Source organism: Pyrus communis, chromosome 11 (assembly GCF_963583255.1).
Source record: "Pyrus communis chromosome 11, drPyrComm1.1, whole genome shotgun sequence".
In the NCBI taxonomy this organism is placed as follows: Eukaryota; Viridiplantae; Streptophyta; class Magnoliopsida; order Rosales; family Rosaceae; genus Pyrus; species Pyrus communis.
This window is the reverse complement of record NC_084813.1, coordinates 10,530,629-10,591,382: the sequence shown is the minus strand read 5'-3', so window position 1 is coordinate 10,591,382 and position 60,754 is coordinate 10,530,629. Positions and strand designations below refer to the sequence as shown.

Genomic DNA, 60,754 nt, shown 5'->3' with positions numbered 1-60,754 from the left:
GCAGGGGTTGAGCTGTTTCTGCTTTATGTTGTTACAAATCTATGATTTTGCAAAAAACACTTTTTTCTTATTTACCATACAAAATTTTAACCCCAGTTTTTTTTTTTTCAAAGCTGATCTTAAAATAATTTCAACAATACCAAACCCGCCCTTAATTAGTCACTTGGAGAAATTGATGTGAACTCACATGTTGGAGCCTTAACATAACCTTTTAATGTTTTGCATGATCAACATGAGACAGTGGAGACCTCAGTGCAGCCAAAGATAGGGACCTCATCATAACCTTTCAATGAGTTACTTGAGCAGCAAGAGACAATGGCAAGTTTTCCCGAAGCAATGGGAGCTCATAAGTCAAGTCAATGGAAGGAGGCAATGGTTGATGAACTAAAATCCATGCAAATGAATAATGTGTGAACTTTGGTTGAAGCATCATTAGATAGCAAAGCAATTGGTTGTACATGAGTCTTTAAAACCAAAAGGAATTCAAGTGGAGAAGTAGAAAGGTATAAGGCGAGGTTTGTAGCCAAAGGATTCACTCAAACTGAGGGAATTGACTACATAGTAATCTTCTTTCCGGTTTCAACCAAAGACAGCTTGATGGTAATTCTTTCAATATTGGTTGCTCTCTATAAAATTGAACTTCATCAAATGGATGTCAAGACGACATTCCTTAATGGAGAGTTGGATGAAACAACCACCAGGATTTGTAAGGGCAGGAGAGGAAAGCATGGTTTGCAAGTTCAATAAGTCTATACATGGTTCAAAGCAAGCATCAAGGCAGTGATTCATGAAATTTGATCAAAAAGTGACGGCATTGGGGTTCAATGAAAACAAAATTGGTGACTGCTTATATCTTAAGGTATGTGGTTCAAAATTTGTTTTTCTTAACCTACATGTGGATGACATACATTTAGCCAACAATTGTATGAATATGTTGTTAGAAACAAGTCTATACATGGTTTAAAGCAAACATCAAGGCAATGATTCATGAAATTTGATCAAAAAGTGACGGCATTGGGGTTCAATGAAAACAAAATTGGTGACTGCATATATCTTAAGGTATGTGGTTCAAGATTTGTTTTTCTTACCCTATATGTGGATGACATACGTTTAGCCAACAATTGTATGAATATGTTGTTAGAAACAAAAGGGTTGTTATCCAAAATCTTCGAGATGAAGGATATGGGTGATGCTTCATTTGTCTTAGGTATTGAGATAGTGAGAAGCATATCAAAAGGCCTATTGGGGCTCTTCCAAAAGGCTTATATTGTGAAAGTGTTGTAGCGGTTCAATACGCAGAATTGTTCACTTGGAGAAGTTCCAATGGGTAAAGGAGGTCGACACTTAATTTGCATGCATGAATTTGATGCTAGAGTATAAGGGGGTCTCACGTAATAGTTATTCACTTATATTCACAAGTAGTGGAGGTTGCTAGTCATAATCGTGTTAAGTAAATCCTTGGTATGAGTCTCATGCGTTTCATAGTGATGAATGCCTTGTCAATGCTTATGATTTTCATAGAACTTAATGACTTTTGACGTGTATATCTATCATGCGTTTCATATAGGAAAAATAACTGGAAATTGGTTTATATGCATATATCATGTGTGGAGAAGGACCCTCTAACTAGCCTTTCACCCATTTAATTCACCTAATTTCGTTTTTACAAAGTGTTTTCTACAAAGTTTTTGTTTTAAGTTTTAAATTCGTCAAAACCAATCCCCCTTTCATTTAGTCTTGTTATTTGAGTCAAAATCTGTTTTCTTTGAGTCTTTTGAGTCATGTTAAGGTTTATTTTCGTCCAAAACACTTGTTAGGTCTAAAATTGAGTCTTTTTGAGTGTTTGTTGCTGTTTTGAGTGTTTTAAGTTAGTTTAGAGTCTATAGAGTCTAGTTTAGTGTTTTTGAGTCTTAATTGTGTTGATTAGCATCCCTTCTAATCCCCGGCCTAAAACGATCCCTACTTTCATATACTACAATTATAGGGTTTTAGGCCGGGGATTAGAAGGGATGCTAATCAACACAATTAAGACTCAAAAACACTAAACTAGACTCTATAGACTCTAAACTAACTTAAAACACTCAAAACAGCAACAAACACTCAAAAAGACTCAATTTTAGACCTAACAAGTGTTTTGGACGAAAATAAACCTTAACATGACTCAAAAGACTCAAAGAAAACAGATTTTGACTCAAATAACAAGACTAAATGAAAGGGGGATTGGTTTTGACGAATTTAAAACTTAAAACAAAAACTTTGTAGAAAACACTTTGTAAAAACGAAATTAGGTGAATTAAATGGGTGAAAGGCTAGTTAGAGGGTCCTTCTCCACACATGATATATGCATATAAACCAATTTCCAGTTATTTTTCCTTTAGACTATGAATGACAACAACCCAAGTTAGTTGCATCGCACAACTAACCATCAAATTTTCCTCATTTCATTGAATTAGATGGAATACGGATCTAAACCAAATTATCTTTCTTAAGTTCCCTATATGAAACGCATGATAGAGATACACGTCAAAAGTCATTAAGTTCTATGAAAATCATAAGCATTGACAAGGCATTTATCACTATGAAACGCATGAGACTCATACCAAGGATTTACTTAACACGATTGTGACTAGCAACCTCCACTACTTGTGAATATAAGTGAATAACTATTACGTGAGACCCCCTTATACTCTAGCATCAAATTCATGCATGCAATTTAAGTGTCGACCCCCAACCCACATACATAAACAAGTTTTAATAACTTAGATAAGCAAATCACATTCATGCCTTAAAAAAACAATAACTGGATGGAATCAATTCATATAAAACATATAATCATGGCTTTGAATTCACCTCCAACTAAAAAGAAATTAGCTCCACATGTTCACAAAACAAAGATAATTAAACTTAAACATTAAAAACAAAGATAGAATACACCTAGAAACACTCCAGGTGGCTCCTCCTTCCTTCCTTGCTGCCAACAATGGGGATTTGTGTGAATTTAGGCTCTCGAGGTGTGGTGGATGGTGTGGTGTGAATTTGTGGGTGGTGATTTTTGAGTGTTTTGGCATCATGTATTTATAGGGTGAAGGGGAGGCACGAAATTAAGCTGAAAATGAGAGGAATTAGGACTCCAAATCACCAAAGAACAAGGACACTTTCAATCAGATTCCAAGGAGGACAAGGAATGGTCTTTGTGGTAGATTCTATAACTTCTAGAAGGGTTACATGTGGCATAAACTTAATGCACGAAAATAGGGTTTCTAGAACTTGATATTTAGGTGATTTAATGTGAAAAGGAGTCCTCTTTGAAGTTGGAATTAAGCTAGGAAAAGATTAGGATAGGATAAGATAAGATAAGGTTGGATAAGGTTTGGATAAGATTTAATATTCCTTCTTTGTAGCTAATTCCTTATCTTCAAAGTCTTCAATTTAATTCTTCTAGGTCTTAGTCACATTCCTAGCCTCTCTTGAGCTTCAAATTCGTCCATCCACCTTGCTTCATGCATGTGCAATCCATTCCAAGCCCAAAACTGCTCCAAAATGCCCCAAATTGCACTTTCTTGCCAACTTTGTCAATTGAACCTAAAAACACATGAAAATAGCTTAAAACACTCTAACAAGTAGAATTTAGCTATGTAAATGCAAGGAAACAAGCTAACTAAGTCGCATAAATATGCTCCTATCATCCCCCGCCCATCTCCCTCCCCTCCCCCCTAACCTCTCCCTTTTTTCCTTATGTAAAGGATTCGCATATAGGATTCATCAGAGCTCTCCACCCAGCGCCTCCTTTGATTTTCTCGAAAAATCTCGGGATTTTCTTGTGATTTTGCGTTTTTGTTTTGAATTTGTTTGGGGGATTCGTCCACATGTGCTTATGGGGGTTTTGCATTTTTTGTTTCAAATTTTAGGTGTTGGATTTTGAGATTTAGGCAGTGGGTGAGGGGTGGGTTTTAGATAGGAAAATTAGAATGCCCTACAATTTTTCTATGGTTTTTAGATTAAACATTCATCATTTTTAAAGATTTGATTAAGGTGTTTTGACCAAACCTCAATAACTTTCCATTTATTTAATTTCCACGTCATTAATTTAAATGTATTTATATAGAGGGATAAGGTAGCTTAGCAACTAATTGCTTATAATTTAGGAATTTAATTTCGTCAACCCCCTTCTACGCATTCAATGACATTTTATTAATAAATTAAAATAAAAAATTAATTAACTAATTCCTTATTTTCTCATTATCAGTATTAAATAAAAAGTTCTATTTCTATTTAAATCGTCTCAATAAAAAGTCTTCAATACATTCGTTCAAAAAAATAAAAAAGGTCTTCAATACATATTTTTTTTTCCCAAGAAAACTACATTAACTTATTAAATTTTATGTATAGATATATAAAAAAATATACTTAAAACTTTGGTATATTTGAGAACAAAAGTATCGATTTTTGGTAGATTTAGATTTTAAATGTACCAAGAAACCAAATGTACCATAAAACCAAATGTGCCCATTGTTAGATAACCCTTATGGTACATTTAGATTCCAAATGTACCAAAAAACCAAATGCATAAAAAAATCCCAAATGTACCACAAAACCAAATGTTTCTATCAGATAACCCTTTCGATACATTTACATTCCAAATGTACCAAGAAATACAAAAAATCAAATCCACTATAAAACTAAATGTGTCCATATTATAGGTAACTAGACGTAGCTATATAATCAAACAAATCTTTATTATGTGATGGGTCTTTTCAAATAATCAAACCTGACAATTCTTTTTTATTATAAATATTCTACTATATTCACAAAAATAAAATAAAAATTTTAACAAACAATAAAAAAAAATGCATAGAGATGGATAATAAATGCAAAGATATGAGGATAATAGGTAAAAAAAACAAAAAAAGAAAACGAACTGTCCAGGAGACGTTGTGAAAAACTAAAATTCTAAACAAAATTGAACTTATGTGAAAAACTGAAATTAATAACCAAAATTTTAGGAAAATGTTTGATAAAAAATTTAAAAGGAGTGTATGTTTAGTCTAAAAAAATTCAAAAACGAGACGCCTATATCAAAACGCCCCTTTTAGATATGGGCATGGGTAAGGGAGTAGGAGTTACAGACAATGTTGGAGACGAGATTAGCAATCCCATGCTTTATGCGGGGTCTCACTAGGATGACCTAGTGAAGCACTTAATCGGAACGAGTCCGACTTAATCTCATTTAAATTTAGTCCAGCTTGCACCAAACAAGGGATTAGTAGTCTTAGCAAAGCAATCTAGTCCAATGAACTTTAACGAGGGCAAACAAACACGCCCTTACACTTTATAAATGTGCCTATAATGTTTCTTTTGTGAACTTTTGTTGCCAAGTTTGAAAATAAGTCTGGGGCTTTTTCAAGGAGCATACTTGGTTCAAATAGGGAAGTTATTTCATTGGTTATAGAGGAAAATTTTGGAAGGCGACTTCTGAGAAGCCAATTTATATTGAGTATGTAAATGATGTGCCTTAGTCTATTTTGGAACTTGGAAGAGCTTCTATATTTTTCTGCATTCATAACACATAGTGATCATTGTTCTTTTTTTTTTTTTTTGGCAATTGAGGTTGTTAATAGAATAAGATTGGTTTATATGATCTTATATCTTCCCACTTTTCCCATATATATTTTTTTATATTAGTCTACTAATGTAAGCCTCGTTTCTAAATTTCATTTAAAAAAAAAAGGTTTATAACAAAAAAATAAATAAATAAAAGAAAAACTGACCATAATAAACTAAACCAAAAAAAAAATTGAACCGAAAAAAAAATCAAACTGAATAAAAAATTTCAGTTCGATTTTGATTTCAACCAAAAACTGAATCGAATAAAACCAAACCCAGCACTACATTTTGGAAAGAATAAAAAGTGGAGACATAATCGTAATAATGAAAAATGAATGATGCCCCTCAGGTCCAAAGAATATAACTTAATTAGGGTTTCACCCACACATATAAAAGGCAATGATAAACCCCCGCTTCTCCTCTCTCTTCCGTAAACCCTAAATCCCCAATCTGAGCAGCTGAATCAAAATCTCGGAGATGGCGACGGTTCCAGGGCAACTGATATGGGAGATAGTGAAGAAGAACAACTCTTTTCTGGTGAAGGAGTTCGGGAGGAGTCACGCCGGCGTGCGGTTCACCAAGGAGCCCAACAACCTCCTCAATCTCCACTCCTACAAGCACTCTGGTACATTTCACTGCATCCCCTTCCATTTATTTTCTGTTAGGTTCCGAGAAAATATTGGGTTTTTTGGGTTTTTAATTGAGAGATGGTTTCAACTAGGGTTGGCAAACAAGAAAACCGTGACCATTCAGGGTTTGGGCAAAGATCAATCTGTGCTGCTGGCGACAAGTAAGACCAAGAAGCAGAACAAGCCCGCTGCTCTGTTGCATAAGTCTGTGATGAAGCAGGAGTTTCGCAGGATGGCCAAGGCGGTTGCGAATCAGGTAAATAAAAGTTCCAAAATTTGGCCTGCTGAGTGATTGTTTACTAAGACCAGGATTGCCAGTTTATTATGCAGTGATATGCCTTGAAATGCTTGAAGTATTGTTTCTAATAGATTTTTGAAATGAAATGCACTTCGTTATGTTCGCTTCTGAGCATGCATTGTGTTTTTTTATTAGATCGAATTTGTTATGTTAAAATCTTATAGGTTTATGCTGCAGTGATGAGCCTTAGATGTTAGAAGGATCGTTTATTATGTTTCTGTGGTGGGAATTTGTTCCCACTGTTCGTTCAATAAAATACACTTGTTACGCTTGGCAGGCATTGTGTTTTGATTAGGTTGGAATCACTATGTTAATCTTTTCTATATATATTTAGGCAAGTTTTATGCTTTTCTGTGAAAATTTTGAGATGCGTTTTCTCAAGGATCTGAATGATTAGTTTTCTAAGAAGATACTTGTAGTTTTACGCTGCCGTGATAACTTTTAACATGTTAGAGGGATCATTTATGGAATTGCTCCTTCAGTGAAATCCTCTTGTTTTAGTAAGAAGATGCTTGTCTGTTTATGATGCAGTGATGAGTCTTAACATGTAACATAGGATATTTAGAGTGTTTTCCCTTCTATGAAGTATTCTTGGTAAGCTTGTCTTTTGAGCATGCTTGTGTTTTTTATTATGCACTGGACTCTCTTTCTTAGTCCTCGTGTTGGAAGATTCAAGTATCATCATGTGTTTTATTGTATTGATTCAATGAATCTTTAGTAGCCTTGTCGGGATGTCTCTTACGTTATTTGTCTCTGTTTTTCATTTTGTGTTCCCCATCAATGCAGGTGGCAGATAACCATTACAGGCCGGATCTGAAAAAAGCAGCCCTTGCAAGGTTGAGTGCTGTTCACAAGAGCCTCAAGATTGCCAAGTCTGGTGTCAAGAAGAGGAACAGGCAAGCTGTTAGAGTCTATGGCAGGAAGTGAGTTATAGGGGGTTATTTTTCATGATTTTGGATTGATCGTGTTGTCCTTCGAAGCTCAGTTGTATTTGGATTTTGAGATTATATTCAGTTTGTTTTGGATTATTTTCGTGGATATCGAAATTATGAGTGTTGGATTATTTTTTTTCAACTAAATGGAAGAGATTACAAGTTAATGTTCATATTTGCAAGCACCTACATTAAGCATAAACAAAACAGGGGTTTTTTCTCCTGGAAATGTTGTATCCAATCAAATGAATATAACATAAAATTCTGTGTGGTAATATTGACGTTACAAAGAACTGCGTCGTTAACTGAATTATTTGAATAACTTCTTGAATTTCTAAACGAACGAATGAAGGTGGAACCAAGTATCATGAATGTCTGCTGTACATATTATAAGCTGGCTTGTCTGAAGGTTCCAATGCAGAAACCACATGTTCTGCAAATCTGTGGAACGTCCGACCACCATCCAGAATGCACTCCGCCATGACGGACGAGTCAAGATGAGCAACATGTGGTCTTTTGGGCGACCGGTTGTCCACGCATGTGCACGGTGGATGGTTTGTTGGCACTCAAAGGTTGCGTTGCTATCCTGCAACCCGAAAGCAAAAGGAAATGTTACGGAGACTGAATTACTCTTAGATCATGGATTCATAGAGAAAAAATAACATCTAAGAGGAACTCACCTGTTCTTTATCTCAGCAACCATAGTCATGAATGCCTGCTCTACATTAGTCGAATTTTTGGCGCTCGTTTCCAAGAACGGAATTCCTAGCTCGTCGGCAAATGCCTAAAAACCGGGGGATGGGGGAGAAGAAAAATTTTAACAACGTAAGTTAGAAATGTTTAAGTTGATCAATGATGCACGCTTATTGAACTTATGACGATTTGATTTCACCGAAAGATTAATTAGTAACGCAACTACCTTGCTGGCTTCAGAAGAGACCACTTTCTTGTCAGCCAAGTCACTTTTGTTTCCAACCAAGAGCTTGTTCACATTTCCAACTGCAAATTTATCGATTTCTTGCAGCCAGGTCTTGACGTTGTTGAAGCTCTCTTGGTCCGTAACATCATAGACAAGCTAGCAACAGAGTCAGGAGAATCTGGTAAATACTTGCAAAATACCACATTCACGAAGAGAATCCTATGAAAAGCTTGTAGAACCAAAAATCTACGTTATGGGATATAAAGATGTGAATCAATGCTTACGATAATGCCATGGGCACCGCGGTAGTAGCTGCTTGTAATTGTTCTGAAACGTTCTTGACCAGCAGTGTCCCACTACGGAGAAGAAACGGAGATTTCATATTTTCCGGTAATGCACTTTGATTTCAATCCAATCCGGGCTTAATAATAAACATACTTACGATTTGAAGTTTGACAACCTTCCCGTCTTGCTCCACTGTTCGAATTTTCTAAATAGAGGAAACAAAGAGATGAAATCACTGCCATGACATCAAAGTAACCAGATATCAGAAATGCTATCATATGTGATTTTACTTACAAAGTCAACACCAATGGTACTTATGTAGCTGTCGATGTAAGAATCATCCTACAGAAAGTGAGCGGAATCGTCAATAAAGCTTCAAAGAAGGTCACCGCCAATTTAGAGTGCATTATGCAGAATAAAAGCATTCTTCTGGTCATCGGAATGTTGTAACAGATGACCGAAAACTCAGATCACTAGCGCGGGTGCCACGCGTGCTAATGCTACAAGTTAGCGATGATTAAACTTTAGGAAGAAATGCAACTGCATAGATTAGCCATAGTGTATAATATCCAGCACACGATAAGTGAGGCGGTAATGCTGCACCTTGGTTAATGGTGGTGAGGCGAAATTGCACTCAGAATACAAATATAAAGAGAAGAATTTTATGTGCTTGTATGGTCGAAGGGTGGCATATATATGTTAAGAAAAACATCGCCCTATACACAACATTGTTAAACTTTTACCGCAAATCTCAGTAGAAGGCATGACTTGCCAACGCCGGAGTCTCCAATGAGCAAAAGTTTGAAAAGATAATCACTGCAAAATGGGGGAAGAGAACTAATTGGAACCTCAAACTTTATGCTAAAGTAATTACGCAAAGAACTCAAGAATGTTCATGAATCATCAAATCTTAATAACAAACTACACTTATTCTGTGACAACTAATGTGATTAACCGATAATATGCCATGTGTATCTGATTTATTGCATTGGAATGAAATTATACAGGAAGTCAAGATCTAGATTCCATGAAATCAATCAAAAAGATTATAGGTGCCAAGCCACAATCATTTCACAGGTTCCTAAGATACTCATCTTATTTAGCAAGTTCGTGGATCACAACTCATATTTTATGTTTCGAGTTTTTGAAATGAAATGGGATCCCAACATTAAATTTCGTAAGAAGTTTCTTCCACCAAAATGGCAAATCAAGAACAAACCCACATACCCAAAATTCAAATCCAATTAAAGGAAACAACCAGATATCAATCACACAGGAATTTTCAGCCATAAGAAAAACGTGAAAAACATATAGACATGCATGCAATTGGTGATGAGAGAGAGAGAGAGAGAGAGTACTATTCAGGGATCATGACTGGGTTGATCGACGAGGAAGATTGAGAAATCGAGCGTAGAAATGTTCAACTGGGTCTAAAATTACGTAATTGGGAATGTTAAGGGAGGGAGGGAGGAAGAGAGGAAGAGAAGGAGAAGACTTTGCTGTGTGTTTATAAATATGGACGGTCAGTTTGCGTCACATTGAAAGGTTCGTAGTTCGTACTACGTCCTACTCAGCCACCAGCTTGGAACCTGACCCCACAAACACTTACCTTTTTTTTTTTCTTCTTTTTTCGTTGGACCTATAACATGGTCATGTGGCATTACCAGGCATTACCACTATTTCACTCAAAGTCTAACACACCGACATGTTTTTCTTTTTTTAAGTTTTTTTTTTAATTTTTTAATTTTTAATTTTTTTAAATTTTTTTTAAATTTTTTATTTTTTTTTAAGTGGACAACTAGTGGCAAGTCACGGTTATTCTCTCCTTTAAGGCCTGGAGAGACTATGGAGAATTTCACCTTGCCCATAGCTACAGTCAATCAGACTAACTATTTCAGAGCATTGAATTCAGAACCTCCCACATTTTTTTGTTTATCGGAGAGCCCCAGTCTACACCCTTACGTCAACATGTTTTCTATTAATATATATTCTAAAAGTTAGATATATCAACTATATCATCCATCCTTATTATAACACTTAAAAATAATACACTATGTGATTTATATTCTAAATACCATTAAAAATTTCTCAATTAACAAAAGACACACCACACTAATAGCGCACAGCCTACCATATAATTACTTCACTACTTTGGGTTGGGCTTAGCACAATAATATTCTATGTCGAATGATTCAAATTTCCGTGTGAGAATAATTACATGTGAGTTATGGTAGTTGGTCGGAGCAACTTATAAAATTGCAAAAAAGCATAAAAACATGACAAAAGAAAGTTTTCTAAGGGTGAATTAGCTATGACAACCACAGCAAGTGTGCGGCTTCTCAATAAACAAAAAAAATGTGGAAATCCTTGGGTTCGATGCTCCGAATTGGTGAGTCAGTTTGATTGTGACCACGGGTAGACTAAAATTCCCCATAGCCTCTCCGAGTCCGAAAGAGGTGGATAATTGTGACTTGCCACCAGTTGTCCCATATTTCTTAAAAAAAAAAAAAAGAAGGATAGCCAAGTTAAAGATTGAAGATGAGTCAGCCATTGACGGAATTATCCCTTGTAATTGCTACAAGCCAAGAGTTAGTTTGTGAAGTTGAGGTTTGATTATCAGAGAATATGAAAAACGTGGGCTTTGGTTACTGGTTAGTAGGTGGAGTTTGAAGCCAACTTAGTGGGGATTTAATTCTAATTGTGAATTTGTTGGAGCTCTCTAAATTTAAGTTTGAATATTTCATATATAATTAAGATTAGATTAAAATATCGCTTGAGTATATGTTTGATTATTATCAACTCCCCTCCTTTGAATAAATGATTATGAGAACCTTCCAAGATATTGGGAAACTATTTGCGTCGAACGTACCCCAAAAATCACCAATCATTTGGTGTCTAATGTCAGCCTACACATACACACATGCACACATGCGAATCAAAATATAAAAGAGTAGCAGGTTAAGCTCTCACTTCTAAGAAATTTTTTATTGTGATCGGAATACGAGTGGTAAACTACGTGTTTTTGTACAAGTGGTGGGAATTTGTATTTTTTAAGTTATTAACTTTTTAACACATATATCCCACGATTTGTATAATAATATGTGGTGTGCCACCTTATATTCCTGTCACACTAAAAAATATGTCCTCACTTCTGTTTGGGCCCGAAATATTATTGTTGGGCCGAGCATAGGGTTGTGCTCGGTCCAAAGCTGTGTCAAATCCTATGGGCTGCTTGATAGATTCCGGGCCAGTTAGCAGGGTCCGTCGAGTCCTATCCTAAGAAGGAGTAGTCCAAATAAATAAAAAGGGTCAAGGAAGTCCTGGTGCAACTAGGATTCTCGGCCATCGAGGAATAAAGCCTCGAAGGGGGGAAAGTTCAAAGTCCTAATGGGAGTAGGGTTGTTCGAAGTAAAGTTGGAACGGGACAAGGACTCCCAATCCAGATAGGGGTTTGATTTGGTCTCAAGGAGTGGGTGCTATAAATACAAGAAATTATGCAACAAAAAAAAGACCTTGAATTCAACATACAACTGCCCTGCGCAAAACCTCTCAAACATCTTGAGATATTTTATTTTCTTTTTCTGCCAACACACCTTCAGTTTGGATAAACAGCATTGTGAAGGCAACCGGCGAACATCTTCAGTTTGGATAAACATCACTGTTGCCGTAGAATCAGCCGACCAAGGAGCATCTTCAGTTTGGACAAACAGCACTGCGTCCAGGCCGACTGGTTACCTATCCAAGTCTTGGCCGAGGAGGGTTTTCGAATCCTTATTGGTAGGGGTCATCTTATCAGCCTTCTCGGCGAAGTAAGGTGTCACGAGCTACGACATTCGGCGTATCGGACGCCGAGTGATTTTATGATTGGGTATTCACAAGTAAGTTTCAGAGTTTGGCATTCTAACGGCCGAACCACGTTCACCGTCAAGACGTACATCACCTTTGAGTATTTGTGTCGGTATAGTCTAGTGTCGATTCGACGTGTTTATACTCTTACGAACATAATCACGGTGACTGAGTCAGGCACTGACGATTTGTGAACTTCGCAGAACTAGCGGCCTCGTCTTCAGGCTCTAGAACCTAAAGACCAAGAGTGTTCCTTCCTCGGTCGTATTCGCAAGATTAAGAAGTCAGCAATTCGCTCAACGCGACAACAACTAATTTTACTCCTCGGCCGAGCTTAGCCGACGAGTTGGCACGCCCCGCATTCAACCAAAGGACTTAGTTAGCCTATTAGTTACTCAGCCTACGCGCCATGTAGGCTTTGTAATTTTTAAGGTCAACATTTTGGCACGCCCAGTGGGACCATTATGCTAGACCTTCGGAGTTCATGACCATTGAGACACGGTCCATAAAGAAGAAAACAATCATGGGAAAGTCAACAGCTAACTTACCAGTGCAAGGCCTTGGGCAGGATTTGCATCCGGTGAAAAATCCGATCATTGTTGCGCCGCCCGAGGCTGCAAGTGCGACGCGCCGAGAGAATGAAATCTGTCTCGACGGACAAGCTCCCAGAAGTCCCTAACCAAACGGCAGGCATGTTCGTTGAAGGAATAGTGGAAGATTGCGATGAAGATGGTGGGGAAGGTTCTGATCCACCAACTAGGTCGTTTCTTCAGAGACGACTCGATAAATAATATCAACAAGTCGAGCAGTCGATTGGTCAAAAGATGAATGATTTACTAGACGCAATATGAAGCAACAGCGACACACAGACCAGGATGCTTGAACTATTGGTTAGTAAAGCCTTTGAAGATAACCAGGTTAGCCAACCTCGGCAGCCTTCTGCTACAAATGTTCCAGTACAAGCCGAAAAGGGTCTGCCCGGCTACAACCAATCAACTTAGAAAAAAAAGGCGGACCAGGCAATAGATATGACGGACCAAGCCAGGAAGAAGAAGCAGCTTCCATCAACATGACCGAGGTCCAAAGAATGATCGACTCGACCCTAAAGAAGGGATCGAAATTTCCAAAATTCATCCATTCATACCCGGCTTACGTAGAGAGGTTCAAATACCCGTGAGGCTTCAAGGTCCCTGATTTCAGTCTGTTTGCCGGAGAATCGTCCTTATCCTCGTTAGAACATGTGGCTCGTTTCATGGCGCAGTGTGGAGACGTCAATAGTGACTTCCATAAACTACGGCTGTTTAACGTTTCACTGACAGGCTCCGCTTTCACTTGGTACATTAATCTCCCACCGAACTCCATACAGAGTTGGGAGGAATTGGTCGAGAAATTCCATGAACAATTCTATCAGCCGGGGATGGAAATGTCTGTATCATCGTTAGCTAGGATGGCTTAAGCGTCCAACGAATCTCTAATGGAATATTTAACAAGGTTTAAGTCAGCCAAGAACTGGTGCCGAGTACCTCACCCTGAAGTTGAATTCGTCAGGATCGCCCTAAATGGTTTGGACGTGGAATACAAAAAGAAGTTTCTGGGGGCAAATATTCGAGATATGTACGAACTTGCTCAACACGTTGAGCAGTATGATTATTTGCTTCGAGAAGAGAAGATGTCAAAGTCACCATCCCAGGGAACGTTGTATAAGAATCCCACGGTTAGCTACGCATTGGCCGAAAGCGAGGATACTCAGTATGCCAGTGTGGATGCGGCCGAGATAGTAATAGATAAACCTTATGTCTGCAAGGCATTAGCTCAAGTTAGTTCCAAAGACACCAAGACCCGTTCGACCGCCGAAGAAATGAGTAAAACATCGAAAGTGTACACTTTCGATATCACCAAAGCCGATGGAATTTTCGATCAATTATTGGTAGCAAAAATCATCAAACTTCGGCCGGGGCACAATATCCCTAAGGCTGACGAATTGAAGGGCAAAATATATTGCAAGTATCATAATTCTAATAAGCACGCAACCAATAATTGTGTTGTATTCCGAGACACGATTCAAAGTTGGATCGAGAAAGGAAAGCTAAAATTCCTGGAGAAACAGATGGTGGTCGACGTCAATCCCTTCCCCTTAACAACAATTGGTATGGTGGATGCTCATCTCCCTAAAAACAAAGGAAAAGGGAAGGCCGAATACAGCCCGGTGCAGCATGTCCGTAAGCAGAATGGTCAACCAAGACTGAAGATTGATTTGTTTTCAAATGCACCACCTACAGAACGCTCGGGGCCAACCATCGATGAGTCTATGACGGGGTCGAGTTCCGAGGAAACTCATGAATCAATGGTTTTATGCAACCATTGTAAAACACTAGTCGAACCTGGAAAGAAGACATCTTCGATACCAACTTCAGACCCACCATCTACGACCTTTACAAAATCGCCAAGGGAATTTAGTAATGGTCCACGACGCCAAGTGTTTGAGAGACTCGGCCCACAGGTACGAGCAAAAGACCATGCACCGGTCAGGCGGCGTCTTGACTTTGACGTACCTTTCTATAACAAGGATTATTACTCGCGCAATGCCAGCAGTTCGGGCTTGCTAGTCGATCGAAAAACTTTCAAACCGCCCAGGACACGAGATCAACGCTGGTAAAGTTACAATTCTCCGACTGGCCTATATACGGCGTTGTCTAAATCTCAAAAACGTCGTCGCCAACGGATAGAGTGCATGGCTTAACGACGAGAAGCGCAGGCCAACCCTGCCAACCAGTGTCAGCCAAAAGAGGTCGTGGAAAGCATTGATGATCGGCCAACCCTGACTATCATGATCGAATTACTTGAAGGGGAAAAAGTAGCGGCTCCTGAATTTGAGACCACCATTGAAGAGTCCGAGAAACGCATCAAGCTCCTTCTCCGGCCTGGGAAGACGAGAGCTCGTCTCGAGCATTTTAGACAAGAGGTCGAAAGAAAACTGTCTCCGTTACCACCGCTCGAACCATTCATCAAAATACGACGCAATCTGCACCCTCCATTCCTCGGTGACTCCTTGGAGTACATGCGGGAGTTTCATAAGAAATATTCCGCCAATGACTTGTACGGACTACCCAAGGCGTGTCAGGAAGCCCTCGACCTAACACTAACTTGCCCTGACGCCGAGCAAATTATCCAGAAAACTTCCGACCCAACAATAAAAGCTAGATTCCAACATATACGAGAGGCTCGGGTCCTCGGCTTTGAGGTCGATCCCTACACGGATATCGACACCGTCGAATTACCTTTTTCTCTCGAAGACTTTCAGCATTTGCGATATCATTTTGAAGTTTTCGCGGCTGTATCTCTCTTCGGCCTCACGGCCGATGAGGAAAAAAGGGTGGCGCGTTTGGATGAGTATCTAGACACAAGGAACGCTCGCATCACCTACAAAGAACAAGCCCGTAAAGTACAGGACCAAAATAAATCTTCGGCAGTAAACATGGTCGAGGAAGATAGCCAGAATAAGATAGACTCGGTCAACACGCCTCAGGAGCCGGTTCGCGTCGAGGCACTCAAAAGTCCGATTGAGGATGCTCCAACGACTGATACTATGGTTACTTTTGTGGAAGACGACGACCACGATCCGATGGGTCCCTCGGTCTTCGAACATATGGACATCAGTATGGTCCACGTCCTACCAACTGAGTTCCAACCAAGTACCCATCAGTCAAATTTCTTGGATGGGGACGTTGTTGCTGAAGAGGCAACACAAATGGATTTCGTCGCAAACGACGACAATGGGGAAGTCCGAAACAACAACCTTAAGGCAGCTTTGGCCAAACTATTCCCCCGTTCCCCCTCGGTTAATCTCCAACATCTAAAGCTACGTCACAGCTCATATCGAAGGATTTCCCATTTCTAAAGTGTTTGTTGACTGCGGGGCCATAGTCAACATTATGCCGATGTTCGTTATGAAGGCCTTACGCCGTTCTGATAACGAGCTTATCCCGTCAGGAATAACTATGAGCAGCTTCATCGGCGACAAGTCTCAGACCAAAGGAGTGCTCCCGTTGGAAGTCAGCATTGCCGGTCGTCACCATATGACGGCATTCTTTATAATTGACTCCAAGACCGACTATAATGCATTGCTCGGCAGTGATTGGATCCACTAAACCAGTTGCATTCCTTCATCACTATACCAAGTTCTCATCTTTTGGGACGGCAAATCAGTCGTAGTGCACCCAGCCGGTAATCAACCATTTGAAACCAACATGATTCAAGCTCGCTATTACGATGATCACGTCGGCTATATCACCCTCCAGGGTTTGAACGAGGATAGACGGCCGATGAGAATTTCAGTACAGAAAGTTATTGAGGTAGGCACCGAGACTGTCCAACAGGATTCAGCGAGACTCGGCTTGGCAAATTTACTTACCGATGCCGATGATTGACGCCACCAAGCAAGAAAGGCGTCAGGCCGCGGTTTCATCGACAATGGAACGTCTGCTGGCCCATTGGTACGCCATTGCCAAGCAACCACATTCCGGCATAAACTTAATCAAATTTTTGGCCGAAGCAGATAATGGCCCTATTCTATCTTTTGACAAAGTTCAGGCCGCACCAGCCGAACTCGAAGACAATCAACCCCAGGTTAAGGACCCATTAGAAGAAATCAATGTTGGCACAGCCGATGATCCTCGAACATTGTTTATCAGCGCGTTACTACCACCTTCTATGAAGGTCGAGCTTTGTAAATTGCTTTAGGAGTTTAGAGATTGTTTCACGTAGAACTATCATGAGATGCCAGGCCTCGACCGAAACCTTGTAGAACATGAGTTACGCATCAAGGACGGGTGTAAGCCTTTTCGACAACCCCCACGCCGGTTCTCGACCGAAGTACAACTTGGCATCAAGGACGAATTAGTTCGGCTTCTAAAAGCCGGGTTTATTAAGACCGCTCAGTACGTCGAATGGTTGGCCAATATCGTCCTGGTGTTAAAGAAAAGTGGAGCCCTCCGCATTTGCATCGATTTCCGTAATCTAAATCTGGCCACTCCTAAGGATGAATACACAATGCCAATCTCAGACTTGTTAATTGATGCTGCAGCCAATCATGAACTGCTATCTTTCATGGACGGCCATGCCGGTTACAACCAGATCTTTATTGCTGAAGCCGATGTCCACAAGACGGCCTTTCACTGCCCAGGGGCACTCGGTACCTATGAATGGGTAGTCATGCCATTCAGCCTCAAGAACGCCGGCGCCACATACCAACGAGCCATGAATACGATATTCCACGACTTAATCGGTACAATCGTCGAAGTTTATATCGATGATGTGGTGGTAAAATCAAAGCACCGCCAAACGCACCTGGATGATCTGCGGCAAGCGTTCCTTCGCATGCGCAAGAATAATCTCAAAATGAACCCAGCTAAGTGTGCCTTTGGTGTTTCGGCCGGTAATTTCTTAGGGTTTTTCGTGCACCATTGCGGCATTGAAGTCGACGAAAATAATGCCTATGCAATCATTAGCGCCCCACCCCCGACAACAAAGAAGCAGCTCCAGTCATTGCTCGGGAAGATAAATTTTCTTCGCCGCTTCATCGCCAATTCGGCCGGCAAGATTAAAGCATTTTCTACGCTCCTCAAACTTAAGGATTCTGACAAGTTTGAATGGCACGAAGAACATCAAACGGCATTTACGCAAATCAAGGTGGCCCTTTCTACACCATCCGTACTAATTCCACCTTGTCGCGGCAAACCCCTTAAACTGTACATTTCGGCAGCCACTGAATCCATTGGTTGTCTCCTTGCGCAAGATAACAATGTAGGGCATGAACAAGCTATCTTTTATCTCAGCCGTAATCTGAATTCGCCGGAGCTCAATTATTCACTCGTCGAAAAACTTTGCTTAGCTTTGTTTTTCGCCGCATCAAAACTTCGGCACTACATGCTCCCATCTGTTACACAGGTCATTGCCCAAACAGATGTGATTCGTTACATGCTCACTCGGCCTATCGTTAAAGGCCGAATTGGGAAATGGACGCTCGCGTTATCCGAGTTCAGTCTACAGTACGTACCCCAAAAAGCCGTCAAAGGCCAAGCTCTCGCCGATTTCTTGGCCCAACACCCTTTTCCTTATGGTTTTAGGGGTAGCGACGTTGACATCGGTTTAGTCACAACACGCGATAACCATTGGACTATGCATTTTGATGGTTCCAGTACTTCAACTGCGGCTGGTGTTGGTATTGCCATTCAGTCACCCGACCAATACCGCTGGTATTTTTCTCTCAAGTTGGATTTCAGCTGTACAAATAATCAGGTCGAGTATGAAGCTCTCATCATCGGCCTCCACGTTTTACACGATTTACGAGCATCCCTCGTTCTCGTCCTCGGTGATTCTGAACTCGTGATTAACCAACTCAATGGCATGTTCCGTTGCATGAGTTGTACTTTAGCGCCCTAGCACATGGTCGCCACCTATCTGGCCGAGTCGTTTGAACGGATCACATTTGAGTATATTTCGCGTATTCACAACACGGACGCTGACGAACTCGCCCAAATCGCCTCAGAGCACAACTCACGGGGGGCAGGCTAAGCCGGGTAACACCCACAAGTCTGCGATCGTACCCAGCCTTGGTCAATCAGCAAACTCTCCAGCGCAAGCACGTAATACGCACAAGGGTAATGTCACTACCATCCTTACTAGAACGGGGAGACCCCGTAGAAGTATGTGTCGTCGAGGTACAACCAGACTATTGGAGAAAGACGATGCTACAATACCTCGATAACCCCGATGGGAAACACGACCGGAGAACAAAGGTCCTCGCCACGAATTACGTGTCATACCAAAATGAATTATACCGAAAGGGTGAGGACGGGTTACTACTATTGTGCCTCGGCCCACACGAGGCTGCCCAAACGATGGCCGAGGTACATGAAGGAATTTATGGGGCTCACCAATCAGGCCGAAAAATGCGTTGGTTGCTTCGACGACACAGTTACTTTTGGCCTAGTATATTAAAGGATTGCATCGAATATGCACGGAGATGCATACCATGCCAAATTCATGGACCCGTGCAGAGATCCCTGACCGAATTACTCCACTCGGTTACTAAACCATAGCCGTTCAGGGGATGGGCAATGGACGTAATTGGTAAAATCACGCCATCGTCGGGGGTGGCAAAACATGCGTGGATAATAGTAGCAACTGACTATTTCACTAAGTGGGTCGAGGCAAGGTCATACACCGAACTAACGGCCAAAGAAGTATGCAATTTCGTAGAGGAAAATATTGTGACCAGATTCGGCGTGCCAGAAACGATCATAACCGACAATGGCACCATATTCACAGTCAACAGGTTTAAGGAATACGCGGCAAGTCTGAATATCCGACTTGAGCAATCTACGCTGTACTACCCACAGGCAAACGGCCAGGCTGAGGCAAGGGGCCAGGTTTGGCAAATGGTCGCCAAATTGGGAAGGGCCATTCATTGTTCACAAAGTTCTCGGCAAGGGGGCATATCATCTCAGAGATCGGACCGGTTTAATTCACAAATTGCCGATTAATGGAAATTTTTTGAAAAAGTACTATCCAGTCACGTGGGAAATGCAAGAATAAATACCATTGTATTAATTCGTAACAAAGGTGAATAGATACATTCGAGAGGCTCCTAAAATAAAATAAAAATAATTTTCTAGGGGGTCGAAGGGAGGAAAGTCTTAAGGGCAGCTTTCAACTCCAGCCACTTCACTTCGCTCAAAATTATCTCAGCCATCCTCATTTTCTTATTGAGCTGCAGTTGCTGGATATGCCGCACGCCGGCAGCGAAGGTCGTAAGCCGAGCTCTATTCGCCTCAAAGTCCTTCTCAAGCTCTGAAGCAGTAGCGGACCTTTGCCGTTGAAGCTCAGCTATTTGACGCTGGAGGTCGGAGATTTGGCGATCAAACTCGGTCAGCTGCGTTTTCTTTGCTTTTATCACCTCCACCTCTCCTCGGCCAGCCTCATGCGCAACCTTGGCCGCCTTCAAGTTGTCCTCGGCCTGTAGAGCTTGTTTGAAAATAGTGAAATGTTGCCGAGTCCACTCCAAAAGGTCAGTAAGATAACCGATATTCTCCGTGCACAGGTAACCGCCGCTAGAAAGGTCGTTTAAGCACTCCCCAACGGAGTCAAGACCCTTGCATTGGAGGACTTGGAAGGCAGAGAGGGACAGGAGCTCGTGCAGCTTGACAAAAGCTTGGGCCTCTGGCACCGCTTCCACTGGTTCGGCAAGGGCAGCAGAGGAGCCGGCCACACCAGTCATGCTCTGAAGAAGAGCGCCGAGCTCTACTTCCCATGAAGGCTGCACATAGAGGAAAATTCGTAAAGGAAAATAAGATGTGAAATGCATGTAGTGCATGACAAAAGAATTGTTTTTAGACCTGTCGGGAGGAGACTTCGGTCATGCCCTCTGGGTCCTTGCTCGAACCCAGGGAACTTAATGGCCGAGCCCAGTGCCTAAGACCGCTTCTCAATTCACGCGGCCGATGGAGGTTATCTACATTTGATGGCCACGACGGTGGCCAGGAAATATAGACAACGCCTGTCGGCGCATAAAATTATCGATGAAATGAACGTTCGGGCACCTGACATTTAATATTTCTTTAAGAACAAGTGCGTCATGATAAAATCAACAAAAAAGAAATAAGCCTTACAAAGGCCGAGGAAACTTTTTGTGGAGGAATGGGGAGGTCTTCATCCTACGGATGGAACGGCGTTTCGGCCGTTGCCTCAGGATCGGCCAGGGGCCTCTTCTCACGATCCGCCGTATGGGGATCCGGTTGGACGGCTGCCTCGACCACAGAAGGAGGATGGACAGGAGGAGAGTTGGCTGGTCGAGGGCGACGCTCCAGCAGGATCTCGTCACTCTTGTCGCTTTCATCATCCTGAGGAAACTTTTGTTACGACTAGAAGGCTGAATAAACAAAGGATAGCGGTGGAATCATACCTCTTCCAGAATGACCGTCGGTCGCAGGATGGGGGATGCCTCGACGGGTGTGGCCGTTTTTCCCAAGGCAGGCGCAATGGCCGGCTCCGAAGCTGTAGCTGGTACAGCGGTCGGATCGGCCATAACCCTAGTCGTAGGAACGGCTGGAGGAAGGGGGTGCGCCGAAGCCGGGGCAGCCGGGATGGAAGGAGAGCTGGCAGGAGCAGTTGTCCCTGTGGCGTCGCTAGGAACAACATGAATCTCCCGGTCGCCTTTCTTCGCCAACTTCTTGACGCGTTTGGAAGGGCGATGAGCGTCATCCCCCAGCTCAGCGTCTTGGTGGAGGCGTTTGGCTGATAATGTCCGCCCGGTAGTAATGGACTTCTTCGTGGGGACCAATTTTTTCTTGGCCACTGCCACGGCGACCACCTCCGCCTTCCTCAACACACGACCACCTGAGATAGCGAAGTAATCAGTAACAGGGGGCGAGTAGTTGAAGTACAAAGGACGAAAGGACAATGTACCTTAGGTCGATTCCTTGGGTTGGGCCACAGGAGCTTGTCTGGGCCAGTCATCGAAGATTCTGCTTACCACGTCTTTGATCGAGACGCCGAAGAAGTCACGGGTGTACTCGTCCCACCAGTCCCCAAAGATTCAGGAACGGTCAGTCGAAGCCGAAATTTTCTACACTTGTCCTGAAACTCTTGTTCCGTCGTTTTACACTCCCTCTCGGAGGAACCAGAGAGGGGTCCTCGACTTAAGAGGGAGCGAGAAGTGAGCAGAGGTACAGGGTAACCTTGGAGGTAGCCGAGCTGCCGGGCGACAAAATAGGGATGATAGACCTTCCAGCTAGCTCGGCGGGCATCGCAACCAAGGGGAAGGTCATGGGCCAGTACCAATGACCCCCAATGTTGATGAAGATCAGCATCTTCAGTCTCGGCCCACGCTGCCGTCGGAAGCCTGATCGAGGCAGGGTATTCCTGACGCCGGCACACCAGGAACTCATCGTCAGAAAGGACGTCGAGGCCAAAGAAGTGTTTGAGGGCTTCGTCGGCCTGGTGAGGAGGCGCAGGTCGAGAGGCTAGTTGAGGACCGAGTGCTGCAGTACGTTAGAAAACGAGAACCTAGGGCCGAAGGGCAGAGAAGTAAACCTGCAACTAAAGTTGGAATACCTAGAGGGGTCCGTTTTGGTGCGGGTCGATTTTGTTAATGGTCGTCTTGGCCAAACAGCGGAAGAGATTGCCAAGGATGGCCGGACTGAGTGCCAAGGAGTGACCACTAGCCAGGGCCTGAGCCACCGGCATATTCTCGACCAAACATTTGTTTGACCTGGTACAACAAATGAATTTGTTTTACCAATAGAATAGGAAGGCTTCATGTTCTCCCTTCCTAATGATCTCCTCGCCTTGGCTGGCGAAGTGGAGGATAAGAGTGTTGTAGTTGAAGAAGTTCTTGTGTAGCTTATGAACTTCTTCTTTCGAAAGCTCCCTATCGCCTCGGCTGAGTGTCTCGACGGCCTGTTCGTCGAACAGCGTTTTTAGGTCGAGAGGCGAGGGGCATCCGGAAAGGGCGGCATCAATTGGGAGACCAGACGGGGAAGTCCCAAGAATAGCCGAGATGTCAAGGACGGTGGGGCCGAGAGGGCCGAAAGGGAGGATCATGGTGTTGGTAGCCGAACACCATAAACTCAGGGCCGCCATGAGCAGGTCTCTATCCATGGTAATCTCCATGGTCGAGAGCATGATGGCATCATAAATACCGAGAGCTTTCCACTCTTTGCCAAAGAATGCGCTCATTCGGTCGACCTAGGCGGCCCAGGCTGCAGTAGTCGAGGGCCAAGCTTCTTGGGGTCGTGCCAAGCACCATTTCGACCAATTGAACCCCTGCAGCAAGGGTGTTAAGCATTGTTCCTTGAGAAGGTTAGTGATGCACGACGGCACTGCATCTTTGAATAATGGACCTAGAATTTGGTGAGTGGTGGCTAGATCATTTTCGAAGCGTAGCGTTTTGATGGCGCTCCGGTCGATGAAGTCCTTGCATTTATTGCACTCGTCGGAAAGCTTGGAGATGAAGGAGGCCATTGGTAAGGAATAGAGTAGTGCGTAGGTTTAAAAAGAGGGTTTCAAAGAGATGAACTTGAGGGCGCGTAGTTTGAGCAAGTAGGAATGGCGAAGGGAAGATTTCAAAATTTCTGAAAGCGTGGGATGCGAATGGTAGAAATTTGGGTATTTATAGGCGTTTCAGAAAGAAGATCAAACGTTTGGTATTCGAAAGCACTAGTTTGAATTGGGAGGAAATTTAACCGGGAAATGGCCCTAATCATTTCGGATATTTTGGGAACCTGCAAGGATAGGATCAGGGTTTTCAAGGATCCAGGACCCACGATTGCGTGCGGCGGCGGTTTTAATGCATTAATAAGGAAGAGACACTTCGGTGGGTGCACGTTTTCGAGGGCCATGATTGAAAGTTGTTAGGATTGGCAGAGAGTCGACACGTGGCTGTACGTCGGGAGTAACGAGGATAGTGCAATCATATCCCATAAATGTGCATAGTAATGGTTATCAAGAACAGCGAAGTCTAAAAAGCAAAAGATGGTTCCACTTCTTCAAGGTCGAAACCCGACCAAAGGTTGACAGTTGGTGACCTCAGAAGCAAGGGGACAATGTTTGGGCCCGAAATATTATTGTTGGGCCAAGCATAGGGTTGTGCCCGGCCCAAAGCTGTGTCAAATACTATAGGCTGCTTGATAGATTCCGGGCCAGTTAGCAGGGTCCGTCAAGTCCTATCCTAAGATGGAGTAGTCCAGATAAATAAAAAGGGTCGAGGAAGTCCTGGTGCAACTAGGATTCTCGGCCATCGAGGAATAAAGCCTCGAAGGGGGGAAAGTTCAAAGTCCTAATGGGAGTAGGGTTGTTCGAAGTAAAGTTGGAACGGGACAAGGACTCCCAATCCAGATAGGGGTTCAATTCGGTCTCAAGGAGTGGGTGCTATAAATACAAGAAATCATGCAACCAAAAAAAGACCTTGAATTCAACATACAACTGCCCTGCGCAAAACCTCTTAAACATCTTGAGATATTTTATTTTCTTTTTCCGCCAACACACCTTCAGTTTGGATAAACAACACTGTGAAGGCTGTTGGAAATGTGCCCTAAAACCAATCATATGATGATACTTTATGGACATTTCACATGTTAAACTAATCTAGTTTAATGTAAAGGGCAAAGATTATTGTTTGAGCCGTCTCATATAAATGTTATATGCTTAAACGATAAGTCCAAGGAATATGTGATTGGAAGAATGCGATCTAAAGAAGTTAGATTCATGAGACCATTCTTTCGTTGACACATCCTAAACGTTCCTGATCATAGGATTGTCAATTGGGCATTGACAGTCCGTTAAGATCAGTACATGCTATGTCTTCTCTCAGGGAGAGTGACTAGTCTCAAGTCATTGGTGTGTGTGACATCAAGACAAGTACGTAGGTGCTCAATAGAGAATGAGTTCACTGAACACGATCAACGAAGAGTTCTCATATTCATGTCACATGAGAACTCATGGTTGGGATAATGCAAATTAGTCTTTTGACCTGAGGCATCACAGTTGTCTTGTGGTTAGGTCCTTAATCTTTGATTATGTCAAAGTCACTCCATCAGGAGGGTGTCCACGGCATCGTTGGGGTTAAGCCACTTAGCCATGGAGGCAAGTGAATGCGCAACAAGGGATCTCTAACCTTCAAACTGTTTGAGGGAGAATACTCTATGATATGATTTAGAATCTCTGGCCAGAGTATGAATGAGATTTAGGAATGTGTTCCAAATCACATTCAAGATAATCATATAAGCACAAGACTCACATTGGATAGTAGACATGAATAAACTATCAAACCAAACAATGTGGTCAAGAGTATTGTATTAGAGAAAGATCGTATTGCATTTGTAATCCTAAAACTGAATAGGTTCTCCACCTCTTCTGATTAGCTTGGGTAACCATGACATGCTGCTAGGCGTCAACCATGGTTTGTGGAAGCCCTAAAAGTGTATTATCACTAACGGGAGAATTGAAAGTAAGTTCCAATTCACAATCGATTTGAAAGAGTTTGAATCGCCCACTGCCTCGCTAAAAGGAACCTAATGGATCGTACACCGTGTAAGGTAGAGATTGAAGATTCAACGGAGATGAGTAAGAATAATTAAATGGTTATTTATGGCAAGGATTAATTAATATGATTATTAATCAAACGAATAAGTTCGTTAAAAGACCTCGGGATAGTTTTGGACCTTAAGGCCCAATGGGCTTCGAACGTCAAGTCCATTGACTTAAGTTGTGTGACAACTTAATGAATAATGATTCACAAAGGCCCAAATAGCCCAATAAATCCCATGTTAAAGAATGAGTGGTTTTGGACTTATTTACAAGTTTGCCACTCAAATGAATTAAGGAATAAGTATGACTTAATAGCCAAAATTCATTAAGGGTAATTTTTGGGGAAAGGATGAGAACACAAGCTCTCCTTTCTCTCTAAAATTTCAGCCACCTTGGAGGGATCATCTAGCAATCAAACTCCTCCAAGGTCACTCATTTCTTCTACAATATGCCTTGGTGTGGAGACTTAGAGGTTTTCAATTTTGGGAACTTGGAGAAACCTTTTCATCCATCCAAATCCATGGATCTAAGATGCAAGGAATGAAGGCCCTCTCTTTGGGTGATTAGCCTTTGCTTATGCAAAGAGGAATCTACAAAGGTATTGATTTCTCAACTCACTTTGTTTTGAGTTGAGTCTTGGTTCACCTATCTACTAGGCTTTGAAGTTCATGGGTTAAGTTTTGTTTTTGAGTGCATATAAACATGATTCCGCCTTTTAATTGTTAATTGCATGTTGTTGATGTTGCTCAAATGAACTTGTTTTTCACAAATTTTCCTTCAAAGGCAACCGGCGAACATCTTCAGTTTGGATAAACAGCACTGTCGCCGTAGAATCAGCCGACCAAGGAGCATCTTCAGTTTGGATAAACAGCACATCGTCGAGGCCGACTGGTTACCTATCCAAGTCTCGGCCGATGAGGGTTTTCGAATCCTTATTGGCAGGGGTCATCTTATCAGCCTTCTCGGCAAAGTAAGGTGTCACGAGCTACGACATTTGGCGTATCGGATGCTGAGTGATTTTATGATTGGGTATTCAAAAGTAAGTTTCAGAGTTCGGCATTCTGACGGCCGAACCACGTTCACCGTCAAGACGTACATCACCTTTGAGTATTTGTGTCCGTATAGTCTAGTGTCGATTCGACGTGCTTATACTCTTACGAACATAATCACGGTGACTGAGTCAGGCACTGACGATTTGTGAACTTCGCAGAACTAGCGGCCTCGTCTTCAGGCTCTAGAACCTAAAGACCAAGAGTGTTACTTCCTCGGTCGCAGTCGCAAGATTAAGAAGTCAGCAACGCGCTCAACACGACAACAACTAATTTTACTCCTCGGCCGAGCTTGTCCGACGAGTTGGCACACCCCACATTCAACCGAATGACTTAGTTAGCCTATTAGTTACTCGGCCTGCGCACCACGTAGGCTTTGTAATTTTTAAGGTCAACAACTTCTCATGACGTATGCAGAAAAAACATTTTTTCTTTTTTTTTCTTTTTTATAGGAAAAAAGATTAAATTAGAAGGAGAATCCTCTGGTACAACCATAACCAATACAGTCAAATCGATAAGCTTGTAAGGCTGAAGAGGAAGACAGTGATCCCAAAAATGGGGATTTGAAACCGTAACTCCCACATCAGCCAGACTATCAACCACAAAATTAGCTTTCCTAAAGACATGCCTCCAGTGAATAGTAGAATGGAGGTGTCAAGGGGGTTTCCAAACCCCAGTAACTAGATTGATAATCAAATGGGAGTCTCATTCGACTTCTAGATTATTGATATCTTTCTTCCTAGCAAAAAGAAGGCCCTCCTTCAGAGCACAAGGCTCCACAATCGATATCGTGGCCCCATCAACATTGCAGGCTCCAGCACCCACCGTCAATCCTTGTTCATTTCTTACAACAAAGCCTACTTCTATCTTACCTTGGGCCACTGAACCATCAAAATTTAGCTTAAGCCAACCTTGATCGGGAGGCCGCCAGCGGATAAGACTTTCAAGCGTCTTCGAATTTGAGTCCCCTATCTTCGCATTAGAGTAAAAGTAATCCAGACCCAACTTGGCAGCCACAGACACACGTCTAGTCGGGAGTGGGATCACACTTCGGAACACCTTGTTCCAAATTTGCCGGCAATTTAAAAGGGATTTGCTTAGAATACTCAAATCCTTCTTTTCAGAACAGCAAAGAGAATCCAACCACTCACTTATGCTATTCCACTGGTTACAAGTACTCAACCCATAATTTAATGAGGAAAGTGACCACACTTTTTCTGCAAACTCACAACTAATAAACAGATGTACTGGAGTTTCCTCCTCTCTACCACAAACAAGGCAAGACTTATCTAAAGATTGGATAAACCTACCAAGCCTCTCTTTTTTATTTAATTTTCCACTGATCAAAAGCCAAGAAAAGATTTTGAATTTTGGCAGAATCGTTAATTTCCACATTTTCTTTAACAATTTTTTACAATTAACAGTTTAGTTACTGTTACCTTGAATCCATGTAGCAGATTTAATCGAGAACTCCCCTGAGGAAGAAAAAATCCAAATAACACAGTCTTTGGTGTCCCTTAAGGGAATGGTCATAAGACAGTTTTTCCTTAAAATATCAGCATCCAGAATACTTAGTAATTTATTGGTATCCCAACGGTTATCATCAATAAAATCACTAACCCCTAAATTCCAGTTGATATTTTGTCTTTGCGTTTAAAGTATGAGGTAGAACAGCAGGTAAGAAAAAACCCAACAATGGGACCAGAAGACGATCTCCCTACCATTACCCACCACCCATCTCAAACCCATATTAAGAATATTCCTATTCTGAAGAATGCATTTCCAAGCAAGAGAATGATTTTGCTTAATCTTGCAATTAAGAAAGTCGCTTCTTTTCAATTATTTACGTCTAACTATTTGGACCAGCCAGTTCTTATCATTTTTCAGCACCTTCCAACCTAATTTGGCCAAGAAAGCATTATTAAAATAATCAACTCGGTGGATACCAAGACCATCCTAATCCTTTGATCTACAAATGTTGTTCCAAGCTACTGGAGCAAAATTTCGATCACATCCCCAAAAGAATTTCTACATTCCTTATTTAAACGTTTTGTCACCAGAGTGGGACTACTAAAACAAGACATAAGATGATTTGGCATACCTGATATATTTGATTTGATAAGAGTGAGTCTGTCGGCTTTAGATATCGTCTTCGCTTTCCAGCCTGCTAACTTCTGTTTGACTCTCTTAAAAAGCTTTTGCTCGTTTACCGAGTCCTACCAAAAAATAATGTTATGTGTCCCCAAATATTTACCTATTGTAGTTTTATGTTGTATTTGAAGAATATTAACAATAGCATTTCTCAAACGTGAAGTTGTATTATCCGAGAAATAAAGAGAAGGTTTGTGAAAATTAATTTGTTGACCAGAAGCTTTCGCAAATAAATTTAACACCTAGATAATATTTCTAGCTCCTTTAGTAGTAGCTTTAGCAAATAAAAGACAGTCATCAGCGAACATTAAATTAGAAATTGTAAACCCTCCCGGGGAGGAGAGGATACCTACATGGTTTTTTGACTTAATGGCTAGCAAATTAAGATGGCGAATAAAAGGCTCCATACAAAGGATGAAAATATAGGGCGACAACGGGTCACCTTGTCTAATACCCCTAGAAGGGTAGAAGTACCCATGTGCAGAACCATTGATTAGGATAAAGTGGACGTTAAACACTCCACAACCAACTGAACCCATTTCTCAGCAAATCCAAACTTTAAAAGCACAGACCTAATATAGTCCTAGTTCAGGAGGTCATAGGCCTTCTCAAGGTCAATCTTGGTGCCCATGGAACCCACCCTTCCTCTCTTACTTTTAAAGCTAAAGAACATTTCATGTGCAGTTAGAATATTATCATGGATTAAGCGAACAGGAACAAAAGCCCTTTGAGACTCAGAAATACAACAATCCAGTAACGGTCTTAATCTCTTAATGATAATTTTCATAATACTTTTAAAACTTACATTACAGAGACTAATAAGTCTGTAATTACTAACTGTAGCCTTTGTGTTGTAAACTATACCCCAAAAAAATACAAGTTTTGCTTTTAGGATCCAACTTGGAATGAACATAAGGCTTAAGCCATGGGAAACAACGGCAACCAAATACCTTCAATCTAGAGTAATCTGGGGGTTTTTGAAAAGTAGTTCCCAAGAAGATTAAGATAGTTCAGATATTGGCAACTTATTGATAAGATACACAACTGTGGAGAAGGCCTCTACCCAATAGAGATGAGGTAAATTAGATGCAACAAGTAAAGTTCGAGCAATCTCCACAATATGTCGATGCTTCCTTTCTGCGCAACCATTTTGTTCAGGGGTATGGGGACAGCTTAATTGGTGTACAATACCATGAGAATGAAGAAAAGACTGAAATAGAGTACTAGTGAATTCACCCCCTGAATCGGAGCGTACAATTTTGATTTTATTTCCAAGTAAGGTCTCTACATACTTTTTTAATACAACAAAAGTAGAATAGGCATCAGATTTGGCCTTTAAAGGAAACAACCAACTATAGCGACTGTAGCCATCTACTAACAACATATAGTACTTAAAACCACTAGGTGAGAGAACAGATGTAGGACCCCGAAGATCACAGTGAAGCAGTTGGAGACTGTGACTTGCAGTAGAACTTGCATATCCAAATGGAAGTTTATGGTTTTTAGCAAGAGCACAATCTGAACAAAAGAAATCAACAGTGGTCTTGCCTTGTACAGCAAGATTATTTCTAGATAGAACCTTTCAAAACAGTGAAGAAGATGGATGACCCAATCTGTGATGCCAAATCTTCACAGGTGCTTGGACACTAATGAAAGTTGATGGTGATGAAATGACAGTGCTATTGAAACCTTGCAGAGGATAAAACCCATCTTCAACTTGGCCCCGCAAAAGCGTCTTCCCCGAAACACGATCCTTTACAGTAGATCCATCAGGGTCAAGAGTCATAGAACAATCATTATCTTTGAGAAATTGATAGGCAGACAGTAAATTGTGCTTCATATGTGAAACATGTAGTACATTACTCAACTTGAAATCAATATGAGGAGTATGTAAATATGAGGAACCAATATTTTTAATGTACAAACCTTTACCATCTCCGATATAGACTTTGTCTTCACCAGTGTAGGGATAGGAGACAGAAAGATTTGCAATATCATTGGTAATATGTAATGTAGCTCCAGAGTCCAGTAGCCAAGAGGGAGAGGGTTTGGAAGAATAATGAGCACATAAAGCAGCAAGTTTGGCTAGTGGTACTCTTCCAAAGATGTCAGGATTCATCCTATCAAAACAGTCAATAGCTTCGTGGCTAGTGGAACCACAAATTTGACATGGATTCTTGGTGCCAGAAGAGGATGAAAAGCCTTGATAATTTGGTCGGGAGCCTTGAGGATGATTTTGAGAACCACGATGACTACCATTGAAAGAGCCACGATTGGTATGGCGATTGCGATTGCCTCTGTTGAAGGTGCGATTCTGTCTCCCACGATTAGAGTTGTAACGGAAGGAAGATTGGAGTGGTGAATAATATGCAGGCGTAGGCAGCAATGGTGCCTAAGAGTGAGCAGAGAATGTCTGAAATGGCTCAGTGACAGAAGAAGAACCAGTTTTCTTACGACGAGCCATGGATAATTCTTTAGTAAGCAGCAGGCCATGTAATTCATCAAGAGAAGTAGAAGACAACCGAAGTATGATTGAGTCAATGAACGACTCAAATTCATCTGGTAGGCCATGAAGTGTCGCTGCAATTAGGTCTCGATCGGAGATAGGAGCACCAGCGGCAGTGAGAGAATCAGAAATTTCCTTGATTTGTTACATATATTCTGAGATCGATTGATGACCTTTCTGAATAGATTGAAGACAAGAGCGAAGTTGATGAACATGAGCATCAGAGACTCCACCAAAACGTTGTTCAAGCTTCTGCCATATCTCTCGAGATGTAGATACTCCAACCGTGAAAGGAATGAGATCTTCAGAGAATGTCAAATTCAACCAGATTAACAGATTTTGATCTTTCTCAAACCACTGCTCAAACACTGGATTCACAGATCGATCAGGGAGAAGAGGAGCCGGACATGGCTCAGTACCATTAATCAGACCGAGGAGCTTGTAGAGATGAAGAATGGGAGCAAACAAGGTACGTCATGGGAGATAGTTGGTGCGCTTAAGCTTGATAGGTACCATACTTCCGATGTTCTGAATCATAAGAGACAGATACAAATTTGGAGAGGGAGAACTTCCAGAGAGATTAGGGTTTGGTAATGGCGGTGAATCCATCAGAGATGATGGTTCAGAGAGGGATGTCATGATGAATCGAGACAAAAATTACAGATCAAAGGTAGAGATCGATCAAGAAATCGGAAGAAATCGGAAGAAATCAATCAAGAAATCGATCGAGGCAGTGAGCGGAAGAGGATCGAGGCGGTGGGTGAATGAGAGCCGTGAGGCGGTTGGCAACTTGATACCATATAGAAAATCTCTCTATGAAAAATAATATTTACTTTCTTGAATAATTACATCAGTACAAGAGAGTTTATATAGCTAAAGGATTGATGCATTAATGCCCTTAATGCCCTTAGCTCCTACAACTAATTACACAATAACCATAGCTAAAGGTTTACAGTTTTAGCTAATTAATAGCTTGCTTATCTATTTCAGTATCTGCCTTAATATCCATATTATCCACTTTTGGGATAAGAGCGATATTCGTATGGTTAATTAGCCTAAGACTCAAGATATTAAGAAAGAAATATTTTATCATTGGACTTACCGAATCTTTGACAATGTCCCAGCACTCCTGGTAAAATCCAGCACCAATCCCATATGGTCCAGGCAGTGGCGGATCCAGGATTTTAACTTAGGGTGGTCCCAATATAAAAGCTCCAAAAAAAAAAAAAAAAAAAAAAACAAGACGAAAATATCATTGAACAAATAAATGGCAAACTACAATTTTCATTCATAATCTTTGTGCTAAACAAGCTAGAAATACTAAATTTGTCCACGACGGGATCTCATACTTTGAAAACGTGTCATGATAGTTTCATTGTCAATACAAGAAAAAACATCTTTCTCAATGTAAACAACTAAGCTATCATTTAACCATTGATCCCCCATTTTGTTGCGGAGTGGACTCTTAATGATATTCATGGCGGAAAATGCTCTCTACACTGATGCAGTTGCAATAGGTAAAACCAAAGCCAATTCAATAAGTAAATACACATATTGAAATACTTGATGCAACATTTTTTCTTAGCAAGATCACTAATGCTCTGCAACTGAGAAAAGTCACTTCTTGAACGCATATAATGAACATAAATATCGAGTTGATCTTCAAGTGCCAATAGGTCTTGCTTCGTAAAATCTTGAGGGTAAGGCAAAGTAGTTTTTCTTTGTCAAAAGCTGCAAAAGAATCATTTGGACTCAAATTAGCCAAACAAATAAGCAATTCGGTACTTGTCTCATTGAAGCGATCATTTAACTCTGTAAGCTGGGAATCAATGACAACAAAAAAGAGCTCCACTTTGTAACCATGACGGTTGGTCTTTTTGTGGGTATTACGGTGCGATCTCCCATGAGCTACATATGTCTCATCCATGTAAATAACCTCAATATGATGTTGGACACAAAATGACAATACTTTGTCAACCAAAAGGTCAAACCCCTCATCATTCCTCATGTAGAGTAGTTGTTCTTTACATGTGTTGACTAAACAAAAGAAGGTGAAGGCGAACAAGATCAATCGGGATAAGAAGACTCTTCTCCAACATTTGGGTTTGAGGCCTTTCTCCTATAGGATGGAGGTGTGGCGGAAGGTATATATTACAGCTTTCATTTCCAATTTTAAAATGTCGCTAATATTTTTTTTTTTTTCCATACTAACATTTTCCTTATCTTTTTCTATTTCAAGAGGGTTCAAAATTTCCGAAGATTGACGTCTTTGCTGACATTTATGTTTGGCATGGGGATGAGTTGACCCAGTCCCTTCATGTAAGTAATTTCTTATGCATTAAAGATTTATACTAATATTTCAAATTGTTTTCTATTAATAATCCATTTTTTTTTTCACTAGCAACTATGATGGAGAATGGTCAGTTAGTGCTTCAGGAGTCTGCCTCCCAACTTCCCTCGGACACGCCTATTGAGTTTGTGGATCCCCTAGAGGATGCGGGGTTTCACATCCTGACAGAGATGTTGGACCAAACTTTCGATCGGAGGCCAGGGACATATTGTTGGGGGATGGGAAATGTCAAGCGGTGGGAGAGTGGAGCCTCGTCATCCTCACAGTCAAAGGGCCAGGTTACAGCTTTGACGCAAGAAGTCGCTGGCCTGAGGAGTGAGCTGGCATAGTACAAGTCTCAAATGTCAATGCTTGTATGAGCTCTCAATTCCTCCGGAATACATCTCCCCAGTTTTTCTACACCACCGCCCTTAGAGCCCTTCCACATCGAGCATGCACACAATCAGGAACGTCGACCTCCGACCCCGTCCCCAACCCCACCCCCTATCTGCTGCAAGACTACCAAGCACCTCCGAACGACTTGCCTATAGATTATTCCGCTTTTTTTTCATAGTTTTGTTCCCTCTTTCTTTTAAAACTTTGTATTTGTACGTACATTTTTATTCATTAATTTGCTCTCTTTTTTTTTTTGGGTCATTTGTATGAAATATTTTTTATATATAATTTTCCTTTTATTCTATTTATTATTAATTTTTATTAAAAATTACACTTGCACGACGCAGACGGGTCATCACTCAAAATTACACGCCTCTTGCATGTTTCGTTGCGCAAATTTTTTCGAGACAAATTGTTGACGTCCCCAGAAATTTCTCGTCACAAAGCACACTTGTACCGTTTTCACAACCTTTGTGCGACAAATTCTGCACGACGATTTGTGCGTCGCCATAGTTTTTGTGCGACCTAAAAATGCTTTGTGCGACAAAATCTCCCCCGTCGCGCAAACTATTTAATTTAGTAGTGACAACTAGTGTCTAGTTCTTGTTCAGTTCATAACGAGAATGATTAAGTCAAATACCATGGCTAAACTTATGACTTGGGCTGGAGAAATGTAAAATGGATGGTTTAATTCTGGTCAAATATGGAACAATGGATCAAAGGGGCTTCTGCTTGAGTAATCAACAAGTGTTCATATAATATTTTAGATAGCTTTGTTTTAGGAAGCTCGATTTATTTAAATTTTGTCTTTTCTACGAATTGAAGGATATAGTGAGAAATGAAAAAATTGAACAAATATCTTAAATGCATAGAAAAATTGGACAAGAATCTTAAATGCATAGGAAAAATTAATGATATATAGTACTAACATATTAACTGATCTAGCTAGCTTATAAGATTTACAATGCACTGTGACCTCTACATAGTCAATAATTACAGAGGTCTATGAATAGTAATGAGTGAGTTCAGAGTGTTGGAATTTTCATTTTATCTAATGCCTAATAGGTCTTCACAGTTAATCTAAGAATTGCTTGGAGTGTATGTAAAGGTTAGAGTTTGGTTAATTGCTATCGCTTGGACCCTCAACAAAGTTAATATCCAACTGCTTAAGGAATAAGAGCTCCTGATACTTTCCTTCTAGATATAAGAGATTCGGTGTATCAATATTAATGGATGATAGAAACCCTAATGATATCATGATGGGAAGATTCACTAGGGTTAGGCCTATATAAATACAAGGCTAAGGTCTCTGCTCACACCTCACAAAATCTCATATGATTGTCCCATTATTGAGTTGAAGGAATGGTAGAGGGTGCAGAAGACTTTGGCTAACTAACATATTATGTTTTAGGATTCCAATATAATTTCTATCGTAAAAGAAGCAGCTTGCAAATTTTGAGTTTATTCCACACGGTTCTGTCAAGTTGGTTCATCTTTACCGCATGCCATGTTGACATCAAGAACAATATCAATCAGTATCATTTATGGATTTTTCCAAGTTAGTGTTTTTCAGTTATTTATGATAACTATAAAGTCTAACACAGAACACAATCGTTAAGAAATGAGTCGATTTTGTATTAAGTAATGGATAAAAAAAAAATTAATTAAACAAATCCAACTAAACTTACCGAATACTTTAGATGAGTACACCAAAACGCCAGCAGAATGTAAGACAGACCTAACCGTATTCATCTGTCTTTATCATGGTTGAAGTTTTTAGTACCTTTTTAGGACTTGCGTGTTGACCAAGTAGTTTTAATTTGGAGTCATGGCTGACATACAAAGAGCTTGGTTTTAATTTGGAATCGTTGGTAAATGACAATGATCTTTCGTTCAAATTGAATTTGATCTGGAACTTTGTTGGATATAGTTGTGAGTTCAAAAGTCATTGGCAACGTTGTTGCACAAAGTCTCAATTCACCATTCGTTTGATTATTATTTAGTTTTCACCTTTCGTTATTGAGAATATGAAGAGGGTATATGACACATCGGAAGTTATAGATAGAAAGGAACACCAGAGAAATGAGGAAAATTCTTGAATTTTGATTAATAATATGATAAGGTGTCTTGAATACAATCCGAGAGTTGTTTATTGCCATCAACCCTTCAAAGGATGAGAAGGAGAAGAATTAACTTGAGATGGAAAGTTTCAAGTTGGGATGTTTCACACTTTATAACATCTTGTCCATCATACAAAATGATTAGAAAGATAGACCATTGGGTTTGGACTTTCGGGTATTGTAATTAATATATATTTAATATATAACTAATACATATTTAATTATCAAAAGATGGGAACGTTGCGGCTCGGAGGAAAGAGGACTATAAGTCAAGTGCATTAAGAGTGGCCTCAGAATTTAACACTTTTGAAGCTGAAAAGGAGGAGGAGGTTAAAACTATTGCTGAGCTGACAGACATAACAACTGGCATAGGCAGAATGCTGTGGCGACAGAGATAACAAAACATCCAAGGAATAGGAGGGCTGATCAGCCTCTCCATTTTTTTCCGTAGAAAGCAACAATATTCATGATGCCAGAATTGTATTGCACTATGGACGAGGGTCTACAACAGATGCTAAAGAAGTCCAGTGTCAAATGCGTTGCCATCAACCCTACAAAGGATGAGAAGAAGAAGCAGAAGAAGAATTAACCTGAGATGGAAGTTTGTAATGTTCATTTAAGGAGGGGTACAACTTGTTGGAGTTTTTCAGTGGAAATTTCCTTCCATCTCATTTGTCTCACATTGGTCAAGCTGGGAAGTTTCACACGCTTTATAACATCTTGTCCAACATACAAAGTGATTGGAAAGACGGTCCATAGGCAAAATACTGTGATGACAGAGCTGTATCGCACTCTGGATGAGGATCTGCAACAGATGCTAAAGAAGTTCGGTGTCAAATAAGTCTTAAGAAAACCCCTAGATGCAACTGGAAACAAAATGAAAAATTACGAAAATTCTCAAAACATCCTTAAAACTTAAAAGCTATTTTAACCTTTCAAATGTTGTTAAAACTCTAAAACCCATCTTATATCATGGCAAAGTCGTAAGTTGAACTCCCTGGTCCTTCATTTTCCAGAAAAAAACGTGTCATGGGCCCAAATTGAAGAACCCTTCCAACCCCTCGCCAGTATATGTGAAAAAAGGAGGAATGGAGAAAGGGGATGAGAATAGAGTAGAGGGGAAAACAAAGAAGAATGAACGAAAAACAAAATCTTGCATGCACATAAGTCACTAGCTAGTACGTAATACAAGATTCATTAATTGCATTTGCAGATCGACTAAACTAGTATCGATATGTTTCATTAAATTAGGGTGGTGCTATCCACACACCCATTTTACTTCTCACATACTCCTTGTTAATTTTTATCCTTTGATCTTCTTCAATTCATTCGATCTAATAGCTAAAAATTGAGAAGGGTGTGTGGGAAATAAAAAAGGGTATGTGGATAGCACACCCCTTAAATTATTAATATATGATTCAACAAAAGAATGTTATTTTCCATTTACACTTGTTCCATTGATTTATAATTTATTCTATATGGCAAAAATATACGCTACATATATATGTATCTCAACTACCAAAAACAAATAACCAATGAAAAGGAAGAAAGAAAATAATAAAACTTCTTGTCTGCCTTTTTGGGTTTTCAAGTTGCAACTGGTCGATTATGAAGGCCTCTTTCAAGTATAATACGGCAGGAATTAATTTTCGATTAGTTCACAAGTATAATATATATACATCCAGTCCTTAGTTCTCAAGTTGGTGCATAGATATCACAGATGCCCAACTTGATAAGTGAGTCATCGAACGTTCTACTACATACTGCATGAGTAAGGACATTTGCAAGTTGCTCCTCAGAATTCACAAAAGGAATGGATACAATCTTTTTTTCGAGCTTCTCCTTGATAAAGTGTCTATCAATCTCCACATGCTTCGTCCTATCATGTTGTACCAAATTGTGTGCTATATCTCTTGTAGACTTGTTATCACAATATAACTTTATAGTATTCCTTGGTATGAACCCCAGCCCCCAAAGAAGCTTACGCAACCAATGAATCTCACAAATTCCTTGGGCCATACCTTTGTACTCAGCCTCAGCTTATGATCGTGATACTAATTTCTGTTTCTTACTACACCACATAACTAAGTTACCCCTAACAAAAGTAAAGTACCTAGATGTAGATTGCCTATCAATTACATCGCCAGCCTAATCTGTATCGAAAAACCTTCAATTCTCAAATGTCCACGTCTCCCATATAATTTTCCTTTGCCTAGTGTGGACTTCAAATATGCTAAAATACGCATGATGGCGGCCATGTGATCTACACTTGGTGACTGCATAAATTGACTCACCACACTTACTGCATAGGCAATATCCAGACGAGTATGAGCCAAATAGATCAGTCTTCCTACAAGTCTCTGATATTTGCCTTTATGAACTGATACTTGATCTAGATACATCTCCAGATGATGTTTCTCAAAAATAGGAGTGTCCACAGGTTTACACCCTAGCATACCAGTTTCCTTTAACAAATCCAACATATTTATGCTAAGACAGGAAAATACATTTGGATGAACGGGCAACCTCAACCCCAAGAAAATATTTCAAATTTCCCAAGTTCTTCATTTCAAATTCTACCGCAAGGTTTTTCTGCAAACCTTAGTATTTCGTCAGAATCATCCCCTATAATAATCATGTCATCTACATAGATAATCAAAGCAGTTAATTTATTCAATTTACACTCACACACAATGTATGGTCGGAATGACTTTGACGATATCCATTCTTCTTCATGGTTTGAGTGACCCTGTCAAACCATGCACGAGGTAACTGCTTAACCATAAAGTGACTTACGCAATCTACACAACCCCCGTCTTCCCACATGTATCATATCCAAACTTCCATGAAGGAAACATTCGTTTGCAGCTAAAGAAATAAGGATACATACTGTATTCATATTGGCTACATGAGAGAAAGTCTCCTGATTATCTACACCATACATTTGAGTATAACCATTCGCCACCAACGTTGCTTTGTATCTGTCTATCGATCCATCAACGCTGTATTTAATTGTAAATACCCAATGGACATCCAACCGGCATTTTCCCATTAGGTAGTTCCACTACTTCCTAGGTTTTATTTTTCCATAGAGCCAACATTCCTTCATCCATTGCTTTCACCCACTTTGGATCTTTTAGGGCTTCATCCACTTGAGTTGGAATGTTAATGGACTATATTATTTACCAAAGCGTTGCGTTCAAGTGCAAGGTTCTTGCAAGATACGTAGTCGGCAATTGGATACTTCACTTTTCTTTCTAGAGAAAACCTGTTAGGAGGCACATCTCGATTTTGTCTTGGTTGTAACTTATATGTACTTACAATATTATTATTGGATTAGTTGCATAATCATCTATGGTACTTACCTCAGGTATATTATAAGATGTATTGGATGACACTATGGAACTAGAGAGAAAGGATAACATGCTGCTAGACTCAGCACTTGGTTCGGTTGCAGCGAGCCGTGTCTGTTCAATATTGGGTTTGGCAGGAAACTGCTGAACCTGATCACTCTTCTCAGCAGCAGCTTGCTACTAGGCAGCACTGGGTTCGTCAGTAACCTACTGAATCTGATCACCATTCTTAGATCATGAAATAAGCTACGCAAAATACGTCTTAAATAACCGAAAGAGGCATGGCCAAATCGGCGATGCAACATCCATACTTCTTTCAAATTACTAGCAATGGATGCCGAACTGCATTAGCTCTTCTCGGAATGGCGTCCTCCACATAATTTAACCCCTCTCTCTTAGAGTTATGCCCAATTATCTCCTTGGTTTAAATATCCTAAAGCAAACAAAAAAACAGACACATTAATACAACACAATCCAACTGTTCCGTAACCTACGGTATAGATAGTAGATGATGAGATAAGGAAGGAAAGAATAAGCAATGATGCAAAGAGAGATGGTGTAAGACACACTGTGCCTGCTTCAATAACAAAAGCAGTAGTACCATTGGCAGTCACCACATATGTTCTACGAGGCGTTGTCATATACTGAACAATTTCTAATCATATGTCATATGATCCGTTGCACTAGAGTCTAGATCCAACCTGTATGATGATCAGTGTCGGAAGCTAGGAGAACACGTCTTACAGTACTTGTATTTGATGATGGTTCACCAAGAGTAGTACGAGTCAACAAAGATTGGCTCGATCACCAGATTACACCTCAAATTTTTTACCATGTCTTGTGATATGCATCTCCAATACTTTGGACCAAAGAGGATAGTTTGATCCATTAAGTTTCACCGCAATCAGCACTGCCGAGGCATCATTGTGGATTACCTCGGAGTCCAGAACATAATTGTTGGTTGAACCACCAACAACTCCAGGTTTCTGCCCCGAGCTCCCATCTTCAACGACCACCATCTTCCTGATTTGTTAGACACAGTAACGTAACACTTCCTGCAAACCTTACAGCCACTGACATCACTGCAACACAATAGCAAAGGCACGGCAAGAGCAACAGTAGAATTACACACGGCAAGAGGAAGAAAAACACAGCTCTTGCAGAATCACAGTAGCAGCACGATGGGAAAAAAATTTAGAAGTAGGGGTTACAGCAAACCACGCCCGGATGCCAAGTTGAATTATATGGCAGGAATTAACTTTCTATTATTTCACAAGAATAATATATGTACATCCAGTCCTACGTCCACAAAGAAACATAAAGGACACAATCTCTAACCTTCCTAATAAAGGACTCCTATAATATCTACATAATCTTTACATACTCTTTATGACTCACACTAACAAACTCCATGGTGAACTTAGCCTTGTCATACAAGGAAGGCGACAAATAAGTCTCCAAGTGCTTAGCACCGGTGATGTCCTCCAACAACACTCTGCTCGCTTCGACTAGAGCTTGGCTGACGAAAATGGCCACCGCTGACATGAAGATGATAAAATGAGGAGTTGGGGGTGTTGATCTACCAGCTGTGCTCGTGTTTCTGGTAGGAGCTTTTGCCTTTTGTGGGCTTGATGGAAGCGCATGAGAAAGCTTCAAAGTGTTTCACTTATAAATGGGGAGAGTTTGTGTATTAAATGTTGTTGGAGTCGTGGGTTTCTGGTGGGCGTGTGGGGTTTACGTGTTGGCCAAGGAGCTCTGAAAGGTTCCATACATGCAAAAACGAAAACTAATAGGGTAGTGGGGTTCATCTTCATTTGTAAATAAAAAGTCTTAGGTTCAAATCTCGTAAATGGCAAGTTCGTAATCAATTTATTCATGCACTCGTTAGTCTAATTATATCTTCGTCCAAAAAAGAATACTTATTACACACCGATTATTTTGGTCATCTAAAAAACTTTTGCAAGTGGTGAAGGTTTTCTCTTTTTACCCCATTACTATTGAGTTCAAAACTTTCTCTTTATCCTGAATGTAACTTAAAATAGTAATATTATTTGAAATACTATATAAAAATAAAAGAAAATACCTTATATCTCAAAAATATCTTATGACTCAAATAATTAAAAGTATTTATCGCTTGACCTGTAGTTTTGTGTCTAGTTTCCTCTATCCAAATCTCCTCTCCCTTATCTATAAATACTAAGAAAAAAGTCACAAGGGCAATATGGATCATTTGAAAAATAAACGTATTCGTTCTAAAGCAGATCTCTTACAAGATCAATTCGAATTGGCTCTGGTTTGTTTAGAAAATATGGTTAAAGGGACTATATGCAGAGCAATTAAGTATAAATTGATACTGACTCCTTAGAATTTGGTAACTTCAACTCCGTTAACAATAACTTATGAATCTTTTTTCGGATTACACCCATTATCGTAAGTTTTGGATCGAACTAATCAATTGACACAAATAGTTCATAGAAGAAAATTGAGTTATCTGGGCCCCAAAGGATTGACAGGGCAAACTGCTAGCTTTTGTATACGAGATATCCACCCTAGCTACTATGGACGTATTTGCCCCATTGACACGTTTGAAAGGATCAACGTTGGACTCACTGGATCCTTAGCAATTCATGCGAAAATTGGTTATTGGGAGTCTCTAGAAAGTCCGTTTTATGAAATTTCTGGCTCGAATCTTTAATATTCTCTTATTTATGACATGTATCTACTATTTAGGCAGAATACTGTCACCCATTGTTACTAAGAAATTGAAGGAAACCTTTCTTTATGTTCTTTAATTTGAATTGAGTGTTTTATTTTTTTTGGGCAAAAGTTTGAATTGACTACCTCCCCAATCTGGAGTTCATGGTTTTGAATGGACCGTGCAAGAAAGATTTGAAACAAGTTTTAAGGGAAGCCACCGAGATGCTAGCGGCCGCTAAAAAATGAGCATACCATTCTCAAATTTTGGTCTTACAAATATGTTTTGAGAACAATCTCGCTTTATTTTGTTATTTTTTATTTATTATTTTTTTTTGTAAGTTTGAATACACTAAAATAAAAGAGAACTAAAGAATTTTTTTTTTTTCATATATATATTTTTTCAATAATAGTAGTGGTCATGCAATGTCGGTTCACTTAAGTTTTTGATCCAACCCATGTAACGAACTTTAGGTCAATGACTCCCAAACCACTAGGGCTTTAGGCCACAAGGTGCCGAACACCCCTAAGGACTTATTAACTCGAGCTGAAAAGGCTACGAAACCAACTAACCACCCTACCCCATGTCAAGACTCTATCGTTTGACGCGAGAATTACTGCTGATTAGGCAAGACTAGTCGGTTACTAAGCAAAATCTCGGATGGAACAATTATTACTTTATTTATAACACATACTAAACTTCACTTTATTTCAAAACAAAAATTAAAAATGAACTTAGACGAATAGTAAGTGATTCAATCTCACTCCCCCACAAACCCTACTGGTGTGATGTACAAAATTTTAAAGTATAATTCATGAATTAGTGTCTAAGCAAAAACAAATAGAAAAGACACTAGTATGAGAACTAAAGAATTTAAACAAACACAGGTGTAAATAAATTAGATAAGACGTGCATATTTTTTTTTATTATTATGTTTTTCTTTAAGTTTGTGTGCGGCTAGCCTTGCCACTAGACTCTGTTGAATGGCACTACCACCCACTCAAAACGTGTCATTTGTTAAACCAAATTTAATCTTTTTCACCTCATCTAACCTGGAAAAACCTTGTTATTTTTCTTCCACTCATCAAATTCTTTATTTGTTTGAATAAATATATAGCATATATTGTTTATGTGTGGTTTTAGGGTTTATAGAATGAGAATTGCTTAAGAAAGAAAAAGGAGGGTTTTAACTGGTGGGGGTTTGGCGGTTACTTCTCGATCACTTTTTTCAATTAATCATACCGAATAAGCTACATAATATGTATAGAAACACTTCTTCCTTTACTCACTTTTTTCAATTAATCATAAACCCAATAAGCTAATATGTATAGAAATCCTTCTTCCTTTACTCAGCTATTTTAATTTCCTAAGCTATAAGAGATTGCCATTTTCATTTGTCCCAAGGTCAACATCTTTATAACTCGGATGTCAACATCTTTGTGACTTTGACATATAAGATGTCAGAAGCCCTCTTTTCAGATCAATATTTCTATCTGCCACCTCCACCCCTTCGTCTTTCCGAGGGAGGTGGACTGGGGTGGGGTTTGTGTTTCACGTTTTCATCTTGTACCCAAATATTTTTTTGGGTTTTATGTTAATATTCTGAAACTGTTAAACAATTATTATATTTCATGTTTAACAAATGGCAAGTTTTAAGTGAGTAATAATGCCACTCACTAAAATCCTATGGTAAATCGACTACCACACAAGTTTTTCTCGAATAAATGAGATAAGACGTGTGCAAAAATCATTTCCCTATGTAAATTGGGTTTAAAGCAATCCAGATATCAACAAGAAGTGGTAATTTGAGGCAACCTAGAATGGTAATAAATGTTGACTAGAATATGTTAGAATTTTAAATTAAATAATAATTAAGGGGCAACATAAATCGAAAGATACACACACACCTCTTATTTCCTCTCAAACCTTGTTAAGTTCTAGATTTTACATACATGAATCAAAGAATAATTAAACAATATAAATAAGCAAGAGTGAGCAAAATGAAAAACAAGTATTCGTGAAAATCATTTTCCTGAGCTATATAAGCCCTTAAATAATTTTGAGCTTGAAAAACACAACACAACACTTAACCCTAAACCAGTTTAGATGAAATTTAACATCTCCATCCATGAAGCACTCTGGTTTCTCATAGATCTCAAAAGACTTGGGATTCGTTTGGAAGAGTTTTTAAAATGACCGAACACTCTTTTAGCAAAAATGTTTTTGGGTTCTAAAAGCACTTACAGTGCTTCCTGCAAAAAGCATTTTAAGTACTTGCAGTAAGCACTTTAAGTGCCTTTTCCATGATTCACTTACATTTTTACTAAAGATTTGTTCCAAAATAAATTTCACCAGAAGTGCCTTAAGCATTTCAAAAGCACTTCCAAACAAACTCTTACAAATTAAAGTCTGACTATTATCATTGATCAGAAAACAACTAGAATTAAAGGCTTACAAATTAAAGTTAAAACCCCCCATAAATCTCACAAGACCATGAGATGATGAGATGATGAGATGAGCCTAGCAAACACAAAAGACACGCATTTAATCCATAACCTGTACATTAACAGGTTGTTCCACCTGCATTATCCAGAAAACTGGCTTTGCTGCAGCAGAGTTGAATTACAAGAGCATGAAAACAGCACATACTGTGACAATGAAGTTCGATCTCTAGCTATACAGCGTTAATCTTTCGTCATTTCTGCCTATATAAATGCTAACCAGTTCTCAAAGTAAAACCAACTTCATATTTGTGTTTAAAGAATTCCAATATTGGTACCTGCAGAGAAAATCTTAGAAGTCCTTGGCTTTTCTTCTCAACTCATTAAGCTCCATCTCAATTTCAGAATCTCGAAATGGATATGCCTTGTTACTGGGAGCGGCTGTTCTTCCAGGCGGGAGCTCTCCTTTCTGTAGGATAGAGGGAAAAAACGTCAACAAACCTAGCAGTTGAGAGGCCATTAGGACACATGGTTGGAATTCATCTCGTTATGAATTTTTCAACAAAGGGAACAATGAACAGCAATGAGTGGAGGAGCATTAGATTATGGACAAAGCCGTTTCCGATTATTTATTCTCCATTTTGGTACCAAACAACACAATAAACGAAAGAACCACCATAGCAACCCAGATAAATAGACCGCACGATTCCTCTTAATGCTTCTTTGGTCAACCCAATTGAGTATGATGGAATTACAAGAAAATTAGACACCTAAAATGTAACAAATAATGGGGTAGAAACCTTAAGGTTAAGAATCTAGTTCACGGGAATATATCAGCGGAAACTTGGATGCACGATCTCGTGAATATATAAATGTCCTGGTCAATAACCATACCTTTGAACTACCAGATAATTCTTTCTTCAAGTTTGCAAGATCATCGTCAACTGAAGAACCCTCTAGCAACGCAAACTGCAATTTTGGTGTAGGTTAGGAAATGGTAAGAAATCAATTTTCAGAAGGGAAAAAAATCAAAAGCATGAATAAATAATATCCTCAGTATTATCCCTTAGGCAGATATAGTATGTGCGCAAAATAATCATCTTAAATTATCACTTCAAAATGGGTAAGTTTCTTTGCTGGGAAAGAAGCTCATTTCCATATAGATTATATAGTTAAGGTACAATTGGAATAATGTAGCTGGTTTGCAGAACATTTGTCAAACATGAGGATCCAATCCTTCTATGTTTACATTTACAAACAAGAGCTGAAGAAATATACAATCAACATCGAATCAACGATTCAAATTTTGAATTGTCCAATGGAAACTATCAATCTTTAATTTCTATTGGCAATTAGTTGTACTCAGCTTCTATATCAAGAACTACTGGTAGACGTTTGGAAAAGTTAAAAAACAAAGAACCAATTAATCCTCTTTTCTAAGATCATTTATGATATGTTATAGTTTATAACTGTGTTCTCATGGGTATCTACGTGAATAAAACTTCCTAGCTAATGTGTGTGAATCCATGTGGGTACATGTACGTGTAATTGAAAGAGTTAACAGGATCTGGATAAAAATGGAATCAGCAAAACAAGCTGGAAAGAGTCCTGATGTAATCTCCCATTAGTGTCCCTCCCAGTTCTCTCGTAATGCCAAACATCCCACTTTCCAACAACGCATCGCTATTGCTACATTACTACTGCCAGGCCAGAGAGATCATGCATACATCCCAATTAAATTAAGTGAGACGCTATCCATGTTCCCCTTATTGCAGAAACACTACAACATTGTCAATTGTGTCCCAAGAATGAGCAATGTAGATTCACAATAGAAACATTTACAAGCCAAACATCGTAAATCTTCCACTTTGGTTTGACCATTGACGTTGATTCACAAGCATATATCAATCAAACTCCTCATACTTTTGTTGTCAAGGAACTGTACAGGATGCCACTTATAAACGCCATATAATATATAGTGGTTCCCATGGGGGCCACGTTCTCTGGGTAGTTCAACAGGATTTCTCTTTTGCAAATGTTTAAATTGTGCATGACTTACCTAACCATTAGATGCAATTGACTACTTAGATTTCAAAATGCAATTTACAATGGAGAAGAAACCACTGCTCTCTACTGGCAGTCCCACTGCATTCTCCACTCTACTCTACTCTGCTGCAAAGCGACATCTCTCCGAGGTTTTTAAGTTGACCTCTAGGAGAGACAATGAGAAGACCATGCCATTACCAATATAGATCCAAACAAAATTTTGGTTTCTTCTTGAAAAACACTACAAAACCCACTTTCCATTCTATATATCTGAACATCTTTCTGCTGAGCATGCACAAAAAACAATGGAGACCAAAACTCTGACCAACAATGGCCAAAACTTAGGTCCTGAACCAAAATCAACCCCAAAGTCCTAGCAAGTTCACCCACAATATCCAAGAACACCACCTTATTACGATTGATAATAACTGTTCCAACCGTTAATGTCAGTGCACCTTCATGCCATTGTCCTTTACACACTAATGAGTTCTCCGTAGTTAGATCAATGAAGTTAATGGACTGTGGCCTTCTCATTTTTGTGTGGTTTGATACATCTTTTTGAACATAAAAAGCGAAAAAAAAAAACAAATAAAGAAGAATAACTTAATCACCTCTCTAAAGTTTATTATTATTATTATTATTATTATTATTATTATTATTATTATTCCTTCAATCTTTGGCAACTCTCATCTGGATTTGAAAATTTATTCTAGTTTCTAGGTTCATAATCAAAACAAACAAGAGGGAGAATTTAGAGGAATGGGAAGGTTGCATAAAATTCAAAATTTTCATCTTCATTTAATGGCTAAAACGGACATCAAAAAGTCGAACACCTTTTAGACATGGACAATTAAGAAAACCCCAATAGCCCAAACGTTTAAACTAATGGCTAAGAGAGGCAACACTCTAAACTAAAGTCGCACTTTTAACAACTTCCTTACCAGTTAATTCTCATGTACAGCCAAACCAAGCACAAGCATAATACAAGAGACTTTGGAAAACAGAAGAAAACAAAGGTTTTATCCCATGATAATGACCTAATTCATCCCGTAACCATATAGAAAATGGCCCAGACAAATATATGAACTTAATAAACTGACAAGCCTTCCATTTAAAGAATATCAGCCAAACGAAAATCATTGTAATTTTGTCTATCAACACTTGAATGGTAATGCCAACTGCAAAAGTTTCGAACAATTGCTTTGAGCACTCTCAACTTAAATTTAGCAAACGTCTAAACATTAGTATGTAGGGTATGCATGACATCCATGTTACTTTAGTATGTAATTATGCATTTAAGTCCATGAAGAAATTACAACCACCAAATAATACAGGTAAATAGTATGTAGGATATGTAGGGTATTCAAGTTACTCAGTGTGCATTTACGTCCGTAAAGAAATTCCAACCACTAATAAGATGGGTGCTCTACTAAAATGACAGAAATTTTGCCACTGCTTAAAACAGTTCATTGAGCTCATTCTTTGACTTGTTTCCACATCATATTTTTGAACTATGTTCTGGATTTTATCCTCCCTTCCTCCCCTGTTCTTATCAATTTGAAGATCATATAGAGTTGTAGAAACACAAGATCTAACATGGCATGGTGCCTAAATAAGCAAGATAAAAGTGTTACCTTTCCTTCCAGATCATCTGTAGTTAACTGACCAAGAGCTTCTGCTTGGGATTCCATTGCTAAGACTATTCAGATGAAAAAGGAATAGATTAATTAATATACTTGATAAAAATCCATATAAATTAATGTGTGTGTGTGTGTGTGTGTGTGTGTGTGAGATCAAAGATAGACAATCAACATGTACTGTGCGCTACAATGTGACTAGAAGTCAATCAACTTTTTACAACGGAAATTATATACAGAAAACATCCATAATGACAGGAACATGGCTGATAATCAGGAAGGATACTCCTTCATTTAATTAATTAACTAAATCAAAAGTGCTGATAGCTGAAAATGATTTTACTCACATATTCGTGGTTTTCTTTGTATACTAACAACAGAAAAAAGATGTGCTAAAACTGACTATCAAGAAAATCATTTTCTAGGTGGAAGCAGCAAGGCCGCAATGCAATTACAGTAACAGAAATTCTTGCACTGTAGAGGGTAGAAATAAGCACCCTTGGTAAATGCAAAAAGACAAATGAAATGGATCAAAAGGGATTGGCAAATTGGGAAGAGCAAAACTCTCAGAATTTAGAACAGTGCTACTACTGGTGAAAGAACAAACATAGGCCAGGATCAGAAGGATCGTAATCACATACAAATACCAGGCCGATTTCTTTTTCTGTTTACAAATATTAGGCAAAGTTCACACCATCGTCCAACTTCACTTCATCCCAATTTTGAAGGAAGAGATGAACAATCTCTAGTTCTTACATTCAATCAGACTTTGTACCTCTGGACAACTCCTGTTGATGACAAAGTCTGATTTCGTCTCTAATCTTACATATTTACCAGGAAACATACATCTAACATGCTCAATCAGGAGACTGGGAGGCTGTAAAATATACGAAACAATGATTTTTTTCTAAAATCCAAACAATCTTTTGGTACTTGTAAGTTGTAATACTGATTAGCAACCAGGAAATTCTTTGTATGAATGTGTGTTGTGAATATCTCGTTTACGAATGGAAAAAATAGAACAAACTCGAAATCAAAAACAAAATAATCAAATAAATAACACCAAAAATTTACATGGGGCAGCAACAACTAATTTTCACTGTGTCAATAATGAGTACAACAAATAACCTTGCCAAGCCTCTAGGATTAAGACTTGACAAAAGAACAAGAACAAGAAATACGCTTTATCTCTTTTCTTCTCTCTCACACACACTTTGTCCTCACAATATTCTCTAACTCTTAACTCCTAGAGTGGTATCCAACTGATTGTTTTGCTCCAATTCAAAACTAGTGCAATAGCTCCTTTATATAGACATAATAAAGGTCTTCTTCAATAAGGATTACTAATCCTAATTGAAAATCTAGTTACGAATCCTTCTCCAATTGAGAAACCAACTCCAGTTGAGAAAACAACTCCAATTGGGTAAAAAATTTAATCCTCCAAGACTATAATTCCTAATAGACTTATGACAACTCATCATGGGCTGTCAAAACCCAACAATGCAAATGATCAACTATTTTAAATTTGACATATCACATGCTTACCAATCAGGGATTGGGCACATGAACGCTGAGCACATATAAAAGTACAATGTGATGAACTTTCTCTCAATATATTTTAAGCAGACTGTACCCTCAAATATTTAAGTCAACTAGAGTCCAGAAAGGAATTCCATACGCAAATCAGTTCATTTTGAAATTATATTTTTCTGATTTAGCAGCCATTTTAGAGCTGGTTGACTTTGGGCATCCAAAGATTTCCTCGGGCGAAACGAAGATCAGCATCAAATGGAAATGCAGAATGGAGCTTCAATAAATCATAAACTATTTCCATAATTGACAGCTGCCTCACCTTTCTCTTCCATCTTATCAAAAGCTGAAAGAGCACTACTTGTATTGACATTCCCCACCATCTCACTCACTTTAGTTGCAGTCCTGAAGCAACAGCATAGCAGCAATTACAAGCAACGCTAAGGGGATACCAGACTCTATTGACCCAGAAATTGAACTGAATTTAATTAAATAAATAAATAAAACAAAGAGATAATAGACTTGGTAAGAAAGGAAAGTGAGAATGATCGAATAAACTAACTTTGCAGACTGAGCACGTGCTTTGAGGGTATCTTTTTTCGACCTTGCCTCCTGTATCTTGCTCTCTAAAAGCTACACAAAATAGATTTCATAGAATAATTGATGGATTTTTCTACACAAAAAGTCAAAACAAATGTAATTTAGGTAGTCATTGATGACCTCACTATGAGCAAAATAATTTAAATTCGCTTACCCGTGTATTAGACACAAGATTATCAACAACAGCTTTTTGTTGATCAAGTTGAGATTTCAAAGTATTAGCATTATCCTGAAAACATACAAGGACAATAATGCAATGAAACTTTGGCAGCCTCACGATGAGAGAAAACTAGCTTGTGAATAACAAGGTAATTTTTTAATTGATGGCGTGAGCTCAATTTTCCTAAACACACCAAATAGAAGTTTTCCTCAATAATGATACACATTTCTCAAAACTAGAAATACTAATATAAAATAACCAAAAAAAAAAGTAGAAGCATAATAAACTTACAGCAAAAGATTTACGCCTCTTCAGAGCTTCACGTGCAAGATCCTCCTCTCCTTTTTGAAGAGCTAATTGTGCTTTGCGGTACCTATAGTAACATACACCAGGATTTTAACAATTACTTGCCGCTTTATTTGAGACAATAAGATATCAACCCGATCCACATTACCAGTCCTCAGAAGCTTGTGCAGCAGCTTTGTACTTATTCTCCATCCGCTTTTGAGATGCCAACACCTTCACATGAGAAAGAGGAAAAGACAAAGAATAGGCATGATCAATGCTAGATGAACATTAAAGCGTAAAATCGAGACCATTTAAAAAATTAAACACAAGCAATGTATTAGGGAGAATGACAAGTCATCCAATACAGTTACTGTTAAATAGTTTGTTAAAGCTAAATGTAATTAGTTCTGTTAGTAACTGTAATTAGTTAAGGTAGGTATTCTTGTAACTAGTCTAAGGCAGCAAAGGCTATATATATTCACATCTGTGTAACTGATTTATTCATTCAATACAATTGGAAAACTTACAGAGGAAGTTTTTCTGTTTCTAAATGGTATCTCGCCATTCTACTTCATAGCACCGACCTTCTCTTCCGCTCGTCAAATCGATCGATTCTTGATCGATTCTTGCTTTCTTCTCTCTGATTCTTCGATTTTTCATCTCCGATCTCTCTTGAATCTTGATCTCTGCAAGATATGGCTGCTCAATTTTAATTGCCACCAACTGGATCGTCTTCTCCGATCATCTCCCCTTCAGTCCAAAACACTAATTCTTCTTCTAATCCAAGTCCTCTGAATTCGTATACCTCTCTTACGATTCACAACATCGGCAGTATGGTGCCGATCAAGCTGAAAAGATCCAACTATCTGCCATGGCGAGCACTGTTTGCTCCAATTTTCAGGCAATACAAACTTCTTGGTATCATTGATGGCACTAAGATTTGTCCTTTGCCATTCTTGCCTGATCGCTCGATGAACCCTGCCTTCGAGGATTGGTATGAAAAAGGATCTAAATCTCTTGATCTAGCTTAATTCTACCTTATCAAAAGAGATCATTCCGTTCAAGGTTGGGGTTTCCTCTTCTCGCGAGCTCTGGGTGAAGCTTGAACAGCACTTTGGTGGAGTTTCGGAGGCTCACATTCACCAATTGCGATCGTGACTTCAATCAATTCAGAAAGGATCTCAGTCCATCTCTGAGTATCTTCAACAAATCAAGGAAATTGCTGATTCCTTGCAAGCTGTTGGTGCTTCAGTGTCCGATCGTGACCTAATTGTTGCCACACTACATGGATTGCCTGATGAATTCGAGTCCTTTATTGATTCCATCATGTTGCGGTTATCTTCTACATCCCTTGATGAACTCCATGGTCTCTTACTCACCAAAGAGTTGTCTATGGCTCGCCGCAAGACTGTTATTTCCTCCTCTGCAACTGAGCCCTTTTAAGCCTTCTCAGTGCAATCTCAGCCTCCCCTGCTTCCTACTCCATCTGCTTTTGCTGCTCGGAACCAACCACTTCATTCTGCTTCTCGGTTTAACTCAAATCGTGGTAAGCCACCTCGAGGTAATTTCTCCTCAAATCGCAGCAATCGCAATTTTCATAATAATCGTGGTACTTTCACCAACAATCGTGGAAATTGAAATTATCAAGGCTCTCGCAATTATCAAGGTTCTTCCACTTTCAAAGTTCCTCGTCAGATCTGTGGTTCTACCAGTCATGAGGCAATTGACTGCTTTGATCGTATGAATCCGGACATTTGTGGTCGAATTCCTCCAGCCAAACTTGCTGCTATGTGCGTGCATCATTCAGCCAAACCCTCTTAACCTTGGTTAATTGATTATGGCGCCACTTCCCACATCACCAATGATGTAGCCAATATTTCTTCTCCTACTCCCTACACTGGAGAGGACAAAGTGTACATCGGAGATGGTAAAGGATTATCTATCTATAATATTGGTTCATCATCTCTGCACACTCCTCATAATTCCTTTAAGCTGAGAAATGTTTTACATGTTCCTTTCATGAAACATATCTTTGTCTGCTTATCAATTTCTTAAGGATAATAATTGTTTAGTGACTCTTGACCCTTAGAGATCCACTGTCAAGGATCGCATTTCGGGGAAGATGCTTTTACAAGGACCTGTTAGGGATGGTTTTTTCCATTGAAGTCCAAGTTCGATGTATTTTCTACATTTGTTACTTTCAAAAACTATGTAGAAAACTTCAGTGGAAATAAAATCAAGATTCTACGTTCAGATTCAGGAGGTGAATTCACTAGTCACTCTCTTGCTTCATTTCTTAGTGCACATGGTATATTTCATCAGTTTAGTTGTCCACATACTCCTGAACAAAATGGCTGTGCAGAGAGAAAGCACAGACATCTTGTTAAGACAGCTCGAACATTACTTGTTGCCTCTCATGTTCCTCAAGTTTTCTGGGTTGAAGCATTCTCCACTACAATATAGCTTATCGATAGACTTCCTATTTCTGGTCTTACAAAGTCACCTTGGGAACTTCTCTTCAAACCAAATTACTCTAAACTAAAAGTCTTTGGCTGTCAATGTTATCCACGGCTTAAACCTTACATTCACAGCAAATTGGATGGTAAAAGCAAAAGTTGTATGTTTTTGGGATATAGTCTTCAACATAAAGGCTATAGGTGTCTTGATCCCATGACAAATAGAATCTACATATCAAGACATGTTGTCTTTGATGAAAAATCTTATCCATTTAAGTCACTGCAGCTCCACAGTTCCAATTCAGAGAATTCATCTTCAGAATATTCTCCATCTTTGGACCTCCACTTCAGCAAACACTTCTCAAGTTCTCCTACATCTAGTAACTCTTCAGAACCACAGTGTACTTATGTACCTAATCCTATCACTCAGATCTCAACTTCAACTGAGAATCCTTCATGCAATCAGTCAGTGGATAATTCTCACAGTTCTTCCAGTTTTGTCTCTCTCAGAATCCTCTCTAGTGCCTATTCAGACAAGTCATCCACCTATTTCTGGGAATACACATCCTATGATTACAAGATCTAAGGCTGGAATATACAAGTCTAGAGCTTATGCAGCAACGAAACATCCACTTCCAGTTGATCTTGAATTTGTTCCCAGTACTTATTTGCAAGCACCAAACCATGCTCACTGGAGAGCTGTAATGCAGGCTGAATATAATGCTTTAATAACCACAGGCACTTGGTCTTTTGTTCCATCTCATCCTTCTCAAAATGTAGTTGGTTGTAAATGGGTGTTCCGAGTCAAGAAAAATCTTGATGGAACCATTGACAGACACAAAGCCCGCTTGGTGGCAAAGGGCTTTCATTAGCAAGAAGGAGTTGATTTTCAAGAAACCTTCAATCCTGTTGTTAAACCAGTTACCATTCGGATTCTCCTTACACTTGATGTCCAATATAATTGGTTTTTGAACCAATTAGACATTAGCAATGCATTTCTTCATGGAGATTTAAAGGAGGATGTTTACATGCAACAACCTCCTGGTTTTATTGATCCTAACTCTCCCAGTTTTGTTTGCAAGCTGAAGAAATCCTTATATGGTCTTAACAACCTCCTCGAGCTTGGTTTGATAAATTGTTTCAAGCCCTTCGTACACTTGGGTTTCACCAATCCCAATCTGATGCTTCTTTGTTTGTCCTTAATGGACCTCAGTTGGTCATTGTCCTTGTTTATGTGGATGATATCATAGTCACTAGACCCAACCCAACTCTCAACTTTGTCAACAGTTTATACAACAACTTAGCACTCAGTTTCCAGTGAAAGATCTCGGTCCTTTACGCTATTTCTTGGGATTGAAAATACACCGATCTAACAAAGGACTCTTTCTACATCAGACCAAGTACTTGCTTGATCTCCTTAAGAAAACAAATATGGAGAGTGCAAAACCTTGTTGCATTCCTCTCGGTTCTAAGAAACTGGATCACAGTGGGCCTCTCTTATCAAATCTCACTGAATATCGCTCTATAGTTGGTGGGTTACAATATCTCACTTGGACTCGACCGGATCTTGCATTTGCTGTCAATCAGATGTCAATTTATGCATGCTCCAAGAGAACAACATCTTCAAGTAGCAAAAAAGGTCCTCAGATTTCTTAAGGGTTCTATTTCCCATGGTTTATGGTTCACTAAAGGTCCTATCAATCTTTCAGCATACTCTGATGCTGATTGGACTGGCTGCACATTTGATAGGCGGTCCACCAGTGGATATTGTGTATTTCTTGGCTCTAATCTCATCAGTTGGAGTGCAAAGAAACAAAGCACTATTGCTCGTTTCTCTACAGAAGCTGAATATCGTTCTTTAGCACATACTGCTGCAGAACTCACTTGGGTCTGCAAAATTCTCAAAGATCTTCATTTCCCTGTACCTACACTGCCTACACTATGGTGTGATAATATCTAAGCAATCTCTTTAGCATCTAATCCTATTTTTCATGCTCGAACCAAGTATGTTGAGATTGACTATCACTACATCCGGGAGTTGGTACTAGCAAATCTCATCAAAGTCCACTATGTTTACAATGAAGACCAATTGGCTGATCTCCACACCAAATCTTTGTCTAAAAGCAGATTCTCTTACCTGTGTTCCAAGCTTCCAATTGGAATCCTCTCTGATTCCTCCTTTAGCTTGAGGGGGTGTATTAGGGAGAATGACAAGTCATCCAATATAGTTACTGTTAAATAGTTTGTTAAAGCTAAATGTAATTAGTTCTGTTAGTAACTGTAATTAGTTAAGGTAGTTGAGGGTATTCTTGAAACTAGCCTAAGGCAGCTAAGGCTATATATATTCACATCTGTGTAACTGATTTATTCATTCAATACAATTGGAAAACTTACAGAGGAAGTTTTCTGTTTCTATACAATGTATAAAAGAGAAAATTATGAGATATCCAAAGTATATCTAAAGCTAACCCAGTAGCTATTCATGGATGATATACTTGCCGTTTCAGTTTGTCATCTACAACAAAATAGGAAAGATGAAAACTGAAAGACATAAGAACGAAGGCAAAAGAAAAGGTGCAAAAATCTTCAGAGAACGTGAGGCAATTATAAACTATTGTAGAAGAAAAGAAAAACGAGTCGATCATGAGACTTTTTGAAAACAATTGCATTAAGAAGAAGAAATAAAAAACAAAGAAAAGAAGTAAAAGTTTTGGGAACATGAGGCTTACTTGTGCTGTGGCCTGACGCATCTTTGTCAAATCATCATTCATTTCAAGAACTGCTTGCTCTAAGATTTTCTCAGGATCTTCAAAGGTACTTACTAATGCATTTGCATATGACTGCAATTAAAAGAATTAATGTAAGAAGAAAAAGGTACAATCAGTTATAATAAGACCATCACATTAGTATTTATTATGTGAATACAGTAATCATTCATAAGATATCACCTTGACAACTCTAGCAAACCGGTCAAATAGGTTCATACGAGCACCAAGAGCCCCCCCACGTTGTCTAGAATAACGTGGTCGACTGGAAGGAGAAACCCTAATCACTTCAACTTTTAGAGCCCCAACTGAAAATAAAACAAATGTAAGCCAAGATCTAATACCTATTTTTAGGTAATTTGCAAGTTTAGTAGAACAGATACTAGAACAAAAACAAAACCTAAAAGATTAGAGTTCAAGGTTATTGCAAAACTCCACAACAGGGTGTGCAAAATGCATTGCTTACAGACCTTAATTGTTGTCCACCTTTTACTTCTATACATAAGTAATGTTTATATCATTAACTCATAGTATGCAATTCATGTATCTTGTTGCACACAACAAACAGGAATTCACCAAGAGAAACACATCCTCAATGACAACAGACATACATAAACCCAACAATAAGGTTCAATGGGATAACAGAAATTTAGTCAATTGTACTTGCATCTACATGTAATTTTTTTTACTTGCTTTTAGGTTAATAAAACTTGTGGATTAAGAATGAATTTGAAATCAATAAAAAGTAAGACTTTAAACCTAGCATATTCTTAGACTTCGTCAAGCTGTTCACAGTAGAGAGAGACATAATCATATCCAAATGCAAGCTAGCAGATTTAATTGGACAAAAGACATTTTTTCTAGAATCACATGTTAAGATTTTGGCAAATAGGACCTTGTTTGACTCAGAGATTTGCAGCAGTAGTGTTTTCCTTTGTAAATAGTTTTTTCTTATGCTATCTGAAATACGCCATAATGGATTTCAAAGAACCTTACATCCTTTTTGAAGAGATAGAATGTTATATCCTTTAATATCATTCTCATTTGACTTGAAGAAATGTAATTGTTTTTCTATAAGATAAATAAATTATGTACACGTTCTTTGAGCTTGACCATAAATTAAAAAATATATCTCCTTTACATTTATGTTGGGGAATTGTTATAGCACTTCAGAATAGTCATTTTGCACTCCTCCCACCCTCATCTTTTTCACTATAGAGAAATGCAGGAAGGTTTTTTTTTTTTTTTTTTTTTTTTGGTGCCAGTAACAGCTCCCTTTTAAGCTAATCCCTAGTGGATAAAGGTTAGTTCCAAAATTTTGGAGATATCTTGTTAAAATAAACTACTTTTCAGATGTTTCCATGACAATGGTGTAGCTAATAAAATGTTTACTTTACTATGAAAGAAGCGCACAAATACATGCCTGCTTGTACTTTCTTATCAGAATTAGCTACTTCATGTCGTCATCAAATCCCACGCGTTGAAGACTTGACGAGAAATTGAGATAGAGCAAGAATAACTATGTCATCCTCATATCGTTCTTGCATGAGTCTCAATTGAGAATTTCTAACCAGCTCCTTTTTAAGACAGAAATTTCTAAACAGTTGAAGCTAACGCTTTCCCAATGTCCCAATGCAAGGAGTACCAGGTGAGACTAAATGAAGTAGCAATTGACACTTCATGAAAAGAACATACTGTATAAAGAACTGGAAGCCAAATATAGAATGGGCCCAATTGGAAATGCTTCTCTAGAGAGCACTTCTTTTCATAAGAGCTTCAATTAGAATAACTTCGAAATATATAATCAAATGAAGTGCTTCCGGAAAATAAATAAATAAAAAGGCACCTAGATGCTTCTTCTTGCTTTTCTCTGCCACACATGGTCATAAGCGCTTTTGGTTATCAGGAAAACGCTTTCAGCTATTCTAAAATAACTTCCAAACAGGCCCAAAGCAAATACCAAACGCAATTGTCTTCTCAAAATCTAATTATCTCCCCTATTTCCCCACTACAAGTTCAAGATAGAACCTTTGAAAACAGAAACTCAATTCTCCATGAAATGTTTCCCCATTCCCCACTGAAAGCCAACCTTTAGAAGCAAAGAAAACCCACTCCCCACTAAGCTCAATACAACTATTTGGATTCCCAACCAACCAATAAACAAGTCTCAAAGCATTCAAAGCAAGGTGAAAAACAGAGCAAACGTGCAGATATGGAAGTCTAATTGAAAATCTAAAAGATACCCATTCACTGAAAACTTGAGTAATCAAAAGGCACACACCTCCGCCATTGAAGAAGGAAGTCGTGAGAGGTTTTCTGACCATGGAGAGACTGTTGGAGCTTGAAGAAGAAGCTAGGAACGAAGAGGCAGGCGTCGACGCCATGGTCAATCCTGTAAATATCTGCGATTTTGTGGCCATTCTGAGGGAGAAGTCAGTTGAAATGCTGCAAAATTTTATAGATAGGATTCAACAAGATGATGATCACTTCTCCCCCTTTCTCAATCACCACTTTTATTTTCTCAATTCTTTTCGGCCTTGTGATTTTCCTGCGAGTTGGGCGGTTTGGGCCGTTACATATAACCCGCAAATGGTTCCCGTTGTTTTCTTCCGAACCAGGCCCGTCCAGTGAAGCCCATCTATCCGGTTTTGGTAACTTTTGCTTGGAAAATATTTTTGTACGATTTTTATCACAAATGATCTCTGAAATTGAATATCGATACATCTAGTCTCTGAAAATAGGGAAAAACTTTTGTTGGGCTTGGTTTGCCACTGGACTTTGTTGAATGACATTACAATCCATTCAAAACTCGGCATATGACGAATCTTAAATATAATCATTTATCATTCTTTTATATTCAAAACTATCATAATTATTTTTCCTGCTAATTAATATACACCTTGAGATGAATTGGTTCATATTTTTCTTCTTCTCCTTTTTCTCTCTCCTTTTCCTTCCCAAATGCACAAAAGAAGTTCTTATTAGCATCTCCACTAACTTGGTTAGTCACACATGATTTCATTTTTTATTCTTCAAAAATTGTGTTTTTGTTTTCATGAAATAATTGGTGCCAACTTCATAGTATTTCCTATGTGCTCATTTGTTTATCTTAGATTGTTTGTTCGCATCAATCTAGTTGAATTGATATATGCCGGAAATATCTTTTCATACATATTTTAAAACACTGAATTCGATATGGTAATGTTGAAGCGGTGACCATTATTCCATTGAGTGAGGATATTCAGAGTGTTCTATCTTTGAAGAGTGTTGCATAGGTGTTGTTGGAGAGGTTGAAAATAGATATTTATCAAGATGCTTGATGAAAGAATACTTAACTTAAATTGCTTTGAGATGAAAGAAGCAAATTCGGTAGTAACCTATCAATTAAAAAAAATTCAAAGATTAGACTAACATATTAATAAAAACTCATAATAAAGAACAACGAAAAAAACTATTGTATAAATATGTGGGTTATTCATATTAACATATTAACCCTAATATGTCTATATATATATATATATGTGTGTGTGTGTGTGTGTGTGTGTGTGTGTGTGGGTTATTCATGTCAAGTTAACATGATCAAATCAACTATTGTATAAATAATTAAAAAAACTTACAAATTATTGATTGTTCCTGGAGAAGGTTTTAGGGTGCAGAATATTTTTTATTTTTTTTTTTTTTTTGAAGAAAGAAGTAAGAGAAAAAATTGGGAGACAGAAAGAAGTGGGAGAGAGAAGAAAGTAAAGAGTTTGGCAAAACATATACTAGAGGGGATATTTTGGAAGAAAAAAGGGCAAAAGAAGTGAAAAAAATGAACCATTAGATTGATCTAATAGTGTATATTAATTAATAGGAAAAATAATTATGAGAATCTTAAATATAAAAGAAAGATAAATGGTAATATTTAAGATTTGCCACGTGGCAAATTTTGAATGGATTGGTAGTGTCATTTAACAAAGTCCAATGGCAGGCCAAGCCCTACATAAGTTTTTCTCATAATGTAGGGGCCTGAAATTTGTTTATTATTGTTGATTTATGCACATAATTTCTTTTTTAATTATTTGGTGAAATAAATAGATATGGGTCTTCAATAATTTATATTTATGGTATTATAATTTTATTATTTCACAATTAAATGACATCTTGCTCCTTTTGGTAAGTTATTGTGTAAGCTTTTTCGCATTGTATATTTTATTTACAAATAATGTTTGGTTTAATTTCGGAAAATTACACATAAAGTATAGTTTTAATGCTTAGTTTTATATTGAGACAACATTTTTTAAATATTTCAAGTAGGGACAAAAGTTAATATATGCCAAAGATGATTTCATTAGTTTTTGTTCTTTTTCTTGAGTGTAAACTACAAAATATCCTTTATACTAGTAAAGTCTTTTCACACTTTTATCTCCTTCATCCATTGTTTCTCTCACTTCTCTCCTAGTCACCATCATTACCTCCCTAGTTGTAGCTCCCTTGCCACCGCTAGCATTCTCTCTTACCAGACTGCGCTTTGTTAATGCTGATATTGCATAAACTGGCTCAGAATCAAATGCCCTAGTCAGCGCCTCCTTAATGGTGAATGTACATATTCTTTGAGGGCATAGTGTGTTTTCTGAATTGATTAGACTAGGGA

At 39.0% G+C, this 60,754-nt stretch overlaps 3 protein-coding genes and 1 non-coding gene across 4 annotated transcripts; 2 read left to right on the top strand and 2 right to left on the bottom strand.

Annotated features, from left to right (window-relative positions):
- The first annotated feature begins 6,011 nt into the window (after positions 1–6,011).
- LOC137749591 (large ribosomal subunit protein eL28z-like) lies at positions 6,012–7,636 on the top strand. Its single transcript, XM_068489710.1, has 3 exons — positions 6,012–6,229; positions 6,326–6,489; positions 7,318–7,636. The coding sequence occupies exons 1-3, from the start codon at positions 6,082–6,084 to the stop codon at positions 7,456–7,458; spliced, it is 453 nt and encodes a 150-aa protein (XP_068345811.1). The 5' UTR covers positions 6,012–6,081; the 3' UTR covers positions 7,459–7,636.
- On the top strand, positions 7,056–7,147 carry LOC137709599 (small nucleolar RNA R24). The gene has a single exon (XR_011064891.1). It is a non-coding gene; the product is annotated as a small nucleolar RNA R24 (small nucleolar RNA).
- A 57-nt stretch (positions 7,637–7,693) lies between the features above and the next one.
- LOC137749590 (GTP-binding protein YPTM2-like) lies at positions 7,694–10,164 on the bottom strand. Its single transcript, XM_068489709.1, has 8 exons — positions 10,026–10,164; positions 9,411–9,483; positions 8,962–9,009; positions 8,825–8,872; positions 8,667–8,738; positions 8,383–8,538; positions 8,144–8,247; positions 7,694–8,049 (listed from the first exon to the last, which is right to left on the bottom strand). Exons 1-8 carry the CDS (start codon positions 10,037–10,039, stop codon positions 7,956–7,958), a joined length of 609 nt encoding a protein of 202 aa, XP_068345810.1. The 5' UTR covers positions 10,040–10,164; the 3' UTR covers positions 7,694–7,955.
- Positions 10,165–44,858: 34,694 nt separating this feature from the next.
- LOC137708289 (membrane-associated protein VIPP1, chloroplastic-like) lies at positions 44,859–58,625 on the bottom strand. Its single transcript, XM_068447333.1, has 11 exons — positions 58,403–58,625; positions 56,305–56,429; positions 56,086–56,196; positions 51,067–51,131; positions 50,904–50,985; positions 50,607–50,681; positions 50,415–50,485; positions 50,175–50,257; positions 48,320–48,384; positions 45,534–45,608; positions 44,859–45,108 (listed from the first exon to the last, which is right to left on the bottom strand). The coding sequence occupies exons 1-11, from the start codon at positions 58,539–58,541 to the stop codon at positions 44,992–44,994; spliced, it is 1,008 nt and encodes a 335-aa protein (XP_068303434.1). The 5' UTR covers positions 58,542–58,625; the 3' UTR covers positions 44,859–44,991.
- Positions 58,626–60,754: the final 2,129 nt, after the last annotated feature.

Coding starts and splice junctions, on each gene's coding strand:
- LOC137749591 (XM_068489710.1), top strand. CDS start 6,082: ATGGCGACGGTTCCAGGGCAACTGATATGGGAGATAGTGAAGAAGAAC. Junction 6,230..6,325: donor CCACTCCTACAAGCACTCTG/GTACATTTCACT, acceptor GGTTTCAACTAG/GGTTGGCAAACAAGAAAACC. Junction 6,490..7,317: donor CCAAGGCGGTTGCGAATCAG/GTAAATAAAAGT, acceptor CCATCAATGCAG/GTGGCAGATAACCATTACAG.
- LOC137749590 (XM_068489709.1), bottom strand. Junction 8,539..8,666: donor GCGGTGCCCATGGCATTATC/GTAAGCATTGAT, acceptor CTCTGTTGCTAG/CTTGTCTATGATGTTACGGA. Junction 8,050..8,143: donor GTTGCTGAGATAAAGAACAG/GTGAGTTCCTCT, acceptor TTCGGGTTGCAG/GATAGCAACGCAACCTTTGA.
- LOC137708289 (XM_068447333.1), bottom strand. CDS start 58,541: ATGGCCACAAAATCGCAGATATTTACAGGATTGACCATGGCGTCGACG. Junction 50,986..51,066: donor GCACAAGCTTCTGAGGACTG/GTAATGTGGATC, acceptor ATGTTACTATAG/GTACCGCAAAGCACAATTAG. Junction 45,109..45,533: donor AATTATCTGGTAGTTCAAAG/GTATGGTTATTG, acceptor TCTATCCTACAG/AAAGGAGAGCTCCCGCCTGG.